At 41.5% G+C, this 71,729-nt stretch overlaps 1 protein-coding gene across 2 annotated transcripts; it reads left to right on the top strand.

Moving 5' to 3' along the window:
* The first annotated feature begins 27,110 nt into the window (after nt 1-27,110).
* On the top strand, nt 27,111-53,780 carry RFT1 (RFT1 homolog). Of its 2 annotated transcripts, none has more exons than XM_054167358.1 (13): nt 27,111-27,172; nt 40,751-40,836; nt 41,465-41,581; nt 43,395-43,584; nt 44,167-44,268; nt 45,160-45,294; nt 46,176-46,254; nt 46,510-46,560; nt 48,125-48,255; nt 48,512-48,656; nt 49,696-49,801; nt 51,699-51,948; nt 53,165-53,780. In XM_054167358.1, the coding sequence occupies exons 1-13, from the start codon at nt 27,170-27,172 to the stop codon at nt 53,327-53,329; spliced, it is 1,560 nt and encodes a 519-aa protein (XP_054023333.1). In that variant the 5' UTR covers nt 27,111-27,169; the 3' UTR covers nt 53,330-53,780. The 2 variants fall into 2 exon arrangements, with proteins under 2 accessions (XP_054023333.1, XP_009899006.2); XM_009900704.2 differs by lacking the exon at nt 27,111-27,172 and adding an exon at nt 40,565-40,656.
* The last annotated feature ends 17,949 nt before the right edge of the window (nt 53,781-71,729 follow it).

The following is a 71,729-nucleotide window of genomic DNA, read 5'->3' as shown; positions in this document are numbered from 1 at the left end:
GACTAAAGTCTATTTTAGTGATCTCTGTACACAGAATGAAATTCATGAAGCCTGGTTTTACCTTTTCATAAACTACTTGTTCCAGCAGACAATTTTTTCCTGTACCTTTTAACTTCCTTCACCAATAGCCTTTCTGATTTATTTCCTCAGTTAAGATAGCCATGTATTTTGTGAGCATTACTGTATTTTCCTTGTAGCTTATACCCCTAAATATGCTATTTCTGTTTGATTATGGCAATCACACAATAGGGAAAGATGAACAATGAAAAAATTCTGGACAAATTTTAGCTTTGCTTTAACTAACTCACCTTTATTTTTCCCATATATTCTATGGCTTTGTGTGGATGTTTTATGCAGTCTGCACTTACTACTAGCTGCCAACACCTTCAGCTGATTTTCCAAAGTTTGAAGAAATATAATAGCAAAGAAAGAATAAAATAAGAAGTTACAATCATGAATGAATAAAAGGATGTATGACTTGAAACAGGAATTGTCCCTAGGTACCTTTAAATAGCTCCTCATTACTTATTGCTTCATTACTTGTTTTATTTACCTCTTTACTTTTTTTTCCCCTATTACTTTAAAAAGCATGTTGAATTACTTATGAAGCCTGTTTTTAAGAGAACTCTTTTGTATTTACCTTTCATCTCTCTGTAAGTATTTCTATCAATTGTGCTAATGCTTTTGCTGAGTAACATGTCTTAAATGTCCTAGAACTACAGTTACTTTAAAGCAGCAAAGCCTCTGTCCTATTGAACAGTCCCAGGTGCCATGTTCCATAGCAGGACATGGACAAGGCCTTATTTAAATGCAGAATAGTTGTGGAGAAAACTTGGCTTTATTGCAGAGTTGAGAGCAGATGATTAATGAGCTGGAAGAGCAGCCAGAGCTGCTCTCTCAATCTTCTTCTCAATCTTGCTCTAGGTTAACATTTTCATTCTCTCCATTTTATTGGCATGCATGAAACACCTAAGCGTACTGCCATCACACCCCTCCTACTATACTAGGATTGTTTCTACCACAAATTACAGGGTCATGACTGACCAAGAAGGGCAGGGCTTGGTCTCTTGTACCTTTTTATGGCATTGCAAATAGCTATGCAATCATCCTGGAGTAAGAGTGCAAGAAAACAAATTACAGGCTAACCCCAGTCTGCTGGTGTCTCGCTGCAAGCGCTTGTTTAGGTCAGCTTCACTCTACTAGTTATCTCACAAAAGGCATATGGATGTATAGGGAATGTTGAAGGGTCAGAGAGGCCTTGTGTAGGTGTAAGGTGCATTTAGTATGTATCATTGAAGTTACTAGTGAAATAAGCTACCCAAGAATAAACCATTGGTATTGCATTGGTGTACAGCAGTTTGGAGACACGGCAGTCTTCACCAGTTTGAATTGTAGGAGTACCTGGGAAAGCAGACAGTAATTAATGAAAGTGAAATTTAGTGAGAATTACTACCTGTTTCCATAAAATGCCAGCAAAGTTGTGCCTCTGCTTTCTGATGCAGTGCTGATGTAAAAGCACTTCTTATATTAGGGTCCCTAAGTAATTATTACAGAGGTGGTAAGGAGAGGATCACAGATCCATGGGTGAAAAGTTCATGTATGTGTTGAGGTCTGCTTGGTAAGAGCAAGAGGTTAAAAGAAAGGTCTGACTGTCAAAACAGTAGATACAGTACCCATCTTAAAATTGTTTTCTCAGGTGGTATTAGTAGTCATGGTCTTCTGACATTTGGTATAGTAGTGATGCTACATCCCTACATAATCATTAACAGTGTACATTGTGTAGGAAGGTCAAATTTCCCTCCCTTGCCCTAAGGTTAGTTGAAATGAGAACGTGCTCTTTTCTTTCACCAATGTAAAAACAGGAGGCCTGTTTCTCTTCAAGCCCCTGGGAAAATCAGAAGCCTGTGCATGAAATTCAGGCAGCATTAACTAGCACCAGTCTGATCCCCCTGTGAATGGTGAAAGATTCTGATTCAAAGATAGTATGCTGTGACACTCATATTGAAATCTGAAGCACCGCAACCCAGCCACTAGAGAAGACAGCGATGATTTGGAGCAAGTATTTCAAATGGTGCTGCTTTGAATCTCCTGGTGAGTTCCATCTCCTGTTGTAAGACTGCAAGCTGTTACAATATGTGCTATTTCTTTTTACAATTAATGTCTCACTAAAACTTTCCTATGTGGGTTTAAGTTCTGTGGAGAAAAAAGAAATATCTCAGCTCTGTTTTGTAAACAAAACTTTGATTTCAAGAACAGTCAGGCAAATAACCGTATTTGAGGAGTGGGCACTCAGTGTGGGATTATGACTGGTTTCATTTGGCTGTATCTTGGAAATGCACATTATCTTTTCAGTTGCATATTGGAGTCTTCCTGTACTGTAATGGACTTGAGCACACAGAAAAATGGAGTTTTGCCTATTTATTTGTAAATTGAAGCCTTGGAAGTTTGAAAGCCCAGCTCTCATCCTGTAAAATATCAGTGCATAAAACATTACCCAAAACCATTTATAAAGGAATTGGCATTAACTGGAAGCTGCACTTGGAAGCTACTCAATTGACCCTATATTTAAAATCTTTAAGAACTGAAGAGGGAGAGAGAAAATGATAGATAATTGAAACACATAAGAAAAAATAAAGCTATTTACTGCAAGCGTTTTGCAAAAATGTCTTCTACCTGTCTTTTCTCTTCAGTACCTCAGAAGTATAAAACCAGATCTATTCACTTTTAAAGCTATGCCTACAGTAACCATCTAATATAAGCTTACCTGAAGCTTATATTATATTTTGTCCACATAGAGCTTCTTTCAGGCAAGTGTGCAGGGTGCATGTGTTTTTGAGGGAAGTTGTTTGCATTGCTTAGAATAATGCTTAATTTTGATGTGCTCTTAGCTGTTCTTTTCTACTTGGGTATCAACTTCTTCAAAAACTTCATTTTATTTGTGCTTTTTGTAAGGTGCCATGATCAATTTCTCCAAACTTGAATGGATCAGTGTTCTACTTTGAGCTTCTACCTCAGTTGCGCCTAATTCTGAGGCAGTTCTCTAATGTGGTCCTTTGGAAGTGTTCCAGTTTCGTGAAATAACTGAAAGATATTAATCCATAATTCTGATTACTCCAACAGTAAATGTTTAATTTCTTTGGTTGGGAGGATAAGAAACAAAAATTCCCATCAGAAATATATCCAAGCAGAGAGAAGGTTGAGACATGCAGTGATTTATACCCTGCAACAAAGCTATGTGAGGCTGCATGGCCTTCAAATACTCTCAGATGTGTTGCCTTGACTGTGACGGCATTATGGTTTAGATCTCTCAGTCCCTAATTTCTCTGTAAAATAGATGAGTGCATTGTCAGCAGTTCTTAGTCCATTCTGGTTACAGTGGAACACTTCAGTGAGATTTCACCAATCTCAGCCATGGGAAGTGGCCTATTTTAGCTCTTAGCTGAGTTATTTCTGAGAACAATCTTCCTTTAAAACACAGATTCTAAGTCTTGTTCCTATTCCCAGACACTGGCTTTTGTAGAAATCTTTGTGGGGCTATACAAATGCTAGTTCAAACTCTAAGTGACGTCTCTTTATTCAGAACTAAAGATTTGTGGCAAGACTAGCTTTTTTAGGAGCAAATGTGCATCTTTCCTTAAATCAGACATTTGGCTGCTGTGTCAGAGTTGAGCTGGCCCAAGCTGATTTGGGTGAGGTGTGGCCTCTGCACATGTCCTGTGTTTGATCACTTCTGTTCAAGTTCTTTGGATGCTTACAGCTATTGCAGGATTTTAATGCCTAGCTGTATTTGTTGACTCTCTGTGCCCCCATAATAGCACGGATCCACATAGGACTTTCCAGGACTGTCAGTGGTCCACTTTGACCTTACTGCATCATGCAGAGGTAATAATCTGGGTGAAACAGTTGATCTCATGAAGTCTCTGGTCCCCTTCTGACACAGTTATGGTCTTACATCAGTTGTTTCACTTGTTTGCTTCAAATTTTGCCTACATGAGAGAGGCTTTCATGATAGCTGGGATGTTAAGTCACTAATATATAGCAGCTTCAGATGCTTGAGTAGTATTGATGATATGCAATAGAAGAAGAGCCCTGCAGTTCTTAGTGAGCATTTGAGCTTTTTGTGAGTGACTGTAGGATAGAAAACACTTCATTCCAATGGAAAAACTAAGAAGGTTCTAATACTTCCAGTTATTAGCAGTGCTGTGGAACTTCTCAAAAGATAACAAGTGTTTATATCAATACTGACTAGTGATTATCTTGGACACTTTCTTCTTTTGCATTTTCTGATTAAATTACAGTGGGTAACAAACGTCATTAGCACAAAACCAACTGAGAATTGCAGAGAAATGTTCAACAGCTGCTCTGCTTCTTTCAACAGTTCAAGTTTGTGACTAGCTCTGTAAGCACCGCACTTCGTGGTTCTGTTGGTGAAGGTTCTGGTACATTCACAGAACATCAGTACACAATGGCGAATTCAGTGTCTCCCCCAGCCTTGTTCAGATAACTGGTGTAGCTGCCATGTGTAAAGCAGAGCAATCCTGTGCCATGCAGTGCTGGAGACTTTTAGATAGTGAAATTTAGTAGCATAAATGGGCCACTCTTATAGCCATTTGCTTGGTATTTGTTTTGATTGGTAGCTCAGAACCCTTTTGTAAAACAAGAACTTGGTTTACTTGTAGCATTGATGTTTACAAGTAATGTTCTGTTAGGACTTCTTACCCATATGTTTACAAATAGAGATATCATCCCTCTCACAGTATAAGGAAATCTCTTCCTGATGTTGCTGAATTACTGAAGTAGGTACATAGACACGTTTCAAGTAAGTGGCAACTCTCATCTACCCTACCAGGACTCTTCTGCATACCTCTGAAAGTTGGAGCAGCAGAGAGCCAGCAAGCTTTCACAGTATCACAGTATAACTAAGGTTGGAAGAGACCCCAAGGATCATCAAGTCCAACCTGTCTCGACAGACCTCACGACTAGACCATGGCACCAAGTGCCACATCCAATCTCCCCTTGAACACCTCCAGGGACGGTGACTCCACCACCTCCCTGGGCAGCACATCCCAATGACGAACGACTCGCTCGGTGAAGAACTTTCTCCTCACCTCGAGTCTAAACCTCCCCTGGCGCAGCTTGAGACTGTGTCCCCTTGTTCTGGTGCTGGTTGCCTGGGGGAAGAGACCAACCCCCTCCTGTCTACAATTACCTTTCAGGTAGTTGTAGAGGGCAATGAGGTCACCCCTGATCCTTCTCTTCTCCAGGCTAAACAATCCCAGCTCCCTCAGCCTCTCCTCATAGGGCTTATGCTCAAGGCCTCTCCCCAGCCTTGTTGCCTGTCTCTTTCAAAATGAGAATTTTACAGTGGTGAGCTAAATGAAATTAGAACATTCTGTTGTCTCTGTCTCTGGGATGTTCAGGTGTGCTGTTTATCTAAATACTACTTGTACTTTTTTGAAAGATCAGGTTTTGATTTCTTCTGTAATGACTGGATTCTGCTAGTAGGGGACTGCTACTATTTCTATAGGAAATATCTGCAAGATGTATCTCCACAAAGAAGTGCACAAAACAGCTGAGAAGATGAAGGAACTGGCTGTGTTCTTTTAGTGGAGGTCATTGATCTCTGCAGTTTCAGTCCTAGCAGGTAGCAAGGCAGGGGATCCAGATCTGTGAAGATGTCTACATTCCAGAGACTTGTTTCTGTATACTGTCAGACTGGGAAAGTTTGGGTACCAATGACTGAATAGGCTCAAACGAGCAGTTAGGTGAATGAGTGCAGTCAGAAACAAGAGTTCCAAATTAACTTTTTTTCTTTGGGGGTGTGGGGGGGTGGGGGGGTGGGGGAGGGTAAGGAATCTAAACAATCAAGTGTATTGTGTTTCATGACTGATGTTCTCAAGCCACACAAATGGGATACGACTATAAATGTGAATTTGAACTTTTGTCAGTCGGCACAATCCCCAGAGAGAAGCAGAAAGGCATTGTGGATTCGTGGATTGTTTATCCTGCATCCATCACTGTGCTGTTTCTGTCACTCTTTATTTGTTTTATAAAGATATCTGCTCAAGAGATAAAGCTGGAAAGGGAATTTAAGGCAAAGATTTGCAGCATGGGGGGAACCTGTTATAAAAGAAGGTCCACTTGTCCTTCTTTCTGAGTCTTTCCTTCAAAACCAACAAGCTTTGTGCTGCTTTCAGGCTGCAAAATATGTAATGTATCCTGTGCTGAGCTTACTGCGCCACACAGGATGAGTTTTTATTGTTCTTGTAACAGCAGTGCTTTAAGAAACCTCAGAAAGAAATGTTTTCTTATCTGTCATAAAATCCAATTCTTTTTAATAGCTATCAAAACTCTTAATCCTTCTGTGAAGCAGTTAGGCAAGAACTGTGGTTTCCGTTTAAGAAAAAACCCAAAAGGCAGTTTGCCCAAAAGTAATGGAGAAGCAGAATATTCAGTGGTAAAATATACCCACCAAGAGCTCTTTCTTTCTAGGCCATATAAACTGTCTTAAAACAAATGCTTCTGCAGCTTTTGAAGCCAGTAAAATCTAAAGCAATACCAAATTTAGTTGGCATACTTGCATTTTTTTTTTGTTTTATGTAAGTCAAACTTCTTGCCGTCCTAACTTGAAGGCTATGGGATTATTTCCAAACAGCCTGATGCTTTAAGGGTCAGGAGCCTTATAAAGAACAAACAAGAGACTAAATTTTGCTTTTGCTTACACAGGATTCATGCCAAAATAACTCAGCTGATGTTACTGGAGTTATCCTTGTGAACATCCAGAGTAATAGAAGTATCTTGCTGTAAGGAGGATGGGGAAAAAAGAGTTCTGTTAGGTGACCTGACTTTTAAGCTAGGCAACAGTGAAGCTGCTCTGACATGCTGGTTTTGCACTACCTTTAACTGCAGCTGTCCTCTGAATTTGTGTTGGTCGTCCTTGTGAATAGTAAGATCTCAGAGTTTAAGGAAACACTCTAGAAAAGGGCGTTGGCATGGCTAAAACTCTTCTCCTTAATGAACAAAATGGATAACTCCATCACATAATCTTGGATGATCACTTGCTTAGTGTCTGCTTACATCCATTTTCTTTGACAGTGTGATCCTGAACAGAGGAGGCCCTTTCTCAACAAGCATAGCTTCATTCTGGCACTTTGTCTGGCATTTTAAGCAGTGCTTTGTCTCATGGTTTCAAGTACTTCCAGCTTGTGACTGGTTTGCAGGCTCATGTTCCCTGTTTTGTAATGACCCTGTGGAGCAGGGTCCCAGTTGACTGTCTGCTGTATTTTCTGTGCCACAATCTGTACGTAAGTATGGCTTCTGCTGTCACCTCATTTCTGTTAGAATCTGGGTGTGAATGAATAAAACTAAATTGTAGAGTCACAAAGCAAATAAACTTCTTACTGTAGGAAAGGTACTTTAGTCATATGAATTCTTTCTTATCCTGCAATTTCTAGCTGCTTTGAGGTGCATTGCTAATGGGTTTAGAATCAGGCTTAGGTTGGTAGAGAGATCAAGCCTAACCTCCCACTTGAAGCAGGGTCAACCTCAAGTATCTAGGGTGTGGGGGAAAAGCCATTGCTTTTACTATTCCTGAATTGAGGGGGGAAGAATCAGACGTACATTTGGATATTTTGTTTTACCCTGTTCTCCCCCTGCTGTGCTTTATCTCACTTGTACTGTTACTTTTGCTGACAAAAATATCATCTTCCATGTTCTAAGTACAACTCCCCAGACTGCTTTAACTTTTTCAGCAGTAACAGGAGCTGTTAGTGAGAGGGACTATTGGACTGAAGACTTCTATTGCGTGTTTGGTTTATTTCCTGTGTTGTCAAACTAGTGGACTCCAGAAAGCTTCAGTTTCAATTATTATGTAAATAATAAAAATGCAAGAATCAAAGTAAGTTCAAATTTAATTCTGTATACAGGAGTTTTAGAAAGCTTTTAAAATGACACTTTGTTCTGTGTGCTTTAATAATAACACCCCTTGGAATTTTTCCAGTTCACAGCTGACTATGAAAGTTACTCAATGTGGCTTAGAAAATACATACTGCATATTCAACAGCCATAAGGGGTCCAAGCTGCCAACATACATTTACACAGGTTAATAGCTCTTAAAAACAATTTCACTACAGTGATTCTGGAATTAACTTTCTAATAATTGTACAACACCCTGGGCAGATGGAAAATGTGACCGGTATGTTTAGACTAGCAGTGGAATATGTCTAAGAAGCAGAGCTAGAGACACAGAAATTTGTCATTTCAGAGTTTTAGTTGGATCCTGGACAGATTTAAAAGTCCAGACCTGTTTAATGTCAGCGTTACGCTAGCGCATAAATGGTTCAAACTTCTCAAAGACATCAAACAGCATCAGTAAGAAATAGCAAAGCCATTAATTTTTACTGAAGGTGCTCCATGGTCTTGAAAGAGTCACTAAAGCTCACGTGCCAGTTCTCTTTTGCAGTAATGAACTTGTCTACTGCCACAGGCTGTCCGTGTTAGTAAAACATGAGTGTGCATGCAAAGGTATTTTGTCACTATGCAAAGAGAGGTCCTTAACTTTGGTCATACTCATCCTGAATAGTAAAAGCTAGCTCTTATTAACCTTACTGGCTCTCCACACTGAAATGGTTTCTCTCTAAAGCTGAAATACATTGGTAGGCAGTAGTATCAAGGAAGGAGCAAGGCTGTGGGTGTTGGAAACAGATGCAGCCTGCAAAAATATTCTAATAATATGTTTTTAATTTTGCATAGGAGGTGGCTACAGATTTGAACTGTTTCTTGGGAGAGGAGAGCCCCAGGCTCCTTCCCACACTTGTTTATCACAAAAGCTTTTGCCTTCCTTCCCATAACACAAGGGAGGTGGGGGGAAGAATATTTGCTGAGGCACAACTCTATGCAGCATCTTAAAGCAGTGCTGCAGGTGAGGGGTCTGTAAAGACTCCATGGTTGCTGGTTTTTTGCTTTTTTGTTTGGGATTTTTTTTTAGGATCTACAGCGTGTCTCTATCTGTACAGATTATCAGACACTAAAGAGGGAGAAGTTGTTTTTAGTCTTCATGAACATGCTTAAACTGTAAATGTGAGATTTTAATGGATTTTTGTGGACACCAGAACAATTCCAAAAGGAGCTGAAGAAGAGACAACATGAGATTCTGAAGGGAACCTCAGGTCTCACCCTGATGTCAGCAGCATTCTTGGGGTCAGGCAAGCAGAGATGTAGTGCTGTGTACCATTTCTTTACCTTCAAAACTCATGATGGTTTATGCATATAAAAAAGGGGTTTTAATCTTAGTGACACTGCCAAGAATATGTAAACCCTAATAATCTTACTGAGTCTAATCCACAGTTCTTACCATCTTTTGATTTCTGATGTGCTAATTTAATGCACTATTGGTTTTGATGGTACACCATCAAATAAGGAATGTCAAAAAGACCTTTAAAAATGCATAATGCTCAGGCAAGCTGTTTCACAGAACTTGAGAGATTTTCTGTCCTGCTGTGAATTAGAAAGCAAAAATAAGTTTTCTCCCAGGAGTTGTCTTGGAAGAATTAATAACAAATGTGTTTTTAGCTGGAAGCAGAAGCTTATGGGGTAGGTTGAGTAACTCTAGAAGAGTGTAATATAATCGGTTGTGCTGAGCATTTAGAGTTTCTCCGTGTGGATCAGATGCAGTTTTATGCCTTTTAGTTCAGCCTGCCAATCTAGACTGGAAATACATGATGTGTTTGTTTTTAGGCAGGATTAATGATAAGCTCCCAGGCTCAATGGATCTGTGTATGATATTAGGAAAATACTTAGAACAGAGATCACTTCACAAATGGTTGTGTTACTGGTGCCCTTATGAATAAGTGCGTTAGTTTGCTTATGAAAGCATGCTATAGCCCAAGTGAGGCTGTTGCCCATTGATTTCAGCTGTATGCTCTGTGAGGGGAACAATTTCAGTCTGAGAATGACATAGTCTGCTATATGTCCAGAGTTATTGCATTCTGTTCTTTATCACAAACTAAGCCCTTACACCATAGCCACAGTCCTTGTTGGCAAGGCAAGTAAGCTACTAGTGTGAAGTACTTTTTACAAGGATAAAATTAGTCAGGCTCTTAACTGACTGAGAACTATGCAGTCTTTAAAAGTAGGTAAGTTCTCAGAGCTTTAGGATACCACAAAGAACAGGTGAAAATTTTGAAAAGCATTGTGCAGCCTTTTACCAGCTGGAAGCAAAAATGGGTGGGGTAGGACTGGGGGGGAGGGGGGGAGTTCATCGTTGGCCACTATGTGATTATTTAATTATTTACTAGAAAACCACTCATTCTCCTGAACTGCTGTGATCTAAACTCTTCCCACCTTAACCAGCTACTGCAGTCAATTCCATGCCCCTCAAGTATTTGAAATGGCTGGAGCTAGCATGTCAGGATGTCAAATGATGATGATAGAGGTTTGAATGAAAACAGGAGCTTTATGGATCACAATACTGGGTTGGGAGATCACGTATGTTTAAAGGCTTTTCTCTTGGAGACATAAATCTATGAAAAGCACAAACTGAAATGTTTTAAAGAGTTAATTAATTATAAATAAGAAGCTTATTCATTAAATATAAAGGGCATGCTTACCCATGGACACAGACACTCAGGCTAATGAATGTTACAAATGTGTGGTAAAACTGCAAATATCACTCACATATAATTTCTGCTGGGGGAGGAGGTGTAGCCAGACTGTGAAAGATGTGAACGCTAAGATTCCATAATGGCAAGGTGAATTGAAAAGTTGGGAATCTCCAAACAAGTTAATCAAAATAAATGGCTGCTCCGGTGGTGAACTCCGTTCTCAGAGCTGTGATCTGCAGCATTCTGAGCATTCAGACACTGGCAGTGAATCAAGTATTTCTTCCTTCTCCAGCAGCAGTAGCCCTGACATGCCTTCTTAGGGAAGATGTGTTTTTTTCACTTTAAACATATGGCATCATCTTGAGCTAACCGACTCCTTTACGAACATTTCCAGAAAGGACAAATCTTGCATTGAAGAAGGTCAAGAATGCAACTTCATTTCCTCTTCCAAAGTTTAATCTAAAAATTTTATTTGCCTTTTAGTACAGATTTAATTTGGAGCACATATGTATGACATATGTAGCATCATCAAATAGGTACCTTATGTTCATCAAAACAGTGGGAACAAAATCAAACAAAACAATAACTTCAAGGTACACAGTGGTAGCTGTACAGACTGGTATGAATTGATATCCAGAGCTGCTTGGTTTTGATTTTGTAACAGTGTCCTCTACTAAGAGAAGTAGCCAGAGTAGTGGCCTTAAAATGCAGGCCTGCATTTTATGAATATTCATATTGCACTTGTGTAGTATATAATATAAGCATCTGAAACCTTAAAATACAGTCACTTATGTGTATTTTAAGTACTGTTATGAACTAGCATGTTTTGCTATGCCACTTGAGTAGGCATCACAATATCATACAATGGATTTCCAAGGAGCACAGTGCATTTCTCTGACTGCCAACCGTTGCTGTGTTCTCTTTTGGCAAATGATAACCACTGAGTTCTGGTGAAGTGATCTTTGTGCTATTGTGAAGATGCCATAAAAATGTCACTTACTGCAAAAAACAATGGCACCTGAAGTGGCTTGGCATTTGTATGCTACAAATTACATATGGTAAGTAGGTGGATTTGGGAGTTCAGCTTTTAGTGTAGAAAGTTATATGTAAACAAGTAGTCAGAGTGCTCCATAATGTTAAAATAGAATAGAATAAACCAGATTGGAAGAGACCTTCAAGATCATCATGTCCAACCTATTATCCAACCCCACCTAATCAACTAAACCATGCAACCAAGCACTCTATCAAGTCTCCTCCTAAACACCTCCAATGATGGTGACTCCACCACCTTCCCGGGCAGCCCATTCCAATGGGCAATCACTCTCCCTGCGTAGAATTTCTTCCTAACCTTCATCCTAAACCTCCCCTGGTGCAGCTTGAGACTGTGTTAGTGAAGGAAGAGACAATAGGATAGCTCTACAAGTAAGATTTCTGTTCCTGAATAAGATTTTCAGGTCATGTATTGATCTGTTTATCTCACAAAATGAAGTGCTCAATTACGCCTGTCATGTGAACTTTAAATAGCTTGGGAATGATTTTGCTTGAAAATAAGGAGTAAGTATATTGATTTATCTGGAGTGAGCAGTGTAAGCACAATCGTTTCTGATGCTGTGATTTATCATTATTTTTCAAATATATTTTCTTTTCCCTTGAGGTAGTTAAATGCAATTTAAGACAGAATACATAACTTTATGATAGTAAGAGCAAAATCAGGTTGTTGTGGACCTACTGCTCATTACTTAAAGTGCTCAGGTTAGACCAAGGGTCTACTAGAGATACTTGTTTAGAAGGACTTCTATAAGAGTTCTATTCCTCATCTTATCTTGGCGAACTCATTCAAAGCTTTGAGTGAAAACAAACCCATTTCTGTTTGTGTGCTAGGTTTTGTCTAGGCATATGTCTGGGTTTCTTGTTCTGTTATGTCTGGCAAAAGGGCTAGTGTGAGTATCTTGAGACAGTTCTTTTTTCAATCTCTTCAGCAAAGTCTACAAAAGAAAGGTGATCCAGGAAAGAAATTTCTGGACTTATCATATCAAAGAGAATCTACTAACTTTTCCAGCTTAATTTTCATAGCAGGTTCTCCCTGCATCCAAGACTTCTGTAAAATTCCCTGTATTTACATCGTACCTTCAGTTTAAAATTACATGAGGAAAGTAGAAATGATCCTTTCCTTTTGGCAGCACGTGATTTTAGGACCAGACACTTTCACATTGTTTTTGGCAGTGTTCTGAGTGCTTTGTTTTATTTTTAATGTAATGATAAGTCAGAGTAAACTTCACAGAATTACAGGCCCAGATATCTGAAATACAATCATCCATCAAAAGCCCTCAGTGGGACAATTACAGCCCCCACATCCTCCCACAGCAAACCAAGAAGAATGCTTGAGGGCTGCAGCTGAGATTAGACAATGTGAAGTACTCTTCCTTCAACCTTTAGAAGATCACCTGCTATTCATCAGTAAATTTGCTGACAACACCAAGCTTGGGGCAGGAGTTGATCTGCTGGAGGGTAGAGAGGCTCTGCAGAGGGACCTCGACAGGCTGGACAGATGGGCAGAGTCCAAGGGCATGAGATTGAACACATCCAAGTGCCAGGTTCTGCACATTGGCCACAACAACCCCATGCAGAGCTACAGGCTGGGGTCAGAGTGGCTGGAGAGCAGTCAGGTGGAAAGGGACCTGGGGGTGCTGGTTGATGGTAGGCTGAACATGAGCCTGCAGTGTGCCCAGGCAGCCAGGAGGGCCAATGGCATCAGGAACAGTGTGGCCAGCAGGAGCAGGGAGGTCATTCTGCCCCTGTACACTGCACTGGTTAGGCCGCACCTCGAGTACTGTGTCCAGTTCTGGGTCCCTCAGTTTAGGAAGGAGGTTGACTTGCTGGAGTGTGTCCAGAAAAGGGCAACAAGGTTGGTGAGGGGCTTGGAGCACAGCCCTGTGAGGAGAGATTGAGGGAGCTGGGGTTGCTTAGCCTGGAGAGGAGGAGACTCAGGGGAGACCTTATTGCTCTCTACAACTACCTGAAGGGAGGTTGTAGTGAGGCAGAGGTTGGTCTCTTCTCCCAGGCAACCAGCACCAGAACAAGAGGACACAGTCTCAGGCTGCGCCAGGGGAGGTTTAGGCTGCAGGTTAGGAGGAAGTTTTACACAGAGAGAGTGATTGCCCACTGGAATGGGCTGCCTGAGGAGGTGGTGGGGTCGCCGTCGCTGGGGGTGTTCAGGGCGAGGCTTGACAGGATGCTTAGTTGCATGGTTTAGTTGATTAGGTGGTGTTGGATGATAGGTTGGACATGATGATCTCGAAGGTCCCTTCCAACCTGGTTTATTCTATTCTATTCTATTCTATTCTATTCTATTCTATTCTATTCTATTCTATTCTTACTAATTAGGTGAGATTAATTGAATGTGTATGTTCTATATTAGTATGGACTGAGCATGTTTTGCATATTCCAGCATCTGTCTTAATGATATGTGTAAATCCACATAGATCCACATATGTGGATCTATATGGAGTTATACATCTCTCGTGTTTTTCATGTTTGTTGCAGAGCAAATACAACTTTAAATACTGCTGTGATATCAAATACATTGCACATCCAATACCTGCTCTTCAATGTTGCATGCTATCATCATTATTCTTGTACCTGAGTCTAGTTTTCTTTTTTTCCCCTTCCCAAGATCCTCCTTGCTTCTTGAATGCCAAGAAGACCCTTAATGTCCGCATTGTTTCCAAATGTTTTTCAGCATTTCTTCCTTCCTACCTCTACTTACCAATTCAGTCGAGGATCTGATTTTCACGTGAGGTACACCTTACTGTTACTTACACATGTAAAGCAAGGGTAAATCAGGTTGAAAATGTTAATTTGGTTTAAACAAAGAGCTTTGTGATTTCTTAATGCTTTGCACAGACTGCAGAGCACTAAGGTGCCGGAAAAGATCCTCAGCAGTAAGTGATCAAGTCCAGAATCTTGCTGTGCCATGCACAGACCAGTAGGACTAAGTGATGCTTCTGTGAGTTTCCTGTACAGGAAATGCTTTGTGGGGAGCCTGAGCTCTGAATCAGATTTTCCTTTTGTTAGCTTAGCAATTAATTTACAAAGGTGTGTGTAGGGAGGTAGCAGTTATTTGATGGGGACATGAATATTGCCAATAATGATGGAATCCATCAGGCACATCATTGAGAAAATGCATGTGTTCATTCCTTTGTGTTTTAAAGTACAGGAGATGAAAATTTAAGCTATAGATGTATCACATGGAAAGCCATATGGCCATGGCCATGCTTGGAGAGACATTTGACTTGGCTAAATTCATTTCCCAGCAAGCTTGTCCTTACTGACTGCAGGGATGGTGGATTATAACAGGAAGGTAGACAAGGCTGTCATGTCCTTCAGCATTTTTAGCATGATGTAGGTATGAGCACAGGTGGGCAATGATACACTTTGTGCTTCATTTCCCACCATGTGTCAGTTATAATTTCACTCCCACAATTGGAAATAAATATCAGTGATGATGGAGCACCTTCCCATAAGTTCCACAGTCAAATGGAAACATCTGAAAATGTGGCTCATATTCTTTGTTGTCAAGGGAGCTTTGGCACTGCTTTTCTTGCCCAGAAGTAAAGTATGTCTAATCCTTGTTATTCAACATGTGTTTTTCCTTTGAGCTGCACTATCACATCTCTGGTGCTGTGGGTAATATTTTTGTTGTTATTCTGGAGAAACTAAAGGCAAATAACCCGTCATCCTCTTGTGGAAGTGGATGCCTGAATGAACAGAGAAGTCTCTGCAGAGAGTAGTGAAAGCTAGCAAGTGGTACTGAGTACTTGCCTTTGTTCACAGAAAGAGTACAGTAGTGAGAAAGTATACAATTGTGCTTTGTAAATAACACAGAAACATGTACACTGCAGATAATTTCCATGCTGTGCTATGAAGCATAAAGGATTGTGAAGTCCTGGTTCTAGAAAGTGAGAGCAAAAGTGCTCTGCCTTGAAAACCTCATTCTCCTGACTCGGTATTACCAATATTACTTAGCTCTTATCTGGCAAGGTTCAGTGAGTGGAGGAAGGGAATAAATCTTATTTTGAGATTTTAAAAGGAACTGAATTTTATATTAGCTTCACAGTTTATTTGTTTTTATTCCTGTCCAATAAAAACCTGCTTTTCCATGGGAACCTGAGGAAAGCTCACTCAGGATGAAAGGAAGTGGAATGCATCTGAAAGAGCAGTCAAATTTTGATGGCTTTTTCTTGCTGATGGTCTGAGCAGTTAAATCTTTTTAAAAAGGCATTGTTGCTTTCCTCTTGACCCTATTGGTTGTACAACTCTTTCCTTTATGAATTATCATACTTGGTTGTTTACCAAAACGTGTTTAATTTAATTCTTTTAAGAACAAATCACTTTTCTATGATGTTTAAAGGCAATTTGGGTTTTCCCTGGTGCTTTCAGGCTGGCTTTGATTATCACCTTAGCATACTGGATAAAATTCCCCTTGTGCTGCATTAGACACAAGGGGGATGTGGCAGCCTTGCATGGCTAGTGTAATGGTCAAGCTTCATTAAATACAGAGACAGTTATTGCAGTTGAATAACCTCATGGATCCATGGTATTGTTCCTCTCAAAACAGTCATTTGACCCCATGTGCCTGAGGTGGGTAATGTCTTCTGTTTTAGTGATCTAAAATAGGAAACATGGAGAGGACCGTGACCCATCGCTTCGTGAGGCATTAGCAAAATCCACCTCATGCTGAAGGGAGTTACAATCCTGACAGTGTTGGGCTTCCTAAGTACAGTGCTATAATGTGCCATATCTGCTCACATTAGGAATGCTTTGTACACATTAAAACCTACTGGCCCATGATGAGTTCTGGACTGGTGCAGCTGACCAGTTCTGGTACCTCTCAGTGAAATGCTGGAATTTATAGTCTCTGAATCCCTTCACTGATAGAAAGCTTAGACTGAGGCAAAGGAACACACAGTTCAATCTTAACTTAAAATCCTTACCTTTTAGAATAGCTGTCTGCCTCCAGAAGATAATGTCACATTATAAGTGAAGCATGTTAAGTTGCTGTTCAGACCTTGCAAGTTCTGAGCAGAATAATTCTTTTTCTCGTTGTGGCAGTTGAAATTGAAGCACTTTTTGAGTGAGGGCTGTGGGGAAAGAGTATGTGCACTGTGTGGAGAGAGGGTGTAATTTGTTTGGTAATCTGTTTGATCAGTTTAATTTACTTAGATAACATTTATCATTCCAGTGTTTAGGCACAGAAACCTTAGAACAGCAGGGGAGGTATTCATATTCTTTCATCCTCTTTCATGTTTTCTCTCCCTTAGATTCATAGGCTTGCACATTTTTCATGCTTGAGCTTTTCTCAGTGTTTTCCATTGTCTCATTGTGAATGAGAAAACAACCTAGATGCAAAGAGACGTTTATTTCTCACTAAATGAACCAATAACCCAAACCATCCAGACAGTAATTACTCTCAATGTTTGTTAGCCAAAGAGTCCTTGGCAGCTGAAGTTCTTGATACCAGTTTCTGTGGGAACCTGAAGTTGTCACTGGATCATTACTTCATAAAGCATTTTGACAGCCTCTCTTGGAGGAAGAATAAATAAAGTATACCTACATATCAATTGGCTAGAATTGCTCAGGCACTACTCATGACCAAATTGAAGTTTCTTCAAGCTGCAAAGGGAGGATCTTTACTGAGGTTATCTGGTTATAGACTGTTGCAGCCAATTGCTGGGCCTGCTGCTCCCTACCCTGCTTCTGAGCCAACAGAAGCTGAGGAAAGTGGCTGTGAATTGAATAACCTTCTGTCTTGGCTCTCAGTTGTTAGCCTTTGCCATTGCAGGTGAACGTACAATCTCTTAAAATGACGTGACAAACATGTTCCCTGCTTTATCCTGCAGATGATCAGCAGAATCAATAGCCCCATGTACATGGCATCAGTTAGCACAGAGCTCAATGAGGAGAGTTGGAAATGCAACAAACAACTCTTTTTCTATTTCTTGCCTTCCCCTCTCATCTTTGACATCTTTTTGTCATTGTTTTGCAAAAATTCTTTTTCTTTTCTTTTGCACTTTGCAAGTATCAGTTCTGGGTAATCGTCTTCACTGCTTTAACTCCAGTGACAGTAATTTCAGCACAGTAACATAACTTTTGTTATTGCCTTTTGTTAAACCTTTGAACTTTGTTTATGGAGGTGCTAAGTTCTGGTAGTTAACACACAACATTGGGTAGGAGTTTGACTCAGTACAAAACTTGCTCTGTTTTGCTTCATGTCTCCACCTACAATTCAAAGAATACTTCACGACTTATATCGTACAGAATGTTCCTCTCAGAGGACAAAGAGTGAAACAGTTATAACAGTGTTGGAAAACAGGATTGAATTTTTAAATGGGAAATGTATTACATCTGCTTTAGTTAGTTTTCTTGTTTTCTCAGCATCAAAGTGTTTATCACTTAGGTGGTTTGTTTGGTTTTTTTCCAGGAACCTCCTAGCTACTTATTTTTCCACATCTCTAACTCTTCAGAGGTTGTGAAGTTAGGGGATGACCATTCTTTGCCCTTCTTATTGATGTGGTAATTTCTTCCAGTTTTCTTATTTTCTGATTGTCCTTTTTTTTTTCTTTTCTTTTTTTTTTTCCTGCTTTGTGCTAACATTCAGACTGGTGCATCTGAAAACTCCCCAAAGTCCACTGGTGGTTTTCAGCAGCTATTTTTAAGTGATCCCAACTGCCCTTTGAATGGGAAGGTGTGAAGAGCTATTACACCTGATCTAGTTAGCTAATTTTCCTACTTTTCACTGCTTTCCTGTTTTAGAACTGTTTGACTTTTAGCTTTGTTTCTAAATTCCTTCAGACTGTGCTGTAACTTCATACGTGTACACACTTTATCTGTTGCCTGCGAGCCTTTGGTTACTTTCCTCTTAACATTTCGAGTGCATCATGATTTATTATAGTTTACTTCATGTTAGTTGTGATGAGTAATCTCACATCTTCTTTATGCTTTGATCATTCTCCATCTTGCTTTTCACACAGTGATTTCAGTAGCTCCCACTGTTTCACATTATCAACTGAAATTCTTCATTATTTAAGTATCTCCTCAAAATGTAACTCTCCATGTAATTGTACTTTATATCTCTCTTACTTTTGCTGTAGATTAAGCAAATGTATGAGCACTGATTCAGGCTTCAATTACTTTGCTCTTATGGTAGTAACAAATTTGCTCTGTCTGAAGTCATCGTCATGAAGAGGTTCCAAAGATAAAAACAGAATGAATTTCTGTGTGTGTAATTGCATGTCACAATTTGAAGAGTTTACATACAGCCAAGTCTGTAATTGTTAGTAATTTTTCAGTGTAGTGATGGATTTATTGTGGTGATTTCACAATCTTTGCAAAGTATACTTCATTTGGATTGGAGAAAGAGCTTATTGTCTTTGATGCTGTAGATGTGATCTATAGTGGTCACTTAAACTCTAGATGGCAAAGGAACCTTAATTGTACTTCGTGGTGGTGGTTGGTCAAGTTGATTGTCAGAGTGCTGTGTAACTGAAGGGATTCTTCTCTGCACTAGTTCAATTTGTCTTTCATTATAGTTGTGTAGTTCCAGGTCGCAAAGATGAGCAGTCATGCAGAAAATCCGTGACAGAATGTTTAGACTGCTTGTAATGCCTTGTACTCTGAATCTATAAATATTATTAAATTAGTAAGCAAAGGAAATTTCATGGAGTGTTAATGATGGCAAGATGACATTATCATTCTTTTATGTTTTTATGCAAGGCAGTTACACAGAGTGAATGAGAACATGTAATGGGAAGACTCAGTTGATTAAAACCTCTCTTCAGTAAACAGGAACTTCAGCTTGGACTCCATGCCATTAAATACTGAACACTTTATTGCTGTTCAACAAAATCGATACAGAAGTTTGTAGTGAATCTTGTGCCTGCAGCTGTAATACAGTCTGATAAAAATCAATGCTCAGTCCCAAAGTCTAGCATTTAATAATATCCACTGCTGATATTTTCTATTGATTGTTATGTTCCTTAAGGCTATCTGTTAATTTACTACCTCTGTCTGGATATGGGAAAACCAGGGACTTGGAGAAATGTGTTATTTTCTGTTTGTTCTATATTGTGTATGGGTTACTTCAACTAAAATCCATAACTGTTGCTTGTGAAAATATTGCTTGAGGCATTAATCCCTCTTCAGCTCAAGACAAAATACTGTTACCCAGGTGGTGAATAGGCAGGAGTGTTCCTTTCACAGGAGTGTTCCACAGGTGGTTCTTTAAATAAATCACTCTCCTGGCAGTAACAACCACAAGTAGATTGTTGTTGGGTGTTTTATTTGTTTTGTTTTGTTTTTAATTTGTAGTAGACTATTAAAAAGCAAACCAAAACCAACCAGTTTTCCTATAACTAACTTAGTCTATTTTTATATACCTTGCAGAAATATCAGGGCTGGAGGTTGGTTAAAAGTAAATCTTGTGTCATCTTAAAGTATTTAACAGCAACATATGAAATATGTGAGAATGTCACTAATTCAGGCACTTGATAATTTTCCTGAAAAGAAATTGCATCTTCATCCCTCAGTGAAGGTTGGAGCTGTGTGCTCTGAGCTTTTTCAGCAACAACTCTTTCCTTTCCCCAAACAACCCCAGGCATATTTATGAGTGTTTTATAGAACAGCAGCATAACTTAGTTCTCAGTACTTTATTGTGAGTCTCAGAAATTTTTACTAACTGGTTTATTTTTGTATATATATGCAGTATATTCTGTCCTGTGCTGTATTATCTTTCTGAAGTATTTTGTGTATAGCAGAGTGCTTGAATATTGTAGGTCTTGAATGCTACTGGGAAGCAAGCCTGGTGTCTTGACTCGTAGCCCTTCTCCAACCCGTAAGTGCTGTTTCTTGAATGATGAACTGCTAAGCCTAAATGGAAATAATCTGTCATTTGCAAACCTACAACATAGTCCATTTGCAAGTTGCATCAGAAATCTTATACTCATTTGGTGACTTGGAGAGCCTGCTCTATTAAAAAAAAAAGGAGGGAGAAGGGGAGAAGCTTTTATGTCCATACACGGTAAAGAATTTCTACGAATTGTTTTGGAATTTCTGCTGAATCACTCTTAAAATACTTGGGAGAGACCTCTGAGAAATGCTCAGTGATGTGAAATAAATTAGCTGCAAACATCTGTCCTGCCACTGAAACTATTTCTTTTTTAGTGACAATAATGTATACAATCTTCCAGACTTGAGACACCTCATCTGTAAGCAAGTGCCCCAGAAAAGTACTTCTGTATAGTACCACGCAACACTGAACTTCAGGAGAGGTCAATGTAGTCTCCAGACTGGTTTTGTACCAATAGTGCAGATGTTTGGAGCACAATGCACATGTTCCTGTACAAGCAAAATAGTAACCTTCTAATAGTCAAAACTGGTAGTTCAATTGTATTTAAACTGTTTTCCAGATGTTTGAAGCCTCTGCAGGTAGTGAGAAATCTTAACTGTGTAACTGAAAAGTTATGATAACCTACTGATTTAACACTGTTAATGAAAAAGCTTCCTGAAGCTTTTCCAGGGATTGCATCCAACTACTGAGTGCTTGCAGCTCTTAAGATCTGCTATATCCACAGCACTTAACTCTTGCAAATTAATGTGTATTTTTGGCTTTGTCAGTGTGTCAACTGTGGTATTAAACCAAACTTGGAGTGTTTTTGGTGAACTAGCAGGAGACTGGACTAATTGTGCTCTCCACTAACTCAACGTAGTATGTCACTGGATTACAATGAGTTTGAAGCTTTAAAAGTTGAAGTCCACAAGTACACAGGGGTGAATGTGATTGCTTGGGTCACTGGATAAATGTGAGACTGTATATATGCCTGCAATTTTAATTTCTTTAAATAAAAAAAACCAAAACCCACAAACAACTTTGTGTCTCTGTTAATTAAATAAATTACTAGAATGTGCTCCAACTTCTGGGTGCTCCAGTTTAAAAAACAATGTACAGACATGCTAATTTTGAATTTCTGTTTCAGAAATGAGGTTTTAATTGTGATCCCATCTCTTTCTTAAAGAGAAAGTTTTCATTAAGCTAGACCACTCATTCCAGATCCTGGGCAAGCTGCAAGTGATGAGATGCTGATCCTTGTAGAGTGCCTGATGGTTGAAGAAACGTTTGTGGTAGGCTTGTTTTTGCATACATGGGTAAGTTTGTGTCACTCATATCAACATCTGCTCAGAAGCTTACCTGAAGCCACTGGCTCTTGCAAGGGCTAAAGTAACTTGTATTCCATTGTGGAACTTGACAGTGGACTCCTCTGCAGATCTTAGGGCTGAGAGAACCTCAGGGAAGGGTCTGCTGGTTCTGACAGCTAAGAGTTAAAAAAACAACCCTTGTGAATTCAACCTCTGAAATACGTGGTGGCTCATAGAAATTGGCCTGTGTACATGGGATGGATCCGAGTGTACCGATGATTGTCTCTTTGGTCTGCCCGGCCGGATGCGGACAGTTTTTGTGGAGAGCAGCCTGCCCGTGTGGTTAGCCCTAAGAGGGAACCGCAGTTCCTCTGTTTCTGAACAGCAGGGCGCACCTGAATGTGACTCAGCTTGTGGCAGTAGCCGCCGAAGTCCACGGCTAACAAAAACACGTCACTGCTAACAGAAAAGTGATAGAGCTGCAGGAAGGAGGGATAGAAAACTACTGTCTGCAGACAAAGGGGGGGGGGGGGGGGGGGGGGGGGGGAAAGAAAGCTTTTTAATCAGCTGTCATCAATGCTGAAAAATTTGATAGAGGCAGAAAGCCAGTAAGATAAAAATCAGCACTTCCTGTGCACTGCTTGTTCTGTTGTCTTTTAGCACACATTATTATCAAATGCTTAGTAATTGGTATTAAATCTAATTCTGGGATAACTTCTGAGAAATTACTTTACAGCATTAGCAGCTGGAAGAACGTGCTGCCTGTTAATTATTTACATCGCCTGTCTCCCAGGATAACAGCTGGCAAGCAACAGAGTCTGGAACAAAACCCAGTACCCAGATAAATGGCACATTTATGTAGGTATAGGAATATACTATGTCATCTCTTAAAGCCATTGCCTTCAGAATGGCAGAATTAAATGATGCCTGATTTGGAGAACATCCTGTATTGGTGTGTCTTAAGTCAATGGGAGGTACTTTTCTCTGTGCAGGTATTCACAAAACCTCTAATGCTTTAGAATGTGACAGAGCTAACACGTAGTTATTCCACAATTCAGTGAAGACAGCTGTCATCTTTGAAATGTGACTGTCTTGGGTGATTTTGAGAAGGAGAATATAAGAATATTAGCTGTGAAATCTCTGCTTGTATCCTGACATGTGCAGATTTGTTCCCTCTTTCTTCAACGATGTATGAGCGCAGATCACTAAGCAACTACACCCGCATTCCAGGTAGTGGGAGTATGACTTCGTGCCAGAGCTGCTTTTAGTTCTGGACAACTTGTGATTTGCTGGTTTGCTGAAAAAGCAAACCAGTAAACTAAAACATATATTTTGTCCTTTCAGAGTCTAAGACTTTTCAGTCTGTTTACCAATTGCCTCTTGTTTGCTATGGGAGTACATATCCTCCCAAGGGAGTATTCTGAGGAGTTCTACGTGTGCTTACTCTTCACTTGGGGATGCAGTGTTAGTGAGTTCTGTGAGGTCTTGATCCATAATGAGTCATTTGAACCCTCTCATATTTTGCCTTAGAGAATGGAAGGATCATAGAGACATCCTTATAAGGAGCCAGCATGCTCCTTCAGTGTCAAAAAAGATGACAGCTGACAAGGTGTGGCTCTTAAAACCTCTATGCCTTTGTTTTTAAAAGGAAGACATTCACTCTTAGGCTGTCTGCATGCTCTCTAAATGCATCTTGCTGTTTTACTTGTGTGTCCTTGATTTCCTCTTCTGTCTTGTCCAGTTGTAAAGCTTGAACACTGGAAATACTGCTTTTTCCCCAGAGGCAAATACATTCTTGTGAAGGACAAAGCATCTGAGAAAATTGGGGTGAAAAGGAAGTTTAGGAATTGTATGGCATAGTTTTCAAATAAAAATGACAAGATTTTTTAAAAATTCTTACAGAGGAATGGTTTACTCTGTTCCTCCCACCCCCCATGAGTCATTTATTCTGCAATTCGTGGTTAGTTATGTAGATGTGTACTGTATTGCATGTTTATTGAGAATATGCAACTTAAGTTGCACTCTCCAAGCTGAAAAAAACAGGGAAATGTAATGAGAAGCTCTGTAATAAGATGCTCTGATTGAGCACAGTGCTATTTGTTGCACCTGGCTGTCATATTGCCATTTGCTCATCTCATACAAGGATTCTGACTGCTACTCAATATTAGTATGAAGCTCAGAACTTGCAAAGGATTGGATAGACTAAGTGTCAACATGCCAGAATTGGATGGGCTCAAACCGAGAATGTTTGGCTTTTTAAGTTGCACCAATTTTCACTACGTGTAATCTTGTCTCACAAAGGGAGATAACGAAGTAGTATTTTGAGGGCTATGAGCAAGACCCTTTTTGCTGTTGAAAAGAAAGTGGTAGTAATGCATATTTAGGCCATTCATTTTTATCTATTTACAGTATAGTTGCAAGTTTTCTGCTGCTCATAGTAAAATTCTGTCTAACACGTGCTGCTTATTGACTGTAAAAAATCCTCTCATGCAATTCCAAGGGAAGACTGGGAAGCCTTGCTCTTCCATCTACTGTCTATACATCTTACAAACTGCACTGGAATAATTAGACTGAAATTTCCTATTTATTCACAGACTAGCAGAGATTGATCAGTAACACTGGAGGCTGTTCTCAAATTGTTCTGGTGCTGTCAGCATAATTTGGACTCTGTAGCAGTCTGGCACTGCCAGTTTTCGCATATTGCTAGTCACATTTACTTTAGCGGTAGTTGCAGTGCAAGGTTGTGTGCAGTTTCCCTGCCCCCCACTGGTGTTTTGGGGTGAATTTAAAAAAAAAAAAAGAAAAAAAGGCAATTCTTGGCCCCACACAGCCTTGGCAATCCCATCCAGCTTTCATTTTCGTGTTTTCCACATATGGTTGTGAAATCCAGGGTCTGACTGCTATTCTAAATATAGACTCATCATTCTATTAAAAATGATAGATGCAATAAGTCTCATTTTGTTTTCAAGACCTTTCTTTCTCTTTTGCAATATAATGAAGTGTTGAGTCCTGTTGTCCATTTCACAGAGTCACTTTTGAGGCCCCTCAAAAGTTCTGGGCCCCTCAGTTTAAGAAGGACATTGAGACACTTGAATGTGTCCAGAGAAGGGCAGCAAGGCTGGGGAGAGGCCTTGAGCACAGCCCTGTGAGGAGAGGCTGAGGGAGCTGGGATTGTTTAGCCTGGAAAAGAGGAGACTCAGGGGTGACCTCATTGCCCTCTACAACTACCTGAAAGGTGGTTGTAGACAGGAAGGGGTTGGTCTCTTCTCCCAGGCAACCAGCACCAGAACAAGAGGACACAGTCTCAAGCTGCACCAAGGGAAGTTTAGACTCGAGGTGAGGAGAAAGTTCTTCACTGAGCGAGTCGTTCGTCATTGGAATGTGCTGCCCAGGGAGGTGGTGGAGTCGCCGTCCCTGGAGGTGTTCAAGGGGAGATTGGACGTGGCACCTGGTGCCATGGTCTAGTTGTGAGGTCTGTTGGGACAGGTTGGACTTGATGATCCTTGGGGTCTCTTCCAACCTTAGTTATACTGTGATACTGTGATTATTTTTTTAAACTGAATATTGGGAAGTAGCTCCTTTTTCCCTTTTGAAATGTAAATTACAATAGCAATGAGCATTTGCCTTTACCTGTTTGAGTAGCTTGTGTCTGGTGTTAACACAGGTACTGTTTTTAACAGGGCTGTGCTTATTGCTTTGTTAGCATTTACAGAACACAAGCAGTGATGATGGTATTGGCGAAGAGCAAGCTGACTTGATTTCTTAGCTGAGTTTTGAGCTTTTGTCTCTTCCGCTGCACTGCTTGGTTGTAACCTCCTTGTGTGCATCTGTGTTATTAAGCTGATCAAATGGAATGACCTTTAAATGAATGGTTTAGCATTCTCTCTCTCATATGATGTAAAGTTTTGTCTAGATTGTGGAAAGACCAAGTGAAGTAAAGGAGTTTGTTATCTGCAGACTGAATCTTCATGCATTTGTCTACACAAAAAGCAGGAAATAGCCTGAGATGCTAGTAATGTGCTTAGAACAAAATCTGAGGTTTTGAATAGCTTTCACTGCTTTGGCAGCATTTTCCATTGTCAAATTTACAATTATTTGTTGCATAACTATTCAGAAGCAATTCCACCAGAGCAGATTTCAGTTTTAGTGGCCCGTAACACTCCCAGACCACTCCACTTCTTTTTGGTACAGGAAAGAATATCACATTAGGGAAGCAAAACCAGTAAATGGCACTTTAAAGCCAACAATTCTATTCCTAAAAAGAAACAATTATACAAGCCTGCAGCTGGCAGTCACAGCTGATGATGGTCTTCAAAAAGCAAACAGTTTTTGGGTGGTGGTGATGAGATACAAGGATATAAAGGTCATTTAAAATTGCCCAACTTTTTGAGTGAGGCTCAACAGGTTTAATCCTGCTGATATAAATGTTCCTCTGAATAACTAAAAGTACATTTGAAAAACCAATATGTGAGGACAAGAGCAGTCCTTGATAGTCTGGTGAAAAATCTAGAGTTACATAATGAAAAGGATTTCTTACTTTCTATCATTCTGGATTACCAAGGCACCTCATATTTTGGGCCTATATTGATGCAAATTATGTATTCTCTATCTCTGTAATGGAATTAATTACGTTGTTTAGTGTCATAGTTACAAGATCTCTCTTCTCTTTGTCAATAATTGCATGCAAATAGTGACATGAAGATCTGAAGGATTGCCAGAATTACAGTATGGAAATAAGGCTCATTTCTTACATAATTTCCTGACTAACCCTTTCCCAGGCTGCAGTAGAGTGTAATATTCTAAACCATTATCAAGAACATGACAGAATTAAGCACAGCATGCTTTAGTATCTTCAAGAGGATGAAGCTATTAAAGTCAAAGTCTGGGGATAGAGTGTCAGTGGAACTGCCAGAAGAGACACTTGGAAATGCATGCTTAGATAGGGATGTTCAGGTTCTCTGTGTGTCTGTGGTGGAAAGGGTTCTAGGAGTTAGTTTGCCACTGACAATTTGCTATGAATAAACATCAGCAAGCCTGATAAGCTTTCCATCCAGGCAGATGGAAAGGAAATGGTTTTGTAATGGACATCAGGAGCATATTGTGGGTAGAAGATGATGTACATTGCTAATTCAGTCTCAGACGTGTGGTCAGATCCTTTTGTTTGAACCTTTTCATAATCTTCAGGATGTGAGTGGGAGTTTTAAACAACTCCTGTGACATCTCTTGTAATGATGCTCTGATATTATTGGTTTCTAAGAAAAGAATTTAAAATTTATATTTAGGTAGGCTGGACTAAAAATGCACGGTGAAGATCACAGTGCTTTTGAAATCTGCTGAAGAAAACACTGTGGCATGAACCATGACCTTCAAGCTTCTGAATGGTGAGTATAGGTGCTAGTAAGAAGTTATGGCTCCATATTAATAGTATGCTGTGCCTTTAGCTTTTGAAAATAATGCTGATGAGGTCAGGAAGATGAAATTTCTTCCATTTAGTGGTATTTTGTTTCTGATGCAAGAAGTAGTCATAAATGCAACAGCAGAATACCAGAGCCCAGGGTACGGCTTTGCTTGCCAGGCAGGTACATTGCTCTCTGTGGACACCAGTGAGAAGGATATCCACCTCCTGTGGTTTGGTATGAATAGTTCTGTCCACTGCTCATTCAGAGTTTCTCCCCTTTGATAAACAAAAGAAATTTTCCTAAATGTTTTGAACTTAGATAAAAATGGGAAGGCCTACCTTTGGGGGTTTAATCTCAAGCTGCACCAGGGGAGGTTTAGGCTGGATGTTAGGAAGAAGTTCTACACAGAGAGAGTGATTGCCCCTTGGAATGGGCTGCCTGGGGAGGTGGTGGAGTCGCCATCATTGGAGGTGTTTAGGAGGGGACTTGATAGGGTGCTTGGTGCCATGGGTTAGTTGATTAGGTGGTATTGGATAATAGGTTGGACGCAATGATCTCGAAGTTCTCTTCCGGTCTGGTCTGGTCTGGTCTATTCTATTCTACTTTTGTTTTCTTACAGGCTGATGACTGTTTTGCAAACCCTCTTTCACTAGGCAAGAAGTCAAACCACGAGTCTTGGTAGGAAGGCAGACTTAAAATGGAATACCTGGTAGGATATAAGGCACTGTTCATAGCATAAATTCTTGGGAATGTAGGAAGTATAGAGAATATAAAGATACCAGCATCAAGGTGCCCATGTGGCCCTTGTATGATTTGCAGGGCAAGGAAACAGAGCCCTGTCTGTCCAGAGTGTCATTGCAGTTGTGCTAAAGCTATATCTCCTGTATTTATGAGTAAGGTACTGAACAGTTTATGCCCAAGTGTCTTGACAGTACTACAGCCAATCCTTTCACAACAATGCTGGTGTGGTTGGGAATGCATTAATGGATTACTGTCATTGTCTTCATTGTCTGTTCTAATGGGCAATTTTTTACCATCTGCATCACCTTTGGAAAAAAGGGGAGATATCCCAGGAAGAGTTTAAGGATGTTGCTAGGTCATGCAGGAAAGAAAATAGAGAGGTAATAGCCCATTTAGAAGTTAGACTAGCCACTGCTGTAAAGGAGAATATAAAATGTTTCTATAAATATATTAATGGCAGAAGGAAGAGGCAAGGACAACCTCCACTCTTTATTGGATCCAGAGTGGAATATAGTAACAAAAGATGAGGCAAAGGCAGAGGTACTCAGTACCTTCTTTGTCTCAATCTTCAATAGTGGGACAGGTTGTCTTCAGGACAAGTGGCCTCCTGAACTGGCAGATGGAGCCAGGGACCAGTATAGTCCCCCTGTCATCCAGGAGGAAGCAGTAAGGGACCCGCTGAGACTCTTGGATCCTCACAAATCCATGGGACCAGATGGGATCCATCCTAGGGTGCTGAGAGAGCTGGCAGATGAGCTGGCCAAGCCACTCTCCATCATTTATCAACAGTCTTGGCTCAGTGGAGAGGTCCTAGAGGACTGGAAGCTGGCCAACGTGGTGCCCATCCACAAGAAGGGCCGGCAGGAGGAACTGTGATATTTACAGACCTGTCAGCCTGACCTCAGTGCCAGGCAAGATTATGGAACAGGTTGTCTTGTGTGCAATCACACAGCACCTACAGGATGGCCAAGGGATCAGGCCTAGCCAGCAGAGATTTAGGAGGGGCAAGTCCTGCCTGACCAACCTGATCTCTTTTTACAGTCAGGTTACCTGCCTAGTGAACATGGTGCAGGCTGTGGATGTAGTCTACCTGGACTTCAGCAAAGCCTTTGACACTGTCCCCCACAGCAAACTCCTGGAGAAGCTGGCAGCATGTGGCTGGGACAGATTCACTTTGAAATGGGTCAAGAACTGGCTGGAGGGTTGGGCCTAGAGAGTGGTGGTGAATGGTGCCACATCCAGCTGGCAGCCAGGCACTAGTGGTGTCCCCCCAGGGATCAGTGCTGGGCCCCATGCTCTTTAACATCTTTATTGATGATCTGGATGAGGGGTTTGAGTCCATCATCAGTAAGTTTGCAGATGACACCAAGCTGGGGGCAGGAGTTGATCTGTTGGAGGGTAGGAGGGCCCTGCAGAGCGACCTTGACAGGCTGGATGGGTGGGCAGAGGCCAATGGGATGAGATTTAATAAGGCTAAGTGCAGGGTTCTACACTTTGGCCGCAACAACCCCAAGCAGCACTATAGGCTGGGGACAGAGTGGCTGAAGAGCAGCCAGGCAGAAAGGGACCTGGGGCTGCTGGTAGATAGTAAACTGAACATGAGACAGCAGTGTGCCCAGGTGACCAAGAAGGCCAATGGCATCCTGGCCTGTGTCAGGAATAGTGTGGCCAGCAGGACAAGAGAGGTTATTCCCCTGTATGCAGCACTGGTCAGGCCACACCTTGGGCACTGTGTCCAGTTCTGGGCCCCTCAATTCAAGAGAGATGTTGAGGTACTGGAATGTGTCCAGAGAAGGGCAAAAAAGCTGGTGAGGGGCCTGGAGCACAAGCCCTATGAGGAGAGGCTGAGGGAGCTGGGGTTGCTTAGCCTGGAGAAGAGGAGGCTCAGAAGAGATCTCATTGCTGTCTACAACTCCCTGAAGGGAGGTTGTAGCCAGGTGGGGGTTGGTCTCTTCTCCCAGGCAACCAGCAACAGAGCAAGAGGACACAGTCTCAAGTTGTGCCAGGGGAGGTTCAGGTTGGATAATAGGAAGAAGTTCTTCACAGAGAGAATTATTTGCTATTGGAATGGGCTGCCCAGGAAGGTGGTGGAGTCGCCATCCCTGGAGATCTTCAAGAAAAGATTGGATAAGGCACTTAGTACCATGGTCTAGTTGGTACTAGATGGGTGATAGGGATGGGTGATAGGTTGGACTGGATGATCTTGGAGATCTCTTCCAACCTGGTTGATTCTATGATTCTAAACCATGAACTTGCATTGGGAGAGAGGAAGCAAGAACACATTCCTTAGTTGAGATTGCTGCTGTCTTCTTTAGGAGGTGGATTCCAATCTGAATTTAGCCTGATACACCTGTTACTTAGAAAAAAACCAACAATCAACTCCCCAGCTGTTGGGTGTGTGCCCTATGACACACCCAACCAGGTCTTAGTAAGTGAGAGTGGATATGTTAATTTTAAAGTTTCTTTTTTAGAGTTAGGGACAAACTGTTGACAAAACATGGTTCAGTTGTAATACAGTCACAACTTGGCTGATCAAAGGGAAGTATTTTTTTTCTGCTTGACTGCTTAGCACACAAACTCAGAGTGACTGGCAAACCTGGGGCAAAAAAAAGTATGTATTTAAGAGGAAATAGAAAAGCTTATTTAGTAGAGAAGCAAGGGGGGAGTTTTACTTCACAATCTACTTACGGGACGAGGTTGGGGAAGTCCCCTAACATTGTTAGCATGACACAAGATCATGTGTTTGAAGACTTGCAGAAGGGCATCTTGTGTGATGACTAATCTTGCTGGTCTTTTCTATTAATCTCTCACCAGAACTGTGATGTTTAGGGTCAGCTTTTGTCCTTAAACCTAAGCCATCCTGTATTTCCCTGATCCCTATAAGCTTACAGATTTAAAGAGTAGAGTCTTGCTCCTAATGAACTGAGAATAGACTCGTCAAGGTCTGTTGTTGTGTGACCTTGGGCATCCTTGAACTAGTAGATAGTAATTGTACTTTTATCTCAAGAGAATGACATGTAATGAAGCTGTGTTACCAATTCAAATGGAGGCAAGGAAGCTCAGTAAGTTGACTACATGGACATCTGGATTAAAGGCAGAGATGATTTTGGCCCTCAATATTATTGTCTTACATTGAAGAGCTTCTTAGGTGGTCTCCTGCTAAAAGGTAAATAGGCCATTGGGAGGTCTTCTCTTCTTTATTTGTACTTACTTGGGAGAGTGTGACCGTTTGAGGCTGTGCCTTTAAGAAAGGGGCACACTGGCTAAATGTTTATAAAATATTTTGGTATTCTAAACGAATTTCATTGGCCAAGTAAGGTGGGAGGTGAGATTGGACCCAGGGGAGCTGGGAACTTTCTCTCAGTCTTCCTTTCTTCGCTGTCCCTTCCACACTGGACTGCTTCTGGGCTTTTTGCCAAGAGATAAGAACTAACTAACTCCCTGTGCTTAGGCCTCTGCTGTACTAACTCCCCTTTTTTCTCTTCTTCTACCTCTTTGGGGGAGAAGGGAGGTAGCGGGGTGAAGGGGGCACAGGGGGAAGCCCCCTCTGTTGGGGGTCTGGTTTCTGACTGTGTTTATTTGCTGTATATTCCTGTATATATTGTAAAATACCTGTATTTGTTGTGTTACATATAATCTGTTTCCTTGTAAAATATACTCATTTCTCCGACTGAGTTTTCAGCCGTGGTCTCTTTCTCAGTGGGGGGAGGGAAAGCAGAGCCTTTCCTCTCAACCCACCACAGAGAGTTAAGTGTTAAGTTCTGTTTCCTGTATTATTGAGCTTTTTTCTAACTGGATTTCAGGGTTTTGTATTGAAAGTGGGGTTTAACTGTGGAAGGATAATGTGGGAGTTTCTGAAACTGAATAGAAAAACATATGCTTATTTAAGAGATCCCTTGCTTGTCATTAAGGAGTAAGAGGAATCCAAAAGATGTATCTCACTTAGCTATAACTGTCATGAATGCAAGAGAAGGGGGCATGGAAATATTCTATTCTATCAATTTGTCAAACTAATCACTGTCTTGCTCAACGGAGTTATTTCAGGGAAGAATGGAAGTCAGCTCTCAAGGGAGATGGAAATGAATGACATGAAAGATACCTGACTTGTAATTAGTTCTGTTCTACAGGTGATGATGCTCAATATTATATAACATCATACAAGTGGAATTTGAAGGCAGTGTATGGTGACTCACAAATTCTCTGTTCTCAGCCTTTATAAGGCACTCCGTTAAGTGATTCTTCTCCTAGATACTGGATTCCTGAAAGCTGAAAAGCTGCTTACTCCATTTTGTCAGATATCCTCCTGATTGTTAAGTATCATTCCTGCATGTCTCCATCTGCTTCAGAAGTAACTCTTCAGGTGACGCAAAGGAGAAAAGGAAAGAGAAACTTGAACATCTTGTGTTCAGTGCATTTTCAGAACCCAAACTCCTCTAATGTGTATTTCAGAAGTACTTGCCAGTTGAGTCCTTCCATGTACTCGAGTCCTGTGTCCAGTTCTGGGCCCCTCAGTTTAGGAAGGATGTTGACTTGCTGGAACGAGTCCAGAGAAGAGCAACAAAGTTGGTGAGGGGTTTGGAACATAAGCCCTACGAGGAGAGGCTGAGGGAGCTGGGGTTGCTTAGCCTGGAGAAGAGGAGACTCAGGGGTGACCTTATTACTCTCTACAACTACCTGAAGGGAGGTTGTAGACAGACGGATGTTGGTCTCTTCTCCCAGGCAAGCAGTACCAGAACAAGAGGACACAGTCTCAGGCTGCGCCAGGGGAGATTCAGGCTGGATGTTAGAAAAAGTTCTATACAGAAAGAGTGATTGCACATTGGAATGGGCTGCCTGGGGAGGTGGTGGAATCGCCATCACTGGAGGTTTTTAGGAGAAGACTTGACAGGGTGCTTGGTGCTGTGGGTTAGTTGCTTGGGGGGTGTTGGATTGGTTGATGGGTTGGACGCGATGATCTTGAAGGTCTCTTCCAACCTGGTTTATTCTATGTATGCATTTTACTGCGTTCACTGAGTTATTGTCACTGTTGATTTTAGAAGTCTTAAGGCCATTTCATGCAAAAGTCACACTGAGGTCGAAGTAAGCTTAGTAATTGTTCTTGTTGAATTCTAAAATAGAATCATTCTGTGTGAGTACTCAGCACTTGTGAACTGTTTTAATGAGCACAGCCTCATTTCTGTATTATGAAAGTAAATGGTGTTTGTGAGTATGTGTTTGTATAGCAAATAGAAGTCTCTTTTGCAGGCTTTCTGCACCTCCGTATCTTTTGGGTACGTTTTTCCTCAAGGGGAGGTAGCCTGGAGCTTACAAAGATGCCAAGCATTAGACAGTAGAGATTTTTCAAGTGCAGATGCTCACAGCTGCAAAATCTCTTTCTATAATCTTACTATAGCTATTATGCTTCAGAAATCTCTTCCGTATGTTCACTAGTAATGCACTGGTCAACACCAAACCTGCAGCAGCAAATGTAACTGTGATGTTAATTTTACAGAATGCAGAGGAAGACAGAGGAAAAATCTACATTTTGCTGCAGCACCTACTCCTCATCACTTCTACATTTCAGGTTTGTAGGTTAGAATTTGAGATGTCCTACCTTCCAGAAACAATACTTATCACAGTGACAGTCAAGTTGTGTATACCTAGCATGAACAATACATAAAGGCAGATAATATTTTGCAAGCTAAAGGAAATTATCCACAAGAGAACTTCGTAATTATGATAATTGCTGACATTATGAACTTTCCAAAAAGACTGAAAGATGTTCCATTGTAAGGTTTCTCGTTTTATACAGTGGTAGGCTTCCAGAGCACATAGCAATTAGATGAATTGTCTACTTGGTGTTTGAAGTAAGGGGCTGATACAAAGCTTCCTGAGACAGGTAGGACAGTCTGTTATTTATAGTGAAAATGGCTGGAATTTCTAGCCTTGAAGAAGGCAAGACAGAAATCATCTTCAGCTAAACACAGAGATGCTTAGTATTTAGAATCTACAAGACAGCAAAGATTGTGCAGAATTTATGTGCGTGCTTAAGGGTTCTGCACATTGGCCACAACAACCCCATGCAGAGCTACAGGCTGGGGTCAGAGTGGCTGGAGAGCAGCCACGTGGAGAGGGACCTGGGGGTGCTGGTCGATGGTAGGCTGAACATGAGCCTGCAGTGTGCCCAGGCAGCCAAGAGGGCCAATGGCATCCTGGCCTGCATCAAGAACAGTGTGGCCAGCAGGAGCAGGGAGGTCATTCTGCCCCTGTACACTGCACTGGTTAGGCCACACCTTGAGTACTGTGTCCAGTTCTGGGCCCCTCAGTTTAGGAAAGATGTTGACTTGCTGTCTAGAGAAGGGCAAGTTGTTGAGGGGTTTGGAAGACAAGTCTTATGAGGAGAGGCTGAGGGAGCTGGGGTTGCTTAGCCTGGAGAAGAGGAAACTCAGGGGTGACCTTACTGCTCTCTACAACTACCTGAAGGGAGGTTGAGAACAGGCGGATGTTGGTCTCTTCTTCCAGGTAGCCAGTACCAGAACAAGAGGACACAGTGTCAGGCTGTGCCAGGGGAGGTTTGGGCTGGATGTTAGGAAGAAGTTCTATACAGAGAGAGTGATTGCCCGTTGGAATGGGCTGCCCTTGGAGGTGGTGGAGTTGCCATCACTGGAGGTGTTCAGGAGGAGACTTCATGGGGTGCTTGGTGCCATGGGTTAGTTGTTTAGGTGGTGTTGGATTGGTTGATGGGTTGGACGCGATGATCTTGAAGGTCTCTTCCAACCTGGTCTGGTCTATTCTATTCTATTCTATTCTATTCTAATATACAAATTCTGCAAGAATTTTAAGCAAGAAGGTTGCCATTTCCAGTGACAGAACTGCTGTAATTTATCACTTCCCTCAGACTGAAGAACTGAAATGATTTTTGGTAGACTTTTTTAGAATGTATGTTGAATGTTACAGATTTTTAAATTGCAAAGAGAAGAAGAAATGTGTGAAGCTTACTGGAAACAGACAACGTCGTGCAGAGTGCTCATTTTTTGTTCTTGTAATCTACAGATGCTATTTCTTATTCTGCCTAATACACTGCTACCAGCACCTAATACCAGGCTACCAGCACCTAATACCAGGCTACCAGCACCAGAACAAGGGGACACAGTCTCAAGCTGTGCCAGGGGAGGTTTAGACTCGAGGTGAGGAAAAAGTTCTTCACTGAGCGAGTCATTCGTCATTGGAATGTGCTGCCCAGGGAGGTGGTGGAGTCGCCGTCCCTGGAGGTGTTCAAGGGGAGATTGGACGTGGCACTTGGTGCCATGGTCTAGTCGTGAGGTCTGTTGGTTCAGGTTGGACTTGATGATCCTTGGGGTCTCTTCCAACCTTAGTTATACTGTGATACTGTGATACTGTAAAGTATGCAGTGTGATAATTGGCACTGTTTCTGAAAACATAGTACTATCCTGTCCTTAATATTTTGACTTTCAACTTTTGCATTTGTTGCCTTATTTTTTTTGCCTTTTTTTTTCATTTTCCTTTGAGTTAAACATTGGCTTACATTACATTTCACATATAAGAAGGTGTCAGTCTTCCATTTATTTAATCTGTAAATAAATAAAAGTTGAATTTAAAAGTGAAATGGATAAATCAGTAAAACCACTTGATTGAATTACATATAAAAGGTGCATTTAAGGCCAAAGTGCTTGAAAGCATGTAAAGCAAAGTTACTGCTACACTACAAAGTCAAAAGCTCCTCTGGAAAGCTAAGACAGTGCATTTTCCAAATGTTGCTTATGACAGAAAACAACTGTGTTCTTCAAAAGCCCCCTTTTTTCTTTCATCCAAAAGAAAGGACAAAAATCAAATCCTTACTGAACTGATAATGTAGCTGGGGAGAAAGAAATGCACATTTTTGTTTGACTATTTAACATGCACAAGAGATATTAACTCAATCCACAAGGCCTGGGGAAACTAATGTAAAAAGCTCTCTGGGGACATTTTGGTTGGAGGGAAGAGACACTGGCACAGCAGTAACTCCTTACGTGTCCTTTGCTGCTGAATAACCTGTGAATCTCTTTTGCTTCCTGCAGTTCTGCTCTGAATTGGAAATTCAACATGCTCAGGCCCAGACACATCCCTGACCTGAGGAAGGAAGAAAGCCTAATGAGATGTAGTGCCTAGTCTGGCAAGTCGTCATGTAACTCTCTGCTTTGACACCAGTTTCCTAGTTATATCTGTGAAGGAACAAGTTTTGTATGATAAGGAATAAAAAGACAAATCTCTTTTATGCATTACTTTTAAAAAAGAAACAATGGAAATTAGAGCCTGACTTAATATATTTGTCCTGTGCCAGCACAAGGCCTCTGAGCAGTATAGGGAAGATAATATTTTGCCACCTCAGAAACAAGTATTTTGTCCTTGTTAATGAAATGGCAAGTGTGGACTTGTAGCAGAGGCACAGCAGTTCTGCTAAGCATCGTGCTCCCTACAAGGTGTGGGGTATTGTGGTCAGTGAGCTCTGCAGAGCCAAGACTGTGCAGAGCCAGGACTGTACAGAACCAGTTCTGTAACCACTCATCCTCTTTACTAGAATCTGCACATCCAGACACAAGATAGACTCATGCTGCAGGCCAGAGGGGTAGAAATAGGAGTGTGTATCTCTCTCTTAATACAGTGCATGCTACGGGGAGGGTCTGCTGCCCTCAGAGCCAGCTGCAGAGCCCCAGAGCAGGGCTGGGCACATGAGCAACAGCATTTGGCTGCGCCCTGAGGGCATCAAGGATCTTGCTCAGTCTGTGTGCTGCATGAACTGGACAGGATGCTGCTGGATCGCTCAGGCAGCACCAGAGTTTCCTAGATTTTGTTTGGGTGGGGTGGATTGGTTTGTTTTTTGTTTGTTTGTTTGTTGTTTTTTTTCTTGTCTCTAAAATAAGTCTTGACTGCAAAGCTAAAAGCTTCTTCAGCAGCAGAAATATACAGTCTTTAGCTCACAGCCTAGTCTGTCATTTTGTGTTGTCATGCACTATTCTAGGAGGTATCACAGAATCACACAGAATCACAGAATCAGGCAGCAGGAGAGAAGTTTGCATATGATTTCATAGCACAGTTGGTTTTCTAACTTCATTCCCCAAGGGATCTTTGAGGGAAATAAAATAATAAAATGAAAATACTAAAATATATTACTGGGCTAATAAAATACAAATTTGCTAGTGATCCTTTATCCTGGATTGTGTTTTGGTTCTGTAATGAGGTCTTTGTTTTAGAACAGATGAGAAGTCACAACGGACCAGAACTGTTTCCAGGTTTCATTGCTGATTTAATAGATTTCTGCTTCCTGGTGGCACTCCATCATTAATTTGGGAATTTTTGTCCTGGAGTACAGAAGACCTTTCCAGCTCTATCCACAGCTATCTTGCCTCCTTTTATGTAAAGGAAAGAGAGTTATTTTATAGTATGCTGCCACAAATGGTTGTCTCAGAACAACTAAGAGATGGATGTTGCAGTGAGAGGATGCAAGAATGCTCTAAGTGGGCACTGCTGCTGTAGGAAAAGTTGTCTTGACTGCATATTCTTGATACTGTGCACTATTTGGGTCCTCCTTTAAGTTACACCTATTCTCAAACTGTGTTACTAAAAATAAGCATTTTTATCAACTCTATTGTTAAGCCTGCTCACAAAGACTTGTGGATAAAATTAAGTTAGCTAATAGGTCAATTTATAAGTTTGAAATACTGCTCTTACTCTGATTTGTGTGGTGTCACATTGCTGGTATGAGTTGGCCCTATTATTACAACTGCTCTTCTGACAGCCTGCAGTAGAATCTGAAAGATGCTGTTGGAGTACAAGGACTCACTTTTCAGTCTAGCCTCAAGTATGTGCTGAAGGGACTGGCTGGTGTTCTTGCTGCCGGCTGCCTCAAAGGCCGTTTGCCATCTAGTGGCTTGGAAGCATTAATGCCAAAAGGGTCTAAGTGGCAAAGCTGGTTCCTATTAAAAACAGTTGAAGTTTTAGTTGCTTCTCTTCCATCTCCCCTTGCTTTGCAGCTGTTTCTGTTTTAGCTTTATGAGGTGACAAGCCAAACTGTCCAACAAAGCATCACTAGTTGTCACTTAGAGTTCTCCATGGCAGATGCCTAAAAAGATTGGACTATTGCCTCCAGAGTTAGCACACTGATTTATCCTGGTTTATTTCCTGAAATTCCCTACTTTTGTAATAAAAATATAGAAGGGTAGTAACATGAATTCCTCCCGAGTGTTGGTATGTGCTGCATGTTTCATGTTCCTCAACTGCATTCTTGTTTCCCTGGACAGCATAGATGGTAACTTGTGAAGGTTTTATTCCCGAAGTTCAACCACCCTTATTGACATTAGTACAAGCCACAACATACTTAGAAGTCTTTTGATTTCAGTTGTCACTATTACATGCCACTAAGAAAAAACCAGAGCTTGAATTAGGACAGCTAGAACTCAACCTGGCTGCTGCCAAAAGGGATAACAAAAAGATTTTTACAAATATATTAACAACAAAAAGAAAGTCAAGGAAAATGTCCACTCTTTATTGGATGCAGGGAAAACCACTGCTAACAAGGATAAGGAAAAGCCTGAGGTACTTAATGCCAGGTCTGTCAGCCTGATCTTGGTACCAGGGAAGATTATGGAGCAGTTTGTCTTTGGTGCATTCACAGGCAAGTGAAAGATAATGGAGGGATCAGGCCCAGTGAGCATGGGTTCACAAAAGGTGGGTCCTGCTTGACCAACCTCATCTCTTTCTATGACCAGATGATCCACCTAGTGGATGAGGGAAAGGCTGTGGATGTTGTCTACCTGGATTTCTATAAAGACTTTCACACTGTCTCCCACAGCATTCTTCTCGAGAAACTTGTGGCCCTTGACACAGCCAAGTGGACTCTGATTAAAAACTGGCTGGCTGGTCAGCCCCAAAGAGTTGTGATAAACTGAGTTAAAGCCAGTTGGTGGCTAATTGAAAGCAGCGTCCCCCAGGGCTTGGTACTGGGGCCAGTTCTGTTTAATATCTTTATTAATTATTTGGATGAAGGGGTTAAGGGCACCATCAGCAGGTTTGCAGATGACATTAAGCTGAGCGGGAGTGTTGGCCTGCTTGAGGGTAGGAAGGCACTGCAGAGAGATCTGGACAGGTTAAATTGGTGGGCTGAGGTCAGTGGAATGAGGTTTAACAAGACCAGTTGCTGCGTCCTGCACAGCAACCCCAAACACTACAGGCTTGGGGAAGAGTGGCTGGAAAGCAGCCTGGTGAAAAAGGTTCTGGGGGTGCTGGTGGATGGATGGCTGAACATGTGCCAACAGTGTGCTCAGGTGGCCAAGAAGGCCAACAGTATCCTGGACTATATGAAAAATGGTGTGTCTAGCAGGAGTAGGGAAGTGATCATGCCCCTGTACTCAGCACTGGTGAGGCTTGAATATGCTGTTCAATTCTGGGCACCACCAGCATAAGAAAGACATTGAGGTCCTGGAATATGTCCAGAGAAGAGCTGGTGAGGGGGTTGGAGGGATGTCATAAAGAGTGGCTGAGGGAGCTGGGGTTTAGTCTGGAGAAAAGAAGCCTAAAGGGAGATTTTATTGCTGTCTACAGCTACCTGAGAGGAGGTTGTAATGAGGCTGGTGTTGGTCTGTTCACCCAAGTAATTAGCAAGAAGACAAGAGGAACTGAGTTTACATTGTGCCAGGGAGGTTTAGATTAGACATTAGGAAACATTTCTTCACTGAGAAAGTGCTGAGGCATTGAAACAGGCTGCCCAGGGAGGTGGTGGAGTTGCCATCCCTGGAGGTGTTCAAGAAGCATGTAGATAAAACACATCAGGTTACAGTTTAATGGTCACAGTAGCTGGGTTACAGTTGGACATGCTCTTAAAGATCAAGATACATAGAAAGATACAATCTTCTTATATATTGCTGCTTAAATAAGAATCTGAAGTAGTCTGGAACTCCTGTTTACAGTAAGTCTAAAATCTTAACTGCCTGGAAGACTTCAGCTCAGTGTATTACTAAATTTAAGTTTATTACACTTGGGTCTTTGTTATTTGAAGGTGTGGGTTTTGTTTGTTGGTTGCTTTGGGGTCTTTTTGTGCATGAGTGGAGTTTTTGCTGGGTTTTGGTTGATCAGTCGGGTTTTGTTTGGTGGGTTTTGATATACACAGAACAAAGTAAGATGCTCTCTTCTTCCTGCAGCAGGGTGATTCACCTCCGTTTTGGTTGTCCTTCTCATGAAGTCAGAGCAGGTTTGCCCTCAGTTTATAAAGGAATTGGTGAGTCTCAGTGATGTCGACAGAGATCTCTTGAAAACAGCACTTGTCAGAAAATGCCGTGTAATATGGTATCTCTTGTAAGCCCGGGTGCAGCTTTGCGAGTTGGTGGCATAGCTCCTTGCCAAGTAGAAAGCCGGCGCTGAGCATTAGCTTTGGCATGTGGGCAGACTGAAGTGCCCAGTTACTTTCCGCGTTGACCGCACGTGTCCAGAACATCGCTTATCGCGGACACCCGCGCTTGGTGGTGTCGCGAGCCGCGCAGCGAGCGAACACCGCGCCGGCTGTGCCCGGCATTCGTTTCCCGCCCGGAGGCTGAGCCGGCCCCGGCAGCGCGGGGCACCGCCCCGCCTGACGCCATCGCGGCGCGACGGCGGCGCCTGCCAATCCTGCCGGCGGGGCAGGGCGGGGGCTGATGGCCTCGCAGGACGTGCTCGGCCAGACCACCCGGCTGGCCTCCTCCAGCGCTTTGTTGCAGGTGCTTCCCCTCTCCTTCTCCTCAGCGGTGCCCGGCGGGAGCCCCCTCAGCCTCGCTCGGCGCGCAGGTGTTTCCCGTGCGGCTTCCTCCACAGGTGCTGTTCCGGGTGGTCACCTTCGGGCTGAACGCGTTCACTCTGCGCTACCTCTCCAGAGAACTGATCGGTGTGGTCAACGTGAGGTGAGGAGGAGGAGCACTCGGGTGGGAAGCCCGTGTCCCGCATCCCGACCGCGCTCTTCTAAAGCATGACATCTGTGAGGCTTCCCCCGGAACAGGGCTCCCGGCTCTGGGATAGGGCTTTAAGTGGCTGTGCTTGTTGCAGAGTCTCAGGGTTTATGGTCTATAGGGTGTGTCGCTAATAACACTTTGCACAATGCTGTTTAATTTACTGTTACGTGATTTACAGTGTTTGATCGTCGAACGTTTCACAGTTTATGTTTTGGTTGCTGATAACCTCAGTTTCAGTTACTGCTGACCTGCCTTCATGTTAAGCCATCAGCTTGCTGAAGAAGAGCGAGACACAATTGCACATTATGTGCTGTTGCAACTACATCTTTGGTTTATAGCATGCTTGAAGTATTTCTGCCATTCGAATAATCACATGTAACTCTTTTATCTTCTTTTTTAGGAGATACGAATTATATCTTGTAGCACCATGGGTTTTTTGGATACCTGTTAGATTTGTCTGTCAGGCAGCCCTGTGTAAAAACAGTCAGTGGTGCTACTGCATGAAGGATTTCAGGAATATTGTTTAAAGGCATAATTTTATCCTTTTGTTTTTTTCTTTTCTCCTCCTCATCTCCTTCAGGCTGACTCTACTGTATTCAACGATTGTATTCCTAGCCAGGGAAGCATTTCGCAGAGCTTGTTTGAGTGGAAGTACGAAGCGAAACTGGACCAAAACAATTAATCTATTGTGGCTGACGTAAGATGCCTCTTAACATTTACTTATTTAGAATGTATTTCTAATTTTTGTCTGAGAGCTCAAATAATGAGAGGAGTTACTTATTTGCTGAGGCAATTATTTTAGTATTGGACATTTAATAGCTTCAGTCGTGTTTCAGGACCGATGCAGGAAGCTGTTGCTTTAGCATTGACAGACTTGATCTCTTCTTGGAGTAGGTAGGAAAGCACATTGGCAAAGGTGTTATTGGGAGCTCTTTGTTCTGTTACTTAGCCTGTTTTTAGTTATGTTGTAGCTGTTGCAGGACAATCCTGATGCACAAATATGTAGTCCTCTGCCTTGTCAGTCTTCCTTTTGTATTGCCTGATGTGCATTTATGGAACTGCTTTACATTTCTTTCTTTCTTTTATCTTCCCCCTCAAATGGATTTTTTTTTTTTCCCAAGGTCTTGAGCCCTGATGTTTATTGATATGGCAGCATAAATGCGTTGGGTAGGAGATGTGAAGAGGTAAAAGAGAGTTGAAATTAACAGGGAGTAAGGAGGACTGCTTCTTTCAGTTGCAGTGCTCTTTATTGCAACAAGTGGACAGGTTAAAGTTTACGTAAGGATGCAGCCAATGCAATTGTACATTGGAGCTAAGCAGATTTTGAGAGCTGTTTCTCCTTCCTAGTTCCTGGACACACCTCTCTGTTACTTCTCTGTCAAGTCTAGCAGCTGTGCAGCCACAATTAGATGGGTTGGGAAGTAAAATTACCTGTCTGACATGGTGGAAAACCACGCCTGTGTGACAAAAGAGTGGTTCCTCACTGGATCACCTTACTGACTTTCCCTGGAAATGCACAGCTATTAGTTGGATCTGGCCCAGGAATGGGCATTGTGTGTGATCATCTGCATCCAGGCGTAAAGAGGACGGATTGTCTCCTTCAAGGATAAAGCTTAATACTGATACTTGAAATGTATTAGATCTGTTCCTTTTGCCTCATTATAATCAGTTTTCTGCTATTTGACTGCCTTTCAAGTAGGCTTTAAATGACAGAGTGCCTTTTTCTTTTTTGTTTTTGTTTTTTTTTTTTTTCATTCATAGAGAAGCATAACTTAAAATGAAGACTGACTTTCTTGAAGGATCTCAAAAATATCTTAGCTTGATGTCAGATACCTTAGGGATGTGATAATAATGGTGTAAAGCTTTCTGCAAACTGCTAGAAGCTTTGTGTCCCTGAAGCAGTGTCAACAGAAGGTAATACAAGTCTGCACTCATGTGCCTGCCTTGGCTTTTTAGCTCCAGTCACCAGCTGAAGTGGTTCAGGACTACACTAGAGAATTGGAGAACTGATGTACCTCAGGTGCAGGCCTGCCTTTTCTTCAGCTCACTCTGCTGTCACTCTCTGAAGAACCAGGGATTTTTGAAAGATGGAAGGTGGCAGTTGAAGTGGTGGCATCTTTATCTGTTACAGCAAGATCCAGCAAAGCTTGTCTGCCAAACCCCTGGTAACCCAGCACCGAGGGGTGTGAAGTATTCTGTAGGCTGACAGAGGATCAGATTTCTTTGATCCTAGGGAACAAGAAATGTAGACAGTTGACATTATGCTACAGTCTTTAGTAGACAATAGAGAAGTCAGGAAAATGTTTTCCATGTTGTGCAAAAGAAAGCTGTGAAAGTATTCATTTAAAAAAAATAATCTTGGTATGGTAGCAGTGGAGATTAATTAAAATCCCTCAGAGTTTTAGTTGTTGAGTTTTTAAGAAGTGTTGGCAATATTTGAAATTTTAATACTTTTTTTTTTTTTCCTCCTCAAGTAACATTTCTTTTGATTTTGTTTCTTAACTTTTCAGAGTCCCTCTTGGTGTTTTTTGGTCTGTCTTTTTGGGCTTAGTCTGGCTACATTTGCTTGAAGTACCTGATCCTTCTGTGGTTCCACATTATCAGGCTGGTGTAGTGGCATTTGGTTTGTCCGCAGTTATTGAGCTTCTGGGAGAACCATTCTGGGTTTTAGCACAAGCTCATTTGTTTGTGAGACTTAAGGTTAGTGAAGTCTATGGGGTTGTATGTGTGTGTGAATTGTATTTTTCTGTTGAAAAGAACAAATTTCTGAACTAGATCGTTTGTGTATTCAGGCATGTAGAAAATCCCAGGACTGTGTGTACTGCTTAGTACTGTATGGCATAGTTGTAACATAGATATGAACTTGTACCTGTTACAGCAAGTAAGTTGGTTTATATAGGAATTACTACCTTAGTGAACATTAAATACGTAACTAAGGAGTTTCAATTGCAGGGAGAGGCACATAGTTTCCACAGTTTTGCATTTGAGTTGGTGGTGGTTGTGAAATTGTGAAATATGACAATTGAGAACATGATTGTCTCAAGCAAAAATTTCCCCTTATGTCCCATACAAAGGACTGGGAAAGTGCAGCGGAGAAATTGTGACATGCCAAAATAGAAAATATACAGAGAAATGACAATCTAAGCTCAGCAGAAAGGATCTCTGTCAGAAAGTCACAGTGACTTTGGAAGTCTTGCATTCTGTGGGTGAAACTAATGTATTTTCAGTCTGTGTATGTAATTATGCTGGTAGAAAATAACTTGTGTTTTCCTTTTCTTAAAGGTAATTGCTGAAAGCCTTTCTGTGGTGTCGAAATGCGTTTTGACAGTTATTTTGGTAGTCCTTTATCCTCACTGGGGCCTCTACATTTTTTCCTTTGCTCAGGTAATTTTCCTGTGTTCTTTTTTTCCCCTATAAATTCTTGATTCATCTGAATTTTTCATTGCTGCTAGTGATATTTTGCCTGCTGAATAACTTTTGAGGAGGTGAGAGAAAATGCTTCAGGGAGGTTTAAGATTTAGCACCTGTATTTGTTATTTTCCTCATACTCATTACTGACTTGGCACTGATCCTCAGCAGTTTAGTGGATGCCTGTGAAGGCATGTTTTGCACATAAGGTTGTGTTCTCTTATGAATTCTGTGGTAACTCTTAGTCACATATACATTCTGATGCTTGAAGACTGTTCACCACCTGGATTCAATATCAAACTTTGCATTCTGCTGTGTGGGAGATTATAGTCACACAGGTCAGCCTGTACCACCAACCTTTATCAGGACATGCTACCCATGTGTAATGTACTTGGATTGAAACTATTTCTTTACTACAATGAAGAAGGGCTATACTGGCTCCCAAAAAAATTGGGTTGTCACCTATTAAAGGTCAGTTTGCCTGTGATAACATGAATGAGATCCACTTCAGATGTGGACATTTGGTGGGGTTTTTGTCCAGGTTTTGCAGTGGCTGTCCTAGGTAGTGTATAATTGATCCAAGACAGAGACATGTACGGTAGCTCCTCTGTCAGATGGGTTTTTGGCTGAATAACTGCTTTATAATTGGAGTTTAACCATGCTAAATGGCAAAGGGACATGATAACATATAGATGAAAAAAACAAAGTGAGCAGCATTCCTGGGGTGTTAGTCTTCATCTCCTTTAAAATTTAACACAGTAAGGATTACTGTTTGCTTTCACTGAATTTGGAACTCTAGCATGTAATTCTGCATTGCAAGTTTAGTTTATATCACTGATGGTTTTTCTTTTTTCCTTCCTTCTCCAGCTTTTATATGTCAGTGTTCTAGTAATGTGTTATATAATTTATTTTGTGGTGTTTCTGGGGTCTCCTGAAGCAACAAAGAAGTCGTTTCCAGTTGCTAGAATGAAAGCTCTATTACCTACTTTGGTGGAAGATGAGGTAGGTTGCACTGTTAATTTCTTGGGTTTAATTTTTTTTCTTGAGAGAGCTTTGAAAGTTAGTCTGAGATAATGGAAGTAATGGAGTGATTCTGAGGATATCGCTGCACTGTGGAGGATGACTGATTGGAAAAAACAACATTCAAATTGTTTGTGGTTTGTACCAATAAAATCCTTGCCAGAAAAACATTATGAAACTTCTTTGTTGTTAGGGACTTGTTGCTGACTTATCTTTTAGTATCTTTGCATAAACCATTAAGTGGAGATAGAACATCTGCAGTGGGCAGGAAAATGACAAGGTGTCACTGGATCCAAGACAGGAAAGAAAACAGAACTGTTTTACCATGTTTATTTCAGTACTTGGGCTTTTCCAGAAAATAAACACGGTGGAACACAGCATCCTACTGCTACTCTGATATCTCTGATGTCATCTCAAAATGAGCTAAGAAAGAAATGAAAAATCACAGTGAGAAAGCAGACATGGTGAAAAAGATTTGCAAATTGGAAAGATTAAGGTAGTTGCAGGACTGCTGGGACAATGTGAAGAGCATTATGCAATTTCTGTGTGCAGTGAATGTGAAAGTTCTTTTGGCATGCTAAACAGCACAGGGTTTTTCCCAGTCTCTTTGATTAGTATTTTTTTATAGAAAGCTTATTTGGATACTCTACCTGCAGCAATAGTAATCTTCAGCAAGGGCAAAAAAAGGCTTTGCCAGATCAGATGGATGCTTGTATTTAGCAATATTTTAGATGAGTTGTTAGTAGTTACGACATTGTGAGTTTTCCTCATCAGTACATTAGAGCTAGCCAAGAGTATTTTCATCTTCTGTTTCTCCTCAGTAGTTCCAGTCATGCTTATTAACTTTCAGTACTTTTTTGCAGACCTTTGTTAACTGGAAGGAAGCACGCTTAACTTGGAGTTTCTTCAAACAATCCTTCTTGAAACAGATTTTGACAGAAGGTGAGGCTTGACATCTGGTTGTGATGGGGAAGAGGTAGTGAATGCTGTTTACAAAACTGAGAAAGCTGGGGTGGAGCTTACAGAGATTGTTGCCAACAGAAGTTACTAACCTAGCTGAAGTGTTTTTAGAATATTCTAAACCAGGTGGCGTCCTATTTGACCTTGTCTCTTGAATACTTAGTGTTGGAAGTGCCTGAACAAGTACTGGGAAAAATTTAGGGACTTGTACTTAAGTTCTTTATTTTGAACTTACAGGGGAACGATATGTGATGACTTTTCTGAATGTGTTGAATTTTGGAGATCAAGGTAAGTGTGACGGTCTTGTGGAATGCTGACTCTGTTCTCAGTCATTGCTCTTCAGGTGGTTCTGAAAATTAAGTATTGAAGATAACTTGAAAATGTGAGATAGCAGAATTGTAGAAACATTCAGGTTTGAAAAGAACCTTGGGACCACCAAGTCCAACCAATAACACTACTCTGCAAGGTTAACCCCAAAACCATATTCCCAAGCACCACATCCAAACAACCTTTAAATGCATCCAGGGTTGGTGACTCAACCATCTCCCTGGGCAGCCTGTTCCAATGCCTGACCACTCTCTGTGGAAAAAAAATGTTCTTAATACCCAGTCTAAACCTACCCAGTTTGCAGTTTGAGGCCATTCCTTCTTGTTCTATCACTTATTACCTGTGGGATGATTTCATAGCCTTTGTGACTTTGAGGTACATTTAGGTGAACGATTGATAGACAGAAAAGAATTTAACTGAAGATTCTGGACTTCAAATTTTTCCTTGGAATAAAACCTTTCCCATGTATGATACCATAGATCTTGTTTCTTTTTATGAAAACTTCAAGTGTACATCACACATCCAATGTGCTCTAGAATAATTTAGTCTAGTTACGGAGTAGTGTATGGCAGTAGCCCTTCAGATGACTGAGTTGCAAGTTAACTTGGGGAAGGAAAATAGACTGTAATTGTTAGCCCACTGTTAGAAGTTTCTTGGATGGATTGAATTTCTTTTAATTGTGGGCAGTAGTATGCTCTCCCCCATAAATAGTGAGTATATGTGCTTGCCACTGGTAACTGTGGCTGCTGCTGCTCCTCTTTGCTTGCAGAACAGTTGCCTCTTGCTTGTAGGGTCTTTGAAAGAGCAATGAGTACAAATATGCCTGTACTTTGAAAATCTTGAGAAATATTTTGGTTCCATTCCAAGTCCAATGAAATCATCTAGAATGTTACTACAGAATTTCACTGTGACTGTGTAAAGCACTTCTCCATATGCCTGACTTCATACGCTCTAAGTGACTGTACTCTGTGTGTGTGGATGTATGCACACACATAGATGTCTTAGCAGAGTTGGAACAGCATCTTGCTGGGGATGGAAGTGCTTCTAAAATGTCATGTAGGATTGCTCTTTCACTTCCACGGAAGTAAAAAGAAAGAGCAACCTCACAGTAAAAATGACTACCTTTCTTTTCTTCTGAATCAGTACGTTCTTACTGTTCTTGTTCTCGTTCAGTGAAATTCCTGACGGCCTGTTACAGCTCTTCCCATAAAGGAAGTTAAATGTGGCTTGGTGCTGTTACTGGATCCACATCTCCATAGTTGGTGTTGCTTTAGATGGTAACATATGTGAGCAAACCTTGTAATTCTTAGCTCTGGTTGCTGCGACTGTCAGAAATGTTAAGGAACCCTGCTTTAATGTTGCATTGAATTCCACTAGTTTTGTCTTTGTTGAATGGGAATAAATTAGAATCCGTGTTCTTGTTAAGGACTTGGAATTAAAATGCGCCAAAATTTACGGATTACTTCTGTCTTGTTCTGTGGTGGTTGATGTTTATGGCTTCTGTGGGTTTGTTCTTTTTCACAAGGTGTATATGATATCGTGAATAACCTTGGTTCCCTGGTGGCCAGATTTATCTTTTTGCCTATTGAGGAGAGTTTTTACGTCTTTTTTGCTAAAGTGTTGGAAAGAGGGAAGAACGTAAAGGATCAGAAGCAGGTACGTTTGTTTTGCATTAATACAAGTGCTGTTTGTACTTTGCCTTGAACAGACATATTCATGCTTTGTGTGAAACTTGTCATCAGTGAAATACAGAATGACATTATAGATAGAAAAAAATTGCTGGAGATTAAGACCACGTGCATGGCTAAGTCAGTAAGAAAGGAAGAGTTTCCTACCTTTTTTACACTGCAGACCAATTGTTTGTGTTTTTTTTTTCCTGTCACTGACTACTTGGTCTTCTTTCTTTTTTCAGGATGATGTTGCTATGGCTGCAAATGTATTAGAATTGCTGTTGAAACTTGTGCTTCTGATTGGCCTTACCATCACAATTTTTGGCTATGCTTATTCTCAGCTGGCTCTGGATATTTATGGAGGCTCTATGCTCAGTTCTGGAACAGGTAAAGATTTACAGAGCGAACAAAGAAGCCATTCTTTAAAAAGAGAATCTGCTGCTGTTATGAATTCTTGCATAAATCAACACATTTTTTCCCCTGTAAAACTCCTGTTGGTTCCAGTGACTTAGCTTGGCTGAATCTAAAGGACAAGAAAAAGATACAAAATCTGAATTTTGGAGTCACGTAATCATCTCTGGCTCAAAAATCTGCACATTGGGTTGTTTTTTTTTATCTAGCACAATTTTGAATGTATTGAACAGCCTTGTGACAGTATAGATGTTTTCTAGATTTTGAATTTGCCTCATGCAATGCTTTCAGGACCAGATGTAAGCAGGCGAAGACCTTAATTACATTATACAGCAAAGTTCTGTAGTCTATCAGAAGGCACATGCGTCACATCTCAATTGGGCATTTTCTACTGGCATACATGTAATTAAGGCATACAATAGGTCAAAATAACAAACCAATATTTTAACACATCCAACCAAATTCTGCCCAGCTTCTCTCCTTCAGTTACACAGTGTTTACGTTATCCTCAGAGTCAAAGACAAAACATAGCCCTCTCTAATTCGAGCAAAGGTAAATCTTCTCTGTAGTCTTCTAAAGCTATCCGAAAACAACCTTCTTCCCCCCCAGCCTTTCTGGTTTTCTTCCTGTTGTGTTCAAAATACACTGTTTATTATTTTTGCTACCACATAGTAACTATTGAATTTAGTTTCCACAAACTTCTGTGCAATAGAAGATTTGGGTTATGATAAATAGTACTTTTTAATTAGGAAATCCCTTTGAATAAAATTCTTTGTTTTGATGGCTATCTTTCCTGTTACTATAACAACTGCTGTTCTTGGGTAGTTTGGGATTTTGTTGCTTGGGGTTTTTTTTCTTGCCTTCTTTGTGTTCTTGTCAAGATATCTAAGCAGGAAACCTTTTTCAAATTAAATTATTTCCATGATTACATTACAATTTTTATTTCTTAGTGTAAGAACAATGCAGTTTTACAGAGGAAATAATAATTTACTTATCATTCTGATGTCTTTTTTAGGTCCAGATCTCCTCCGATGTTACTCTTTATACGTCCTGTTTCTTGCTATCAATGGAGTAACGGAATGTTTTACATTTGCTTTGATGTGCAAAGAAGAGGTAGACAGGTAGGAAAGAGTGTCCCCAGAATATTCCTGTAATTAATCTTCACGTGGTTAGCTTGGAGCTCAGTATGTAAACAGAACAGTTCTGCATGAATGTGTGCTTGGAAATGTTCTTTTCTGATTATTATTTTTGTTCCCAAAGAGCAAATTTCTTTCTGTAGTTATTTAAGAACTGTGCTTCTCATCTCCAGAGCCAGATGCAATAGATGGGCAAGCAAACGTGCACTGATTGGGATTTTTACATGCTTGTGTTTGTTGATAAACATTGATATTCTTAACAGATTAATTGTAATGACCTCATAAAGGCACGAGTGCATTTGCAATCAGCATGAAAATATCCTGCCCCACTGAACAGCAGCTACATGTTTAGCTGTCTGCATGTAGATTTAGATGTAGAAAGTGTTAGCAAGTGTTTAAATACTTGAGTTAAAAGGTTAGACATGAAGCTTTTTGTACATCACTAACTGCAGAAGTAATTAGAATGTGAAGGCTTGTGTTCTGTACATGTGCTTGAAGTTACAGTTTTAATTTAAGACTTGCTGTCACTGGAAACTCATGGAATATTTTGCAGTTGGTGAAATTTTTCATGGAGGGTTACTGTCCTGAATGATCTAAATTGTGGGTCTGCATTCAGTGGTTTATCTGCTTAAAGTAGGAAGCTGGACCAGATGACTTCACACAGTATCACCAAGGTTGGAAGAGACCTCGAGGATCATTAAGTCCAACCTGTCACCACAGACATCATGACTAGACCATGGCACCAAGTGCCACGTCCAGTCCCCTCTTGAACACCTCCAGGGACGGTGACTCCACCACCTCCCTGGGCAGCCCATTCCAATGACGAATGACTCGCTCGGTGAAGAACTTTCTCCTCACCGCGAGTCTAAACTTCCCCTGGTGCAGCTTGAGACTGTGTCCTCTTGTTCTGGTGCTGGTTGCCTGGGAGAAGAGACCAACCCCTTCCTGGCTACAACCACCTTTCAGGTAGTTGTAGAGGGCAATGAGGTCACCCCTGAGTCTCTTTTCCAGGCTAAACCATCCCAGCTCCCTCAGCCTCTCCTCACAGGGCTGTGCTCAAGGCCTCTCCCCAGCCTTGTTGCCCTTCTCCGGACACGTTCAAGTGTCTCAATGTCCTTCTTAAACTGAGGGGCCCAGAACTGGACACAGTACTCAAGGTGTGGCCTAACCAATGCAGAGTCCAGGGGCACAATGACCTCCCTGCTCCTGCTGGCCACACCATTCCTAATGCAGGCCAGGATGCCGTTGGCCCTCTTGGCCACCTGGGCACACTGCTGGCTCATGTTTAGGCAGCTGTCAATAAGCACTTCCAGGGTTGTTGACTCAAAGCCTCATGGCCTTCTCACTACTGCCATAAAGCTTTTTATGGTTTATGCAGCAGCTGTCCATTACAAGGCCTTTCTAAATTAATTTCAATGAAGTTTGCTTATCACAGCCAAAGCACTGTGTTCTAGGCATACCAAGGGCTGCTTTCTGAAGTGTGAACTTGTTTTCAAAGCCACTGTTTGGAGCAGAAACTAAATAAAACATTATCTTGTTGCTGAGCATAGTTTAATACATATCTGAAATAAAATAGAAGTAGTCCTCAAGTTTTTACATTATTAATCTTTGATACTAAATTTGACTTTCTGAAGTGAGTATACAGCTGAAGAGTGAAAAATAACTTCCTGCACATAATGTTCTTGCTTTAATTTGATGTATTTTCCATTCTTCCAAGGATTTTTTTCCCACTATCTCCATTCTCCAGTTTATATCCTTCCATTAGAAGATAGAAATTCTCTTCCTGTTTTTCACTTCAGAAAATAAATGTTTTATTTCTTCAAAGATAAAGTTAGTAAATAAATATTGTAGCTGTTGTCATTTCTTTTTTTTTCCTCTCTAGGTATAATTTTGTTATGCTGGCTTTGTCCTTCACATTTCTGTGCATCTCTTACTTCCTGACCCACTGGCATGGCAGTATAGGCTTTATCCTTGCCAACTGCTTTAACATGGGTATTCGAATAGCTCACAGCATCCACTATATCTATGATTACTTCAAGGCAAGCACCTACAGACCTTTGAAAGGCCTGCTTCCCTCACCGGTTTTGGTACTTGTTTACATCCTAAGTGGAGTTATCACTGGTTTCTCAGAGGTAAGCATCTTTTTCATTGTTCCCACTGTGAAAGTTCACACCGAATGATTTGTGTGTCCACAAGCAGGGCAAAACCATTAGCAAAAACAGACTCATGAGAATAGGCTGGAAGACTTGCATTACAGGCAAGGCAAGATTTAATAATAAGAGATTCTATCTTTGATATCAAGTTATTTTGACCAGCAGTAGAAGATGGGTTTGGCAAGCGAAACAAAAGGTAGCGTATTTCTGCTGTCTGTAGATCGATCCATGTCCTTAGTTTGTAGTGGAAGTTTTGCAGTAGCACAAAGAAACTGTTGCTACAAATTTTGCAGTAAAGAAATGACAGCGGAAAAGCAATCAAAAGAACAGAAACAAAAATTGCCAAGAGCACATTCATCACATTTATTCAGACTGCAGGATAGTAATTGCCCTGACTAATTATTATGGAGGTGGTTGCATTTCAGTGTACAGAAATCTGGCAGGTTGGAAATCCATTACGCCTTAGAAAGGAGAGCTTTATATTTTGGAGCGGAGGATTTCTGGTGCGGCTTTGTAAGAAAATAGTGGTGCAAAGCAGCAGACTTGTATGATGGCACCATCAGTTTTTTTCATATCTCAATTAACATATTTCTGCATGCCAGATAGTAACAGCTTCCACATGTACTGGGTATCTATTGAATGCCTGTTTTCTGCTGACAGGATTTTCTTAAAGTGTTGTGTCTACTGAAGATGATCAGTAGGATCAGTGCAGGTGACAAAGCCACGTGCAGCTTGGTGATGTGAGCATAGTCAGGAGAGATGCTGGACCCTATTTTTTATCACAGTATAACTAAGGTTGGAAGAGACCCCAAGGATCATCAAGTCCAACCTGTCCCAACAGACCTCACAACTAGACCATGGCACCAAGTGCCACGTCCAATCTCCCCTTGAACACCTCCAGGGACGGTGACTCCACCACCTCCCTGGGCAGCACATTCCAATGGCGAATGACTCGCTCAGTGAAGAACTTTTTCCTCACTTTGAGTCTAAACCTCCCCTGGCACAGCTTGAGACTGTGTCCCCTTGTCCTGGTGCTGGTTGCCTGGGAGAAGAGACCAACCCCTTCCTGTCTACAACTACCTGAAGGTAGTTGTAGAGGGCAATGAAGTCACCCCTGATCCTTCTCTTCTCCAGACAGTCAATCTACTTTGTGCTGAATTGTTTTCCTGCAATTGCTTCTTTTCTTCTGCTGTAGGTATTCCTCTGCTGTGATAAAGGTTGGATGGGAAGGCTGATTCACATCTGTATTGGGGCTCTGTGCTTTGCAGCAACCATCGTTACAATGCTCAGCGCAGAGACCAAGCTGGTCCACTTTGTCAGAAGCCAGTTCCTTTCCCGGTATATGAAGAAAGGAACGTGAAATGCTCGTGCAGAACAGTTCTTGTATGTGCTTGCAGTAAAGGGCTGGTTTTGGTTTTTTTTCTGCCTCAGATCTGTGTGGAAGAATATTTGCACATGTGTTTCTTGAAAGCATTGGTATTGGAGTGGCAATGTAAAAGATTGCAAACGGAGTAGTATTTTGTTTTGCACACTGGTCAGTGCAGTTAAAGAGCTGAGAAATTTTCTTTTTATCCTTTTTTCTTTTCTAAGCTTTTCTTTAAACAGCCTCTTTGGTAATGAATAAAGATCTGAGGTAGACTTGTCTGATGTAACCTAGTTGACAGACCTCATGAAGAGAGTTCCCGTTCTTGCCACTGAGGAGTACACACATGAAGGTATCATATGGCCTAAGATGTAGTTAAGAACACTCTTATTTATCATGTTGGGCTGCTTAATAGAGAATAAATGTTCTGACTGCAAACCCCAAAAAAACTCTGGGTTGGGGGGAACAAAACCACAAAAAAAACCTTCAAACCAACCCCACAAAACAAACCAGAGGAGGGACCAAGAGCACTGTAACTGTTTCTGAAGTAGATGATGACATGGTGCCGAGATTGAGTTGTCAGTGTGGTAAAGCGTAAAACAGCGAACAGAGTCCTGACGTTTACAAGTAGATTAATGTTGGACACAGCATGTGGCTGTGCTGGCTGTGTGAGATTATTTCATTCAGCATATCATTCATTTATGAGGGTATTGATTAACTTGTCAGAAACACTCTGAAGCCTTAGGAAAAGGGGGGGGGGGGGGGGGGGGGGGGGGGGGGGGAGGGAAGGAATTTTGAGCAGTGTTTTGCAGAAGGTGTTAAGTGCAATCACAGTGATGCTGAAGTTCCAGAAGGTCAATCATAAAACTTCATTTAGCCTTTTTTTGGTTTTTATCTGAGATTTTTAAATGCCAGCACAAATAAATTGGTCTCAGTAGAAATGGCTTTGACTTGTCTGTGAAACTGAATGTTAAACGTATTTAATAAGATTCCTTTTTTCCGAGGATTTATGTGTGTTCAGACTGTAGTTATTGGATAAAAAAATGCTTCTTTCTGTTGTAACAAGTTTTCCTCAGGTTTTATTCAGTCTTAACCTTTTATACTGATATTTTTTAATTTTTAATTTTTTCATTTTTTTTAAATTATTTGAGTTTTTGAAAATTTGGGCCATTCAGCAGCTGTAAAATGAGATGTTAGGATGCTGGCTTAGGCTTACTAATGGTGTATCTGGTGATCTGAAATTGGCAGTTTCAGCATGTACAAGCGGCAGGTTTATAATGATTGATGTTGCTTTTGTTGGGGTTGGATGGACCAGATTTGTCAAGTGATGAAAAATGTGTGCTCAGACATGTTCAGTCAAAAGCTTTTAGTTTAATTATGTAGCAATTCCTCAGATCCTCAGACTGCTTAAAAAAATGGCATATGGAGTTCATCCTAGTAACCGAAGCTCACAGTGTTAAATGATTTCTGGATTTGCTGTCTTCAGTTTGGTACCATTAGGAATGTTTTCTAAACCCTGCTCGTTTTCACTTGGAGAATGGCACCAGAGATAGTTTATATGAGAATTTAGTGATTGGAAAGTGAATGCACAGAAGCCAAAATGTAACAGTAGGAGGAAGAGAAAGGTGCGCTTCCACCAGGTAATGATGGTGTCTCTGTTGTCTTGCTGGGAAATGTAGCAGAGACTTGCTGATTCATCTGAAGTTATGAAAACTATCTAAATAAAAACTGCCTTCACTAATTTGTGTGCCAAGTGAATTTGTCAGTTGGTTTCTTTTTACACTTTTTTTCTGAGTTGCCTTGCAGCTTTTTTTTCCTCATTTCTCCCAGGCATGGAGTTTATGATGAAGCACAGCTCCATACACTGCAGTGGGCTGACACTTCTTTATTACAAGTTGTTCAATGCAGCTCCTTTACCTACTACCTACCTATAATTCAAACAATCAAGACAGTTGAAATTATGAACTCTTTTTAAGGTCTTTTTCTGCATAGCTTTGGGACATTATTGTTGGAATATCTCAATCTGGACAGTGAATTTGAACTAATTCTTAAAATGAGGAATATTATATAAAGTGCTTTGGATGTTGAAGGACTCTTCATTCAAAATGAGACTGAGGTCATGATCCCAGCTGTACAGGAATGGTACTGCTGCTGCTAGTACTGTCATAGGGTGATGTGAGATCATGCTGGTCAAAAAGTGAGTTGTCTAGTCTCACAATTTTTATTTTTTTTTTTAACATAAATGTTTTGTATGTGTTTAAAGGGAAGTTGCATTTTCAAACTGTTTAATTTCATACTGTTAAGGCTTATAGGTATCTCTGGCATATCAAATGAAAATGCAATTTTGTATGAATCGGGAAGACTTTTAGGGTGGCTTAATTGTTTGTTTGCAAATTAAGGATACATTGCTATTATAAACTTTGTCTTCAGGCAGTTCAGTGATGGTTAGCTGGGTTTTGTGTGCTTAGTTTTGGGCATGGTTTTGTATTTAATCCAGTTTATGTGGCAGGAAATGGCAAGGAGAAACCAGTGCTATTTGGTGTATAAAACCATCTGGTTTCTTATTTATCTACGTGATCCTTGATGTGAAAGCTGTTAATTGCTTTATTTATAAAGTAGCAAACTCTCAAAAACTTGGGGACAAAGCTGGGATTGAACTGTCCAAATTTCCCCCTTTTTTGCAGTTCTGACAGTCTGTCAAAGGGATCCTTGTCTATAAATTTAATGAAGCTGTTTTGAAGTGTTTTTCTGAAATCCTATTGTATAAGACAAAGGAAAATGAAACTGGTTTTCTTCTGGAGAAGTTGTGATTTCATTGTGTGATGTGTGAGTGTTGGTTTTTTTGTGTGTGTGTGGTTTGATTCGTTTTCCCCTGTGTATGTTTTCAGTGTGTGGGTTTTGTGGCTTTTTAATACTTGGATTAATGATGTTCAAACAGCTGTAAGATACAATGGTTATATAGATATAATGGTTATATATTAGAATAATACCAAATAAAACTTATTTCCCTTATATTTTGGTTTTTCTCTTCCAGTTGAGGTTTATTGGAGTGCTGTGTGTGTCTTTGGTACAGTTGGTTCTTAACTTGGCTTGGATTTTTTGGGGATTTTTTAATGTACAAACTTATTTATCAACCTAGAAATTTACACAATATTTCCTAAGAAATACATTGAGAAAATTCATTGTACTGTTTTTTTGTAAGAAGTGGCATCATTAGTAATTTTTTTTCCCCCTCTTTGCTTTTGTTGAAATGTATGTTTGTAATGATTGGAACGGGAAGGTTTCTTTGTTTGCTTTTAAACGATGCATTGATGTGATGAAAACTGTTCAGGTGGCCAGGAGTAAACTTGATTTTTAATGACGTTTATTTGCTGAATGATCATAGAATCAATAAGCTTGGAAAAGACCTCCGAGATCATCAAGTCCAACCTGTCACCCAACACCTCATGACTCACTAAGCCATGGCTTCAAGTGCCACATCCAACCCCCTCTTGAACATCTCCAGGGACAGTGACTCCACCACCTCCCTGAGCAGGACATTCCAATGGCTAACAACTCTTTCAAATTCTTCACAGAAAACCTTATTGTTAGGTACTAACCAATTATTGAGCTATTCTTTACATGCAAGTAAATATTTACAGTTGTGGTAGGTTGAGAGAGGGCCTAGCTCTCCCTCCCCCACAGAGTCCTGTCTCCAGTTCTGGGCTCCTCAGTTTGAGAAAAATAATTTTTCTGGCCTGCATTAGGAATAGTGTGGCCAGCAGGAGCAGGGAAGTCATTGTGCCCTTGTACTCTGCATTGGTTAGGCCACACCTTGGGTCCTGTGTCCAGTTCTGGGCCCCTCAGTTTAAGAAGGACGTCGAGACACTTGAACGTGTCCAGAGAAGGGCAACAAGGCTGGGGAGAGGCCTTGAGCACAGCCCTGTGAGGAGAGGCTGAGGGAGCTGGGATTGTTTAGCCTGGAGAAGAGGAGGCTCAGGGGAGACCTCATTGCCCTCTACAACTACCTGAAAAGTGGTTGTAGCCAGGAAGGGGTTGGTCTCTTCTCCCAGGCAACCAGCACCAGAACAAGGGGACACAGTCTCAAGCTGTGCCAGGGGAGGTTTAGACTCGAGGCGAGGAGGAAGTTCTTCACTGAGCGAGTCGTTCGTCATTGGAATGGGCTGCCCAGGGAGGTGGTGGAGTTGCCGTCCCTGGAGGTGTTCAAGGGGAGATTGGACGTGGCACTTGGTGCCATGGTCTAGTTTTGAGGTCTGTTGGGACAGGTTGGACTTGATGATCCTTGGGGGTCCTCTTCCAACCTTAGTTATACTGTGATACTGTAACACAACAAAATTCCCTCCTCGAGAGGAGGGTTTCTCTCCCTGTAATCCCCTCTCTTCCCCCATACCTCCCTTTTTTCCCAAAAAGGGGTTAGAGAGAGAAAGAAAGGGAGTTGTTAAGGAAAAGAGATGTTATTAGGCTTCAAAAGCCCATGCAGAATTAGTTTTGCTTATCTCAAGGTCAGCTCCGCTTAGTTTGCTGAGAAGCAGGCAGGCAGAGAAGCAGATCAGGCTGGCACGGCAGAACAGGCTGAAACCCAAACTGAGAAAGAATTCCAACTGCCCTAAAACTTAAAGTTGCATTCTGCCCATCTACCAATGAAATTCGTTTAGAATATCAGAGTGTTTTCATTTTGATACAAAAACATTCAGCCAGTGTCCCAGTACTGTCCCTTTCTTAAAGGCACAGCCTCAAATGGTCACAACAGTACTAGAACAGAAGTGAGAGGAGGGGTGCCATCTGCACTCTTTTTTTTCTTTAAAATGAAATACAATTAGGAGTTGAAGCTTTTATTTAAATGTTTCATCTGACTTAGCAGGCATGAAAACTAATAGATGTAAGCTTGAATGTTGACCATAGTTTAGCACCTGTATCGGGTGTTGACCTGTTAGTGTATGTGAACGAGTGCCTGAATGTGAGTGCCTTGAGGTCACCTAGTCCTAATTTGCTGACATCTACATAGTTCTTAAAATCTTTTTAAAATCTTTTGGTGGATTTTTCTACTTCTTGCTGTTTGAACATCGTAGTTCTTTATGGTTTCGTTACCCTTATTTTAAAGATAATACCAAAGAGAGGATCTGAGGCTTTTTGAACCATATCATTGCATCAATAGATCTGCTGAGATGTAATGATTCTGTTCAGCACAAAATGCAGAACTCATCTGCATTCTGATAGTGCTCTGTAAATGCTGTTCATTTCCATTATAAGCTTAAAATGAAGTTTCAAGCTCTCCACATCTGATGTACAGCTGGGCCATGGAAACTAAGTGCAAGGCATGCTCAAAAGCATTAGCAGCTGGGGGATCTAAACAGTGATAGGAAGTGGTTATCTCTGTTGCATTTTGGATTACTTCCACACAAAAAGGTGCTTGTACTGTTTAGTTTATGGATCTGAACTGAGGCTCTTGCAGTATCTTGCTGTGGTCTCAAAGGAGGAATGAACCCTGTTTGGTTGGAGAGGTTCATTCATGGATTCCCCATGTGCAGCTAGAGTAGCATAGTCAAATTTCTGGTGTAACTTGTGGGGGAAGTTAAACTACTCTGACTTTTGGGGTTACTTTGTCAGATTTCCTGTTCAGTTGTGTTGAGTGGGCATCTGATTGAGCTCTCTGTTGATTTGCCTGTGAAATTTTGTGATTCTCAGATACATCTGTCTTCAGTTTGACTTCTTAGCAGAGCTCGATGGGATCTTACTGAACTGAGGAAGTGGAAAGGAATGTAACCAGGGGGACAAACATGTTAGTCTCTGACCCATTTGCAAAGACTGAAATACTGAAAAATGTGTCAAGTAGAAAAAAATTGAGAGAGTAGTTCTTAAAAACAGATTAAGATGTATGTAGTCTGCTAGTAAACAAGAATCATATTTTGTTCTTCATGATGCACTTTTGAGAGAGAGCTTCAAGAGGAAGGAATATAACAAAGCTTGGGTTTGGGACTGATGAGTTTTGCTCATAACTTTGTTGAATGCAGAAATATTTATGACCCTTGGTCCCTCACTCACTCTTCCTTGGGGGGGGTGGTGTGTGGACAGTGCACTGATACTGTTCCAAGGAGACTACTCGTGTCTTGGAGAGCAACTGAGGCTGAGTTGTGCACTGTCTGTGGGAAATTCATCACCATTTCATAACTCCTCTATTTGATGGAAAAAAAATCAGTTTAGTCTTAATGTAAAAATGTGGTGAGTCACCACCTTCCACTGGGGTGAAATGAGAAATGTGTTGTCCAGCTAGCTTGAATTTTATGCTATGGCCTGGTTGCAGGCCCTGACAGTAAGGAGTGAGGAGGGAGCAAATTAAGGTTAGACAGGAAAATTTTGTTCAGTTGTCTTTTCAGGTCTGGATGCTTGACTTGGCAGTACTAATGCTTTCCTAATGGAAAGATTTGGGGGGAATAATTCTATAAAACGAGGACCACGAAGTGCATTCATGTGCCTGCTCTTATTTGTGTGATGATTTTTAGCAGTCTCTCTGGAGAGTGGGGAGATGCTGTGGTATGAGGAAAGGAAGAAGGGGTATGTGGCAGAGTGCAGTGTGTGTGCAAGGAACACAGTGTCTCTCTGAGGACAAGTCTTCTGCTCTGAGAGTTGCTTCTGTCTTTGAATGCATTTCTGTCGCTGCAAATAAAGCTCTTCAATGTGTATCTGCACAAGTGCTTCTGCCACTGAACATGCTTGGAAGCTCAAAGTGTGCCCATGGAGTAGAGTCTACTTTGCTGCAGACCACTTGTCATTTACTTTGCCAGTCAAGTAGGCTTTTACCTGTGCATTGCAAGTGCAGGCAGTTGTGTGTGATACTATTCTTCCTCTGTAAGAAGTTTGCTCTCTGGATACAATTAATTGCCTTACAAAAGCGGGAGGCTTGCTCAGTGGTTAGCTTCAGCAAACAAACAAAATAATACCAATACTGCTATAAGGTTTTTCAGTGATAACATAGTGTTTCTCTGTCATTGGAAGTTACAAGCAGCAGTGATGACATGAACTTGTAGTTAAAAAAGGTCACTGCCATGGAGTATTAGATGAGGAGATCCCTTGGCTGCAAACAAGCTTTAAAAAGGAAAAAAAGTTGGATGAGCTTTGCAGCCCTAAAGAAAGCAAGAGCAAATGTAATTCAGAGCTGCTCATGCAGAGCTTGAGCAAGTCATTACGTGCAATTACACTTAGTCTTTGGCACTGTAATTAGCCAATGTTTTGTTGCCATATCTCTCTTACCAGTAAAGCACCTGGCCACTAGTAAGAATAATTGTTTCCAAATGTCAAAACCTTGATCAACTTCTATGGTCTTTGCTGTCATCACAAACTGTTGATGTTTTATAGGTTATGGGTACGTGCAGTGACTGTCAAATACATTTCACCTCAGTGAGTATAAGTGTATATGTCAAGCAAATACCTGTTCAGGACATCACAGACCAAAAGAAAATGTTTCTGTTCCTGCACAGGAAATGTTGAACATCAGTGAAACGCAGGTTTTGCTGTTGTATTCATAAATAGTTATTAAAGTAGCAGTTCTGCTTGGTATTTCCTTGAGACCATTTCTGATGGAAGGCCCGGGGTAGCTCACGAATTCTCCTCTGAAACAATTTGAAAATCTGTATGGTTTATTTTTTGTTTCCTTGTTTCTCTGTGGCAGAGTGCACAGCATCTTTGTCACTGTGACAACTTTTACACAATCAGGGTGAGAAAAAGGGACGGAGATAACCTTTGGCCAAATGAATAGTGCCCTGCTGCTCCTGATAGGCCATGGCAGGCTGGTTATATGTAAAAAGGTGTTGTTCTAATGCATGGATGGAACAACTTAACTTGAGAAGTTGTGTAAGGCTCTCTGCAGAGTGCCTTTGGACAGTATTTGTTTTGGCAAATCTAGACTGTTTTTTTTGGTTGTTGTTGTTAAAGAATGCTTCAATTTGTTATGAGTAAAATAATTCACTGCATGTCCCTTTTTTCCCATCCCAGACTGTCTTCAGAGTGGTGTGCATGGATCATTGATACACTGACTGCCAGCTGTTGCTAACAGCATCATCTTGGCAAAACCAAGAGAAATTAACCCCCCTGAATATTATATTTCATTGTTCCAACTCTTTGCTCTCTCTTGATGCCATCTATGGTTTTCCTTCAAGTCCTTTTGCTGTGTTGGGCCATGGGAACCCAAGGAAATGAATGCTTTTTTCTGGTGCTCTGGACTGTGTAATACTTATATGCATATTCCAGTTTATCCAGTGGTGTCTTATTTGAGCAAAGTCCTAGTATAGCAATTCAGAACAAGGGTTAGACACAGTCAGATGCACTTCATTACCTAATTTGGGACTTAAAATGTTTGTGTTCAAGGCAGGAAGGTGTTCACCTGATCACAGCAAAGAAAAAGTGAAGACTAATTATTTTAGGACATGAACTGCAGTTTATAACCTTTACAAATCTGGTGCTGGAGTAGAAGTCTGGAAAAGACAGGAGTAAAACCAGGAGATGTTAAGCAAATCAACTTCTGCAATAACAAATGGATTCAATCAGCTGAATTGAAATATACTACCTAAAACTAGTTCCCTGGTTACTTTGAACAATTTATGAAGGGTTCTAACTGGTTGTGTGGGTATTTTTTTTTTTCCCCTGCAGCTGTGAATTAGGTGGAAAAATACTGCAGCTGAACATAACGTTGTTTTGTCACTAGAAAATTCACTGCTGGCATTGAATTCAGCCTGGAAAAGTAAAGAGGTCATGACACAACATCTGTTTTGTGGAGAGCATAGTTATTACCACCAGTAATACTGCAAACGCTGGAGTGGAAAAAATAACATAGATGCTGTAATGATGCCTTTTTGACCATGGTTCTGTGGATTCTGTTAGCTGGATTTCTCCTAGAAATATGTTTGGAAGGTCAGTTTGGACAAAATACTCCTGCTGCTCAAACATGAGATGGAGCTGTTTCTTTGAGATAGAAACTCTACCTCATGATCTCCACAACTCTTTTTTCCCTTACCGTGTTTTCAGTGTTGCCAGTGACTTTACAGGCAGTATTCTGGGGGCGTGTGACTAATGTTTCTTAAACTCATGTAATGATTTACATTCGGTCTTGGATTTCATTTTTGGCTAACACAGTCCATATGAGATGCTAAGGGATCTCACTCTGTACATAGCTTTGGTTAATCCTTCTCCCTTTATTACTGATCAGAATTGACTGATTGTTGTGCCATGCTTTCCTGGGCTAGTTGTAACTGATAACATCTTACCTCTTCTTTGGGATGATTGCCTTTGTGTGCCAGAGACAAGGACATCTCTGAGGTTTTTTAGTTTGGTTTTTTTTTTTGACTGTGCCACAATATGTGTTCTTTTGTGCTGAAGCTTTTTACAGACAAACCATTCAAATAATTAGGAGAAGCTTGTGTGTAACTTGTGTGTGTGAAGCATTAGAATACATAGAATAAACCAGGTTGGAAGAGACCTTCAAGATCATCGCGTCCAACCCATCAACCAATCCAACACCACCCAAACAACTAACCCACGGCACCAAGCACCCCATCAAGTCTTCTCCTGAAAACCTCCAATGATGGTGACTCCACCACCTCCCCAGGCAGCCCATTCCAATGGGCAATCACTCTCTCTGTATAGAACTTTTTCCTAACATCCAGCCTGAACCTCCCCTGGCGCAGCCTGAGACTGTGTCCTCTTGTCCTGGTACTGGCCGCCTGGGAGAAGAGACTAACATCCGTCTGTCTACAACCTCCCTTCAGGTAGTTGTAGAGAGTAATAAGGTCACCCCTGAGTCTCCTCTTCATTGAAGCCTTTGGGATGCAAGCTTGACCTGTTTGCATCTGGGCCAACTTTTCATAACTTCTAAAGCCAGATAAAGATAATTGCAGCCTCAAATAAAGCTGTGATCCTGCAAAAAGAGAAGTGCTGGTGAGTACTTGGAGCTTCCAGGGATTTTGTTATGCCTCTCAGAGTACAAGGAGTGTCTGCATGGCATTCTTAGTCAAATGATTGCATTTTAGGTAGTCTCAAGGAGCAGGGAGTTGGACTTGGTCCTTATGGGTCCCTGCCAACTTGAGGTATTCTATGAACTGTGCCAGAATAGCAGCATGGGGAATTCTTCCTGAATTGATGCTGTGAGGGAGGTAGCCCGTTACACATAGGAATGAACTTGGCTTAAAAAGTATCACAGTATCACAGTATCACAGTAACTAAGGTTGGAAGAGACCCCAAGGATCATCAAGTCCAACCTGTTCCAACAGACCTCACAACTAGATCATAGCACCAAGCGCCACGTCCAATCTCCCCTTGAACACCTCCAGGGACGGCGACTCCACCACCTCCCTGGGCAGCCCATTCCAATGACGAATGACTCGCTCAGTGAAGAACTTTTTCCTCACCTCGAGTCTAAACCTCCCCTGACACAACTTGAGACTGTGTCCCCTTGTTCTGGTGCTGGTTGCCTGGGAGAAGAGACCAACCCCCACCTGGCTACAACCACCCTTCAGGTAGTTGTAGAGGGCAATGAGGTCGCCTCTGATCCTTCTCTTCTCCAGGCTAAACAATCCCAGCTCCCTCAGCCTCTCCTCATAGGGCTTGTGCTCAAGGCCTCTCACCAGCCTTGTTGCCCTTCTCTGGACACGTTCAAGTGTCTCGATGTCCTTCCTAAACTGAGGGGCCCAGAACTGGACACAGTACTCAAGGTGTGGCCTAACCAATGCAGAGTACAGGGGCACAATGACCTCCCTGCTCCTGCTGGCCACACTATTCCTAATACAGGCCAGGATGCCATTGGCCTTCTTGGCCACCTGGGCACACTGCTGGCTCATGTTTAGGCGGGTGTCAATCAGCACCCCCAGGTCCCTCTCCGTTTGGCAGCTCTCCAGCCACTCTGACCCCAGCCTGTAGCTCTGCATGGGGTTGCCGTGGCCAAAGTGCAGCACCCGGCACTTAGACTTATTAAATGCCATCCCATTGGACTCTGCCCATCTGTCCAGTCGGTCAAGGTCCCTCTGCAGAGCCTTTCTACCCTCTAACTGACTAACATCTGTTCCCAACTTGGTGTCATCTGCAAACTTGCTGATGACTGACTCAACCCCCTCATCCAGATCATCAATGAAGATGTTAAAGAGGATGGGGCCCAGCACTGATCCCTGGGGGACGCCACTGGTGACTGGCCGCCAGCCGGATGTGGCACCATTCACCACCACTCTCTGGGCTCGGCCCTCCAGCCAGTTCCTAACCCAGCACAGAGTGTTGTGGTCCAAACCACGAGCTGACAGCTTAGCCAGCAGTTTACTGTGGGGGACGGTGTCAAAGGCCTTGCTGAAGTCCAGATAGACTACATCCACAGGCCTCCCCACATCCACCAGACGGGTCACCTGATCATAGAAGGAGATCAGGTTGGAGAGGCAGGACCTGCCCTTCCTAAATCCATGTTGGCTGGACCTGAGCCCTTGGCCCTCCTTCAGGTGCGCAGTTATTGCCGCCAGGATAATCTGCTCCATCACTTTCCCTGGCACTGAGGTCAGGCTGACTGGTCTGTAGTTTCCAGGTTCCTCCATCCGTCCCTTCTTGTGGATGGGGACCACATTGGCCAGTTTCCAGTCACCTGGGACCTCTCCAGTGAGCCAGGACTGGAGGAAAATGATGGAGAGCGGCTTGGCCAGCTCATCTGCCAGCTCTCTCAGCACCCTAGGATGGATCCCATCCGGTCCCAGAGTAGTAATTTGCCCTGGGCTACCTAGTAGATCAGATCACTGACAGGCTAGCATGGGTATCCAGACTGATGATTGGTTTTCCTTCCTTCCTGGCAGCACTACCTGTTGCAGCAGCTACTCAAAGCACCACCACTTGCTAGTTTTTTTTCTGAACAAAAATGTCAGTGCCCCAGTAACAGTAAAGCAGTTGAACAAATTGCTTCTTGCCTATGTTTTCATTTTAACTCTGTCTTCTTTGGAGCTATGGTTCTTTGTGTAAAAAGGGCAAAAATTCTTTTTGCCACTGGAATTTGGAGACTCTTGTGCCTGCTGCAGAGTTGGAGTCAAATTCACTGCTTAATATTACCAGTAACTTGGATTTTAAGGAAAAATATTGATCTGTAGCCCCAGTATATTGCAGGACTTGTGAAAAGATATGTAGAGTATTTTTTCTTTTGGATACTTTGATGCTATTTTTTGTGTTAAAAAATGTTACAAGTGGTAGTAAGTCACACATGAAATGTAACAAGTTTGGTAATCAGCTCTAAGCAGTATCAATTTCACACAAACCACAGCTTCTGACAGTCTGCAGGAGTGGTGGTTCCCTGTAGATTACATGGTCTGGATTGTGAATAAAATCTTCAGACAGTCTACCCCAAATAAATCCACATTAAAAATGTTTTTGAGAAGAAATATGTAAGTATCTTCCTTTAAAAATCTGTATGTGACACAGCAAATAATTGAAGTTGATAGGGGATCAGGCTGTTCATTTCTTTATGCCTAGTAGTGTCTGATGGAATTCACAGTGGTGCAGCTGTGTTGGGTTTTAACAGAGATGATCCGTGTATCCATACCTAAAGAAAGAATTCAACTCATGCTCTGCATTTTCCTGGGTTTTACTAAAGCAATCTCAGAAATGAGCCTTGCTTTCCTTTTGTTGCTCACTCCCTTGTTTGTCACTTTTCCCTCCACAGAATGCTGCTTTTATTGCTTTTCTTCCAGCTTTCTTAAATAGAAGTCTAGCTGCTCTTGCCAAAATACAGCCTACTGCAGTATAGCTGGGAGCTAGTGACTAAAAGAGAAGCTGAAATAGTTCCCTAAGCAATCTGACACCAGAAGTTGCCAGGTCTTGGAGCAGTGGCTAGGACAGATTTCTCTGTGTGTCTGGCAAAGATAGGAGTAAAGGTCAGCATCTGATAAATTCTGTTTTTTCAGTTCTGTATGTGAGGTGGCCTTGTGGGATTTCAGTGGAACCCGTCCCTATTGCCATCTAAAAATGGCTTAATATTAAATTATAAGATCATTTTTAGGGATCTTTCATCTATAAAAAGAAATCTTTACAATTCAATTAAGATAACATAAAAATGAAGTGTTTCCTTTTCATTTAAAAATGTCTTTTTTTTTAATATTATTTTTTGACAGTTTTGAATTATAGTTTCTAGTGAGCAATTGCTGAGGGCAGGAAGTGTTCTGACATCCCTGGGGGTGAGGTTCAGAGTTAAGAGAGGTGTTTTACAATGACTGTATTGACACCTGTGGCTATCTGGACCACTGACCCTACTGAAACTATCACAGGATTGTGTTTCTATGTTTTGGAGTAATGATTTGACATAGTACTCCCAGGGGAAAGTCAGAGACTGCTGTTGCAGTCAGCCTCCAGAAATGAGCACCTTTCTCCTGTGCTAGTAAAAACTCCTCTTGTGCCTTAACTTTGTAGTTTCTTTCCCCAGGTCTTTCAAACTCTTGTCCTTGCTGACAGCCAACTCATCAATCTTTCCATTAGCTTCCTCACTTGAAAGTCTCAGTCACTATCGTCAAAGCAACATGTTTACTTTAACTGAGTGATAGCCAGCAGCTCCAAATGTAAAACTCCCTTTCTGTGTTTAGCAGGTAGTGTTAAATGATGCTTAGCCCTGAGAAATCTCATCACACACATCCAAACAAAACAAACCCCGGCAGCCCTTTGTGATAATGAAGGTTTCTTTGTCCTCAGGTTTTGCAAACACTTAAGGTATTGAGTAGTCAACTTCTATCAATGCTTTCAGAAGCTGCACCCCTTGAGGTCACCTGCAGCCAGTGAAGCAAAATTGTTTTTATGAAGTCATCCTTCTCATACACAGTTCTGCAATGGGAAAGCTAACTCATCATCCCCAGCCCTGCAGAGGTGGATAAGAAATCTACACTGTGATTTCACTTTTTCAGCTCTGTTATGCCACACATTAGTCAGAGTTCATTTATTTCATTAGTTTACTTTGTAAAGCAATTACATAACTGCTACCACAATAGGACTGGATTGGTGTATTACATTTGCTAAAATAGCTTGGCAATTAATTTCAAATGATCTCTGTGCAGTAATCTCTTACATATAATAGAGTTATTCAAATGTCTATGAACATTTTACATGCAGTACTGGAGTGAGTTAGATCAATCAGAAATTAATTGCATCCAAGGCATGGGTATAGCCTTCTGGGATCAGCTGAATACCAGTATGTCACAATAAAGTCATAATAATTGATGTAGCATTGAATCGTGCCTTTGCTTCTCACTTATAATGGCAATTTTATGAGCTGAGCAGGCTAGGTGGAAAAATGGAAAGAAAAGAGAAATGAAAGTAAGTTAAATACTAGCTAGTGGCCATTAACTTTGATTTAATTCTGTGCTTATGTGGTTTATCATCCTGACACTTTCTGTACGCCTTAGAATAGCTTGTCCTTGTTTTGCACAATTGCACTTTCGCTGTACTTTTTATTTATGTATGTAGAGGAAAGGAATTCATGCCTCTGTATTCAATTTATCAATTCAAAATATTTCTGCTGAGCTCTGGTTTGAAGGCTTCAGCATTCAATGGGAGCAGTGTCTTTCTCAGTGTTTGGTTTCTCCTAGGCTTTTTTTCTTTCTGAAGATCACAGTATCACAGTATCACAGTATAACTAAGGTTGGAAGAGACCCCAAGGATCATCAAGTCCAACCTGTCCCAACAGACCTCACAACTAGACCATGGCACCAAGTGCCACATCCAATCTCCCCTTGAACACCTCCAGGGACGGTGACTCCACCACCTCCCTGGGCAGCACATTCCAATGACGAATGACTCGCTCGGTGAAGAACTTTTTCCTCACCTCGAGTCTAAACCTCCCCTGGCACAGCTTGAGACTGTGTCCCCTTGTTCTGGTGCTGGTTGCCTGGGAGAAGAGACCAACCCCTTCCTGTCTACAACCACCTTTCAGGTAGTTGTAGAAGGCAATGAGGTCACCCCTGATCCTTCTCTTCTCCAGGCTAAACAACCCCAGCTCCCTCAGCCTCTCCTCACAGGGCTGTGCTCAAGGCCTCTCCCCAGCCTTGTTGCCCTTCTCTGGACACATTCAAGTGTCTCGATGTCCTTCTTAAACTGAGGGGCCCAGAACTGGACACAGGACTCAAGGTGTGGCCTAACCAATGCAGAGTACAGGGGCACAATGACCTCCCTGCTCCTGCTGGCCACACTATTCCTAATACAGGCCAGGATGCTGTTGGCTGTCTCGGCCCCCTGGGCACACTGCTTGCTCATGTTTAGGCAGGTGTCAATCAGCACCCCCAGGTCCCTCTCTGTTTGGCAGCTCTCAGCCACTCTGACCCCAGCCTGTAGCTCTGCATGGGGTTGCCGTGGCCAAAGTGCAGCCCCTGGCACTTGGACTTGTTAAATGCCATCCCATTGGACTCTGCCCATCTGTCCAGTCGGTCAAGGTCCCTCTGCAGAGCCTTTCCGCCCTCTAACTGACTAACATCTGTTCCCAACTTGGTGTCATCTGCAAACTTGCTGATGACTGACTCACCCCCCTCACCCATATCATCAGTGAAGATGTTAAAGAGGATGGGGCCCAGCACTGATCCCTGGGGCACACCACTGGTGACTGGCTGCCAGCTGGATGTGGCATCATTCACCACCACTCTCTGGGCTCAGCCCTCCAGCCAGTTCCTAACCCAGATGTGACTCTTGATTTATGTCACAGGATTAGGGTATGGATACCAAAATATGAAGTATTGTTTTCTTTTCCCTCACAGCTTTCTTGTAAATTAATACTTTCTCAAAGTCATAAAACAGGACTACTGATATATTTCAGCTACTGAAGAGTGGGGGAACTGACACTTTTTGCCTATGTGTATTAGGGAGGAAAGAGGAATTGCTTAGTATCAAATTCAACTACAAACTTTTTATTGTTCTCATACAATGTATGAGCTAGACAGGAGTCTGTTTTCTTGAGGATGTTTGTTACTTGAAGAGCTAAGCTGACAGTCATCCGATATCAAAAGATAGTTACAAAGAAGTATTTTGAACTTAGGAGAGTTGTTGTTGTTGTTGTTGTTTTTGTTTTAGGTGTTTGATACCCTTTTGCAACAGATCACTGCTTCTGTCTTGGAAGCTTGCTTTTTTTCCTGGTCTGTTTTCTTTATCACTTTGGCTATGCTTCTTCATGTTGCTTCCCCAAGTGTAGGTCCGGCTTCTGGAAGGCTTAGTACTGAACCTAGTATGTAGTGGCCCTGCTCTGGCAGAGGGGCTGGACTAGATGATCTCCACAGGTCCCTTCCAACTCCTAACATCCTGTGATCCTGTGTGATCCTGTAATACACACTGGCTTTGCTCAAAGTGCATTTCTCCCTCTCTATCCAATATATTTTTTGACTGGCATAAAGTGGTAGTTTGGTCCTTGGGTGAAGAGAGAGGCATTTCTGCTATCCTAGACCACATCCAGGATCCTTAATAGCAATCACTGCTTTCCCAAAATGAAAGGAAGAGGAGGAGGTGCTGAAGTTCATGCAGGAGGCTTTTGTGATGGTGTGCTATATTAATAGTGTATTAATAACTGCTGATATATTTAAAACCAAAAATGCCTCAAGTTTAGCACTGAAACTGTTACAGCTCTGAAGGATAGCAGCATTGCTGGAGGGCACAAACAAAGCAGTATGTGATTCAACTGTAAGGGCTGTCTCCTATTGCAGCATATGAGTGACTGCAGCCAGAGCAACTAGAACCTGACCTCTGATCAGGGCATTTTGACACTACAGAGTTGACACATTTACAATTATCAAAAAATAAGTAAAGCATGGAAAGAGGCAGGGGAGAAAAAAATATTTGAAAGTTTAGAAAACTGCAGGCTTCTGAGGGCTGGGATTTTTCAGGCTACATCTGAACAGCAAGTTTGAGATTAACCTGTGAAAACAGAGCCAAGCTAAATGCAGGGTAGCCAGCTCAGTCCTGGTAACAGCTCACCTGACAGATTCATGCAAGGCTGGGCTGGGCCTTAGCTGCAACATAGCTTATTGTTGTATACTGGCTCTGGGATATCCTGGCTGTTTGTGACAGATGATTGTATAAACTTCTCCTAAATACATGCAGGAACAGGAATGGATTGTGTCAGTTTGCAGGAATCTGAAAAGCATGGAAAAGGAGGAAGAGGCGAGATGGGTTAGTAGTGTACAGTTGGCATATGGTAAAGATGCAACAGTTGGGAGGAATTTTCCCCAAATGATAAGTCTCTAATTTATTCCTCATTTAAATTTATCTGGAACAGATAACTTTCTGGAAGTGATAAAGCCTTCATGTTTGAGAGGTAGTAAAATTAGCCTACATAAGGATGCAGAACATACTGCAGATTACATAGCTGTAACTCTGTGATGGAAAAATCTGCTCCCCTTTCCATTTACTGATTAAGTATTTTAACATGCTATAGGTATTATCCCAAATTCTTTTGGTACTTAAACCCAAATGGAAAGGAATAGGCATAATTCACTGGCTCCATAAGGATGTATTGTATTGGGAGCTGCTGCCAGCAGGCTTCCTGCTAAAACCTATTTTTGGAAATGAAATACAATTGAGAGATGACAGAAATAGTGCTTACAATCAACAGATGAACTTTATGATTCTAAGCACAGTGAATGGGGAAGCTTTCACTGGGTGTCCTTTTAACCAAAGTAACCTTTTAAAAGATTTCATGAGGTACATGGCGTCAACAAGCAGGACCAGATACTGAAGAGCTTGCTCAGCCTTTTTAATCCTCATTCCTAATGGTTAAAACTAAACAACCCCTGTGTGTGGGGAGTGTGTGTGCCTGGCTTCCCCTTAGACTTCTACATGTTCTGAAATTGTGCTGATTTTTCCTCACCATCCCTTTCCCCCCATCACTTCTGTACCTCTGCCCTCTGCCTGCCTGTGCTTCCCTTTCAGTCATGGCATTTGTTTAGTACTGAGCTTGATGGCCAGCCAGTGGATTCCCTTGTTTTTCCCTGGATGTTTCTCCCTCAGGTTCTGTGCTCTCTTTCACTCCTTCTGTATGAGATCTTACTGGCTGTATCCTCCAGTATAAAAATGTGTAATTAATTTTGTTAATTAGTGTTTGACTTATTACAGTAATGAAGAGTTTATTAACTTGCTTATAGTTATCTTGTTTACTTCTCAGCATGAAGATACAATTTTTTACTTGACTCAAATTTTGATCCAGAGCGGAATGATTTCATTAAGCTACTTGTGACTGCCATTTGTAAAAGTATGCTTTGCTACTTGCTGGCAATACCTGTAAGGCTGTGCAGTTTTCTTTTCCCCATTTATGTGATCATCTCTATAGCTGTGAAGTACAAAGTGTTTCTTCTCCCTCGAGCTGTTTTTGTGTAAGTCGTTTTCAGTCAATGAAGAATTTCTCCATGGACTTTTTGTTTCTAAAATTACA

This window comes from Dryobates pubescens, chromosome 1 (genome assembly GCF_014839835.1).
Source record: "Dryobates pubescens isolate bDryPub1 chromosome 1, bDryPub1.pri, whole genome shotgun sequence".
Lineage (NCBI taxonomy): Eukaryota > Metazoa > Chordata > Aves > Piciformes > Picidae > Dryobates > Dryobates pubescens.
Note: the sequence above shows the minus strand (reverse complement) of the source record. Positions and strands in the feature narration are given on the sequence as shown.

Bases quoted from the DNA above. Each gene is read 5' to 3' on its own strand.
- RFT1 (XM_009900704.2), top strand. From the start codon at position 40,594: ATGGCCTCGCAGGACGTGCTCGGCCAGACCACCCGGCTGGCCTCCTCC. The intron at 44,269-45,159 runs GTAATTTTCCTG...TTCCTTCTCCAG, and splicing joins ACATTTTTTCCTTTGCTCAG to CTTTTATATGTCAGTGTTCT. The intron at 48,256-48,511 runs GTACGTTTGTTT...TTCTTTTTTCAG, and splicing joins ACGTAAAGGATCAGAAGCAG to GATGATGTTGCTATGGCTGC.